The 60948-nt window shown below is 39.9% G+C and overlaps 1 protein-coding gene across 5 annotated transcripts; it reads right to left on the bottom strand.

Annotated features, from left to right (window-relative positions):
* Window positions 1-3374: 3374 nt before the first annotated feature.
* CBFB (core-binding factor subunit beta) lies at window positions 3375-45368 on the bottom strand. Of its 5 annotated transcripts, none has more exons than XM_031051905.2 (6): window positions 45210-45368; window positions 44896-44982; window positions 40293-40409; window positions 22236-22352; window positions 17096-17222; window positions 3375-5659 (listed from the first exon to the last, which is right to left on the bottom strand). In XM_031051905.2, the coding sequence occupies exons 1-6, from the start codon at window positions 45285-45287 to the stop codon at window positions 5637-5639; spliced, it is 549 nt and encodes a 182-aa protein (XP_030907765.1). In that variant the 5' UTR covers window positions 45288-45368; the 3' UTR covers window positions 3375-5636. The 5 variants fall into 5 exon arrangements, with proteins under 5 accessions (XP_030907765.1, XP_005152308.1, XP_030907766.1 ...); XM_005152251.3 differs by having other exon boundaries at window positions 17127-17222; XM_031051906.2 differs by having other exon boundaries at window positions 17096-17219.
* Between the last annotated feature and the right edge of the window lie 15580 nt (window positions 45369-60948).

Here is a 60948-nt window from a genome sequence, read left to right as displayed (position 1 = left end):
AAATATCCCCTGAAGTCCATGGGCCTGAACAAAGCCACTAATTGGCACCCACAACTGCTGCACTAGGTACAAGCCCTCAGTACTGTACATCCCCTCTTCCTTTTGCTCTAGCAAAGACCCACAACCATTTTGGCCAGCCTACAGTGAGAGCAAATGCAACAGTGTCTGCTAGACTTGAAGGAAATGGTTGGTGTCGGGAATGCCTGCCCTTGCAGGTTCCCCCTTCCCTCTTCCATCTGATGTGCTCAGGTACATGCTCACTTCCTGAAGGCAAACCCCAACCACCTTTGCATGGCTTCTTCTATGAACTGCTTACTTCTCCCTGTGCAGACCTCAGCTCTTCACACTCCAGCTATCCCCAGGGAACACAGCCTGAAGAGCCATGATCTGCATCCCAGCTGTAAAGGGCTGAAGTCCTGAAACACTCCAGAAATATCCCAGCAGAAACACCATCACCCCAAACTTGTACTTCACTAACAATGTAGTCATGTAAGTTTTCAAAGCCAAGTACATCCAATAGCTAAAGTGTTTTAGTCCTCTTACACAGTTCATTTTCCTACTTTGATGGACTTTTGCATGGTATGAATAGGAAAAGCTGAAAGAGTTGGGGATGCAAGTGGGCAGGGCTTGGAGGGACAGCTTCTTGAGTAAACCAGCGGAGAACGGCTGGAGGACACAGGAGCTCTCAGGTACAAACTTTTCTCCAGCTCTGTAAGTTTTCCCTATTTTCAGGCTAACCCTTCCCCTTCATCTGCTATGGGATTGCAAAGGGTGAAAGGTGATAAAGCCACCAGTTCCTGCAAAAACAGAATTTTAGTGTGATGGAAAGTGGAGCACTTGGAAAACACGTCCCCCAGGACACCAAGTTACTCATCAGAAGAGCTCTGGGGAGCAACAGAGACTTCACGGAAGCTTCACCAGCTGTGATAAACTGTGGGCCAGGCTGAGTAAGAAGCATCCAGCTGAGCAAGAAACATTTCCTCTTCCCACTTCATCCTTCTACATGTAGCTCATCCTTCCACAGGCACTCACTGCAGGGTGACAGCACCAGCCGAGGCAGTACCTGGCTCTTCTGTGTTACTTTACCCCTTTCCTCATTCCTGCGCTTTAAGAATTGAGACCCAGGCAATTCTGGCAACTCGCTTATCTCAACCTGTAATTGAGAAAGCTATTTAATAAAGTTACTCAACCCGCAAGCAGCTCCGAGCTGTGTGGCAGGAGCTGTGTGGCAGCTCCGAGCTGGTGAATATGCATGTCCTGGGATTTCCATGTCACAACAGTGTGAGGACAGGTTGTCAGGCAAATGAGTTATGAGAAATGTGGCCTATGCAAATGGTGGCTCTGCTCTGACTCTGCACTGCAGTTCCCATCCTTGAAGCCGTTTTTGTCATTCGTATTTGCATGGGAAATGTAGCAATAGATTTACGTAACCATAGAAATGGGTTCTGTTCCTACACACAGAATGGTATAGGAACACCATTCAGCCAAATACAACTGTAGTAGAGCAGAGTCCTCTGGCAGGCAAAAAAATACGAAGTCCTGCCAAGACCCTGTCAGGCCACATAATCCTCTAGTTCTCCAAACCCTCAAATCCTTCATTTAACCCCCCAGCCCTTACCTGAACAAGACTCGTTATTAGACAACCCATCTCAGATCTGCAGGAACAGAAAAGCTGCTGTTTTCACCCCCAGTTTTGTTTCTCTGGTGGCCTGTTTTCAAAACGGGGCCAGGAGACTGGGGTGGGGAAGGGCAGCTCAGAGCTGCTGTGTCCTTCAAGAGGGAGGAGGAAACCTGTGGGTTCAGGATTGGAAGCTTTCATAAAACAGACTGAAGAGTTAATACTATGGATTGTCTCAGGTTAGAAAGAGGCTGTGTCATTCAAGAGGTGAAAAGCACAAAAACCAGACGTGACCATCTCACCTGCTCCAGCTGGGCTCCAAGTCACTGACATCCTTCCTCCATTCCAGTAAGCTCCAGCAGTGATCTTCCACTCCCAAACTGAAAGCAGCCATCCCAAAATTATGCTAATTGAGGGAAAGGATTGTAAGCCCAGGGAAGCTGCAGCTGCTCCGTCCCCAGCAGTGTTCAAGGCCAGGTTAAATGGGGCTTCAAGCAACATGGTCTAGTGGAAGGTGTCCCTGCCTGTGGCAGAGGTTGGAACTGGATGAGCTTTGGGGTCCTTCCAACCCAAACCAGTCTTGGATTCTATGACTAATGTTTTAAAAATCCTCTTCTGCTGCAGGTGCCTCATGCAGGAGGCTTCTCAGATCCCCTCTGCTATTCATGCACCCAAGAGGCTACCTCTGGGAAAAAGTGCCTCTGTCCTTCAGACACCTCCCCTCAAAAAAAAGGCTTTATAAACAAGGTACCCATCCACTTGTGATGCACCTTGGGCAGCCAAGTGAATCATCATCCCTTGAGCTTGTGGAACAGTTATCCAACAGCTTTACTAACTGCTCCTTACAGATGCTTTCAAAATCAGCTGCTCTCATGGCACAGCCTACCGTACCTAACATCACTACCTGCTATCAGGAACATGTAATCATAGTAACGCAGTTCATCATTTATGTCTGTTTTAAGAGCTACCTCCATTCCAAACTGCAGTTTCTTCAGAAAAGCCACATATCTCGGTCAATGCCTGTTTCATAAGGCACTCTCCAACCTGTTTAGTCAGATTCTAAAGCATGAACGGTTACACTGTCCTTTTGTATGCGAACACCCAGTGGCAGACCCCAGCTATTCACAAAGCAATCCTCTACGTGATTTCAGAACATAACCATCCCTGAGGGTCAATATTATATACTTAAAAGTTATACCACCTGAAATTTTAGCAGCTTCACAGAAAGTTTCCAGGTGTAGCATGTACCATTCATATTTTATCCACAAGACTTCATCACATTGCCCCATTTCCTGAATTTCAGTGTGCAAATTACCTCGTTTCCCTCCTCATCCAAAGCACACAATTAGCATGGTTTAATGGCTGCTGTAAAAACATGGTCAGAAACAACTCTTCTAGAAGTGTGCACAACTTGCAATCCAGTGAGACAAATTTTCTTAGGGCTACTTGGAAAACATATCTCCTTCAGTAAGCACTGTATCACTTATATGAACCACAAGAGTTTTAGGGCAGAAAAACATGCATTTTCCCCAACATATGCCCTTATATTAAAGACTTTGCAAACCATGAACACCCTCTGGACAGTCCCTGAAAAAGGGAGGTCCTTGCTTCAATTCCACGACCGCTGGATGTCACTATTGCTTTACCCATTGTCACCAAGGCAGGCCTGCTCAGGCAGTAGGTTGGAAAATCACCCCATGAACACCTAACATATGGGAATGAACTGCCAAGATGTCAGAAATAAATTTACACTGACTTGTTTTCACTACACAGAGGTTTATTATGAAAGTTAAACATACAACACAAAAAGTGGCAAAAGCAAGCCTGTACCTTAAGGCAACTCTTACAGGAGATGAATTCAAGAAAGATGATGCAACTTCAGTTTAAATAGAAATCATGAAAAGTATCAAATTGCATCAATAACTTAAAATGCACTTTAAAAAGTCTGCACTAAGCAGCAGAGGGTAAGGGCTTGTAATCTTAATGCCAGCATTAAGATATCGAAAGCAGCAGAATGCTAAATGATAGGGAAAGTTCAGTATTTACACAAAGCAAGGTTAATATCTGATAGCATAATTTCCTGTGTACTCATGGTGTAAAACCACTGTCTGAAACGGTAGGAAAACCTTTTAAAATACATCTTCAGACTATTCCATCAAAAAATACACAAATGGCAGAGGAGCTCCAAGGCTAGGGATGCGTGTGTGGGCATGAGGGTGTCCCTTAAATAACTCACTGCAGAAATGCTTTAGAAAAATCCTTTCTTCAGGGGAAGAAGAGCAACAAGAATACGTGGCCACAGAGTGAAAAAGGTTTTTTTCAGGTGAATCACATTAAAATTGAAGTATCAAAATATTCTTATTTGATGACACTCTCACAGTTTACAGTTACTCACATTCTGATGTGAATGTTAAATATTCATATTATTAACATACAGTCTCCTTCACATTGACATCTGCTTACATTTCTGCAAGACCTCTTTTGCATCGTTTTGCCATTCGTGAGGAACGTAATTATCTTCATCATAGAATCTTAAAGTTTTAAAAGATTTAACTGTTCTAACCATACGGAGTTTCTACCTCCAAAATAATTGTTAGGATACTGAAGTCAGATCACCTATTAAAAAAAAAAAAAAGATTGCAGTGACATTTTAATTCATCAGGCTGTACAGGAAGCACCACACTTTAACAAATCCAAATTACATCATCACATTTCTGATTGATTTTCTTCAAATATTGGATGCAATGAAAAATTTGAAACAAGTCCATTCAGCATCACCCCAAATAAAACATGGTAATTCACACAGATTAATTAATCCCAAATCTTACCCTGTTAGAAAATGCAATATATACTGTGATGTAGTCTTAATGTACATAAGATTAAGAGAAGTGTCCTATGCATTGTATGAGATTCTCTGCACACAACCTTATCTTTTCACCATTCAGCGCAACTTTACAAAAAGCCTAAGATACAAAATACACTCAAAGCAACTATCTTAAACATGATTTAATACATATCACCTTTTGTCCCCAGTTGAATGTGCTGTTGAATCTGATTGTAGAGTTGCAGTATCCCTTTGAAGAACTAGTTAAAAAAATCCCTGAATAAAACAGAAGCCAGCCTGCGACTTCCTATGAGTTTCAGTAAAGTACTATATACAGGGGTAAAATAACCACCCAAACTCACTTGGTATCACAATAAAATCTGAGACAGATACTGGGGCAGAATTAATTATCAATGCATGAAAATTACATTTTAAGATTTTATCCTTTAAAAAGTGGAACAAATGAATTGTTAGCAGTTAAAAGCATACTGCAACTGTAGCATTTACAAACCCACAAAGTTTGAGAAAGGATTCCAACAGCTCTGATTCACTGGGTTTAGCTTGGAAATAATGCAAAATAATGTCAGCAGTTTTAAGAAGGTCTTGCAAATTTAGAAAAAGGAAAAGTGAAAGGAAGATAAGAATGCGTATCTAACATAAAGCAGGAGCACAGTAAAGACAATCAAAATTCCAAAAGCTCATATTAAAAAAAATAAGCTTGGAATGCATTGACTTCCAGCCATTTAAAAAAAAATCCAATCAAAAAACAAAACCAAAACAGAAAGAAGTTTTAAATCTGTAATATCTTGACCTATTTTTAAGCAACACATTTTATTACAGTTGAAAAAAATGGTTTTATAGCTGCGTAAGTTTCCATTTCACTAAAATAGTGCCAACGAAAATAAGTTTGCATAGAAAAAAACCCAAACTTTCAAACTGCCACTGGCTACATGCTTAAAATGGGAAATGCAGGTATTGTAACATAAACATAGTGCAAACCATGGCAGTTCGTGGTGATTCTGCCTGCCGCAGGTCAGGAAACAGACCATAGTATACCCAGTTATCACAGTCTCTGGTCTTTTATTAAATCCTTTGCCAAGTAGAAGCAATGCATGTGTGCAGACCCATGGTACACCTGCTGCTGTTGATTAACGTAGTTTGAGATCATCGCCACTTCCTAGATTAGATCCAGGACTAGGGTCTTGTTGTCTTCTTGCCTGAATTAATAAAGACATATTTAGCATCACAAAAAAAAAAAAGGAAAAATATTTAGAAGTTATCAGTTAATTTTTTCAGCATATTAACATGGCTAAGTCCATAAACAATTCTAAGGCACAAACTTTACATTTCTAGCAGTAACCACTGCATCAATTTCTAACATCACAATCACTCTTCCCCCGAACGCCAACAGGCCCCCAGAACCAACAGCAATCTTACAGAAGGGCTGTGGACCCAGTAGTGGGGTACCCTCCTCCCTCTGGAGGCACACAGAGCTCTGGCCTGGGAGCAGGAAAGGCTGGTGATCTGGGAAGTGAGTGTGCACACACATGTGCACACTCAGACTGCCTCAGAGGCTCTCCTGCAGCCAGGCTGAAACACTTCTCAGCACTGCTTCAACCATCAGCAAGAGACTTCCAAAATAGTTAGGCAACAATTTTGTCACTCTTCCTTCAAAATTGATTTCTTTCCTGTGAAATTCCCTTTTTTAACCTTTTCTGTAAATGTTTTCAGGATCAAGATTTTGGGGGAGAAAGGCTACGATGCAAGATGGCAGAGCATGTTACATCACTGCCAAATAGATCTCTCCTTAGTATTTTTATGTGAGAAACATTTACTTCAGCTTTGTCTGGAATAAACATGATATATAAATACATATGACATGATATACATAACACACTGGCATGATTTAAACTGTAGACTGACACACATTTTAACACCTGGGATTTAACCACTGCATACTTGTTTCCTTTGGTGCACCTGTGAAGTTAGCAACAATACAAAACTGAGACACTCAAGTACTTAATACAACCCTGTGTTAAAAAAAAAAAAGTTCTCCTTTAAATAAATTATTCTGTTAAACAGTTGGAGTCAATGGCATTTTAAAGAGGAAGTTAAGGATGGTAAGTTGTAACAGTATCAGTCACCACAAAAGACATCACTATCTCTCTGCCTACAGGCTGCTTTCAAGTAGCATACACAAATGCTGCAGGTAAATACTTTAAAATTCAAGTACATCAGTCTTTTAAAGCAATACTTCAACTCTGGGAATGTCTAATATATGCTAGCTGTTTTTTAAGACACTTCAGTGCAAAAACTTTATTTATCTTGTACAAAATTAATAGCTGGCACCTTGGCCCACCCCAAATGGTACTAGGGCCACCTCCCTTAGCTGGTGGGAGGCTTCACAACACAAGCATTATTCCATGTAGCTTCAATAGTCTCACCAGCTGCTGTAAGTTGCCACATTCGAGGCTTAAAAAAAAAAAAATTAAAAAAGCTCCTTTGAAAAACTTCTCCTATTTTGTTGAAAGAGAAAGGAACAGACTTAACCCTCCGGCACTTACAGCCAACGCCATCTTCCCCACTTTAGACTTCTCTCTGTTCACCTCTTCCTCCCTTACCTACTGTTCTTTGCCTGACTCATTTTACATTACTAGTACAATTGGTTAGCTTAACCCAAACAGAACTGTTTCTTTCTTCTCCCTTTTAAATACAGATTTAAAGTTACATTTTCCTTTCATGTGCAATGATCTCATTCTGAGGTACAAAGTTCATTCAATACATCCCACTAGTAATCAGCCTGTTCCCAGAGAATACAATTCCCTCTTGCCCATTCTTTAGTAGTTGTATTGCCATGCCTTTTTTGGAAGCACCCTCACTATTTTAAGTATCACAATTGCTACCTATTACATTTACGTATCCAGTATTGATGTTAGTTACATTTTAGGTATTTAGGGGTGAGATAATCTCACTCTGAACAGAGGCCATACTGGTCATACTCCAACTAAAGGAAACAATCTGATTTTCCTACATGCAGAAGAACTCTGAACAAGCCAACTTACACCACTGCTGGTGCACAAACCCACAGATTTCTCAGTAATCTTTCTGAAGAATCACATTAAACAGCTCTAATCACATGCAGTGCTGAAGATTTTAAGTGCTTAAGGGCATATTCCTTTCAGCCTCTGAAGCTGCTTTTACAAACTGCCCTCTTTGAAGAGATGCAGAATATTGGGAGAGGAACATTTAACTGAGTTTCACATTATTTCCAAAAGCCAGATCATTCAATTTGGACAGTCAAGATCACTGTGGAAAAGTCAACATGGGAAAGCTCACATTTTTTTTTTCTTCAACAGAAAACGGTGCTATGCAGACTTTTCTTAACACAAAATGGTTGTTCAATGAGTCTACACAGATACTGCCACACTAATTTAAGATTAATGAAAGCATAACAGTTCCATTTTGCATACTTTTACTGAACAGACTGTAACAAGATTTCTTCTGGTTTTAACTGCTGCCTCCTCCTGAAAGGTAACAAGGCAGGCACTATCTTTAAAAACTACAAAAAATATTACTTATACCAATCTAATTATCAATTTTATACTCTAGTTTTTTTTACACTTAGCTAGAAAAATACCAGTGAGTCAGCTGCTGCTATACTACTGCTCTAAAAGCAAGAGAGCTTCTTCTTCAGAAAACAAATCATATGCACAGCAACTTTATCGTCAAATTTCTATGAAGACTCTGAGGTACGGGCATATGGTTGCATTTATGCTTTGCCTAAAGAGGCCTTTTCTTTCAAAACATATGAAAGAATTCACATGATTCATGACCTCATTGCTACTTGCAGAGTTTGCAGAAGCCACTACTAAACAACTACCAGATTTACCCTTTCAAGTGATCTGCAAAAGGCATGACAAATTACCCTCAAACGTACCAAAAACAGTCATTACAATCTCTTACACTAGTACATGTGGATAAAGGTGTAATTTTGCATTTCAGTAAGTGGGAATTTACACAAGCAACTGCAACTTATTGAAATGACAGCTCTGTCTCAGACACCCTACTTTACTTGTGCTATATAACTATACAAGAAAATGCACATGTGAAACATGCTTATTCTACCAGCCACCATCCAGCCAAGGCATATGGGCATAATATGGAACAACTACAACTGTGCTTTTCATGCATTAAAAAGTAAAAGCATCATATATATCTACATATATATATATGTATATACAATAAGACCACTCATGAAACTGGAGAAATGACCTTGTATTCTACTGCTTGTAGAAGCAAGCATGTTTTAGACCGTCAGGCATGGGGTGGTATTTTTGTCTGATGATATGGACAAAATACAACTTCCATAAGATATGCAAGATGATCCTTAATACTCACTTGCAGGAGTGTGACTACCAGTATGGTAGAATGTGATAGCTCTCCTCAGTCTATTATAGGAAGCTAAAAGTTCACTTTTATGGATGTAAAATCTCAATTTCCACAATTTTCTCCATTTGGAGCCCCATACTCATAGCACAGGTAGTGAATCCTCTGAACTGCAGTATTTGCTGTGATTTTTTAAGTACTGCATACCTTGTGAAGCCATGCAGAAGGATGAGAACTACTCTGAGTGAATAATGAGCTCAGCTTGTCCAAGATTAAGGAGACTTGCTTCAATTAAGAAAGATGCATCTATCTTTGCCATTGGGAAATGGAATCCTGTGCCATGAGTCATGCATAATGAATCATGAAAAAACAGTAGTTATTCATCTTATCTCAGTATATTTCATTTTTCAAATGCTGATTTTCAATTTAAAGGAGCACTACCTCAAACATTGTTCATCTGTTATTTAGCTGAAGATTAACAACGTAAATTTTAAGTAGTACACAGATTCCACCAAGGCTGTGATTTTCCTAAAAATAAATGTATCTTAACAAACACTTCCTTCCAAATATCCTGAAGTTGAATAGTTAAATGTGATGGACACACAGGGAGTTTCAATACCCCCAGATACTTCACACGCCATTTAAAACCTCTGATGTTTGAAACAGTGTGATGACCAACAGAAAGAACTGCAGGAATGCATCTGGCAAAAAGACCATTTCAAAGCCTCCTCATGCTATTCTAGATTTATTCATCCTGAACTCATAATGCTGATGCTGTAAGAATAATAACATACTAACTGAAAAAAGTTACTAACAAAACCATTTTGCCTTGAGAGTACAACACAAGAAGCTGCAATGCTTTTACTCCTTTGCTCTCTTCAACCCTGTTATCTCTGAGCTTTTCCGAAGCTTAAATATAGCCTAACTGGTATGAGCTATAAGTCCTACCAAGAGAGTGATATAGGAATACTTACATTAATTTTCTTCTTAATAAATTAGATAGCTTGAAATCATCATGTCATTAACTTAGGATTGTGACTTTTCTGGACCACATTGGAGCATTTACATCTGTTACTGGGGCACATAGGAAAAAACTAACCTAAGGAAAATAGTGGTTAAGGAGGGTGGCACCCAAGCAGTTCCTCCAGCCAAGACAGTCGGACACTACCATCCTCTGGTCACTCAATCCTCATCCATGCTGCAGTTGATTGTGCATTTGACAGTGCTAATAAAACTCCTTAAGCTGGCTTTGAGAAAGCATCTGTAATTACCCCCTTTCAGTGCACACTCAAGAGGCCTTTGACACACCCAAGGAAACCAACTCCTTTTACCACCGGCTCATCAGGAAGGTAACACAGTTCCACCATGTGGTTTGCATGATAGCTCTGAGAAAGCAGAACTGGGAAAGTTGGAGGTAAATTCAGTAAGGATGGATAGGGCTGTCATGAAGATGGCCCTTCCTCTTGATGAATAACTTTAATACCAGCAGGCAAAATTGGGACCTTTGAATACTAGGCAGTGAAATCACAAGTACAACAATATGCACTGCATATGTAACTTGGGACACTGGTAAATGGGGAAGGAGGAGGGAGGTAATTTGAAGAAGGGCTGTCACAAGGAGTAGCCAAAACAAAGTCTCTCCACACACAACTCCACTGCAATTCTTTAATTGCATTCTGGCAACTCCATACTGCTGAAATGGACAGAGCAGATGCTTTATGTGCCTTGGCATCTGTCATCTATAATTTACTAAATAAGTGAAAAATCAGGGTATGTTATGAAAAACTAAACAGTGAACATTTGGATTCTCTTAGAAGGACTGTCAACCTCCTGAAAAGGATTTAAATAAAATACCAAAACAAATCACAAACCTGAGAACTCACTGCAGATACTTTTCAAAAAGCATACTACTGCAGGAAAAAAAAAAAAACAAAAAATCAAACCCAACAAAAAAACCCAACCCTCAGCCAAAAAAACCCAACCTGAAACACAGAGATCACCACTTAGAAATTGCTAGTTCCAATCAAGCACACCTCCATGTGAGCCCTTACTGCAGAAGACCCACATCAAGAAAAGAAACAAACTGAAAGTTCTTCTCTGAGCTGCTGTTTAGTAAGAACCTCTGCTGCAGAGGTTAAAATGCTACCCATATGTCTACTTCCGTCACCTTTACTCAATAGAAGAGGCAGAGAAACAGCCTTCTCAGATTAAAGTCAGCAAAACCAGGCCACTACTACACAGCAAGAATGAGAGCTTACGCATAACAGAACTTCTCTGGTCACAATCAGAGCCTGATGAAGTACCCTGTGTGCTTTCAGGTCTCTGTGGGGCTTGAATAGAGACTCTCCCTCTAAGTCTTTAGCTACAGCATCAAAGGGACCTACCTCATCATCACTACAGACTGTACCTACAACATGCTGGCACTCAGCAGGGGATATGATTTTTACCACATTCCCAGCAGGTGTAGCTATCAGTGTAAGACTGTGGCCCAGACCCAGTCTCTGGAGTTTGTCTGCTGGCCATAACAGACATTTTGCAGTCAACTCTCCTTTTCACTTGAACCTTGAAAGAAGTCGTCTTCATCTTAATTATGATGTCAAGCACCACTTAATGGAAAGCAGTCTCGAATTTGGTGAGAGATCTGGATGTTAGACTAAAGGACTTGTAGAACAATTAATGTTATAAAGTTTATGCTGAAAGTCAAAATAAACAATTTTCTTGACAAAGGCCATAGATAAAAATCATTTAGCACCTACTTCCATCAAGATTTCCTTTCAAGCCTCCAACAGTCTACTTCCTAGAAACAGAGTACTCCTCACTAAACACACACATCAATCGTGTTATATGCTGAGTCTGCTCTCCCACCACCAGCTGCAGAGTTACAGATGACAAGACCAGGCCAAGGAGCATAATTTTCTTACCAGCCCTGATGCACTCTCTTGCCTGAAAACGGCTGCATCTCTGTTTAAAAGCTATTATGAAATACAGATTCTGGTACCACCACATTGGTAACTGGAAAAACAGGAAGCAAAGAAAGGAAGCAGCATAGCAAATGTATAGCTCAAGAGCTTCACTAAAGACTGAAATTTTTACTTTTGTATGAAAACTTATTTTCCAAGGGAAAAAAAAGTTAAATTCTCCCTTTTAGAAAGTATTGTTTGAAAGCTCGCATAAAGGTTATAAATTTATAATTAATATTGATTGTCTCCAGACAGTATTCATCTGTTGCTCAGCCCTTTTCTAACCTTCATTGACTGCAAGAAGATGCTTATATTACAGTATTGCCTGATTTGCAAGATTGATCTCCTCTGTACTACCCTCACCATTGATTCTGTACAGCACAAATTGTTTTTGTGAGATATGCATTCCATAGCACTTCTACATAAGTACCAGTTATTGAAAAGTTCTTGTAAAGTAAAGAAACAATCTAGTCTTAACCTTACTGGCCTACTTGTACTGCACTCACATTGTAGAGCCTTTTGAGGCAATGCATCACACACACATTAATCTGTTTTCTAAAAATTGTGTTGTATTCATCCTGAATATAAACATGTCACATTATATATATATGTATATATATATATATACACATATACTCATAATACAAACACTTATACATACACAATCATGCATCAAGTCTGCACTATTCACCACATAAGAAGAATTAACATTTGGGGTTTCTTTCCATCCAAAAAGCTGTATTACAGGTTATACTATTTTCATATTGTCAGTTTTGAGAGTATGTATTTTAAGTGTGAACATAAAATATATAATTCTACTCATTAAAAGCCCTAAAAATCAGAGAGTTTGATAAGGATGGGAGAAAGAAGGGAAAAAACACAACAAAACAAAAACAAAAAACCCAATGTTATCACAATACTGTATTTTCTTCTGAAGCCAGTTCTATTTGACAAAAATTAGAGCATTTATATATATACACTAGTCGTTTCATCCTAAATTCCACACCCCCCCTTCTTTTTTTAATAAAAGAGAAGATAACTTCACTGTCTAGAACCTTGGAAGAATAGGAAAGTTAGTTCTACTACTTTTCTTTCTTCTTCTTCTCCAGCACAATGAAGGATTTTAAATGAGAATTTCATGCAGTACTGTTAAATGGCTCTGCTTAGCCATTAACATAATTTATATTTAGCATAAGCCCACAGTCAGACAAATTGCTAGATTAGACTGTTTCAGGGAAGAGCAAGCCACTCTGCCTCTTTACTCATGGTGTTGCTAAAATAAAGTGCACGGCAGTAGCATGGGAAATGAACACAACACAGAAAAATTATTTTAAAAGATGCTGGTTGAACAGAATTACATTGTAAAACTGAGACAAGATCCAACCCTCCTCCAAAAATGGAGCAATCTGAAGAACATCCCTGGCTAAGCTCAAGAGTAGCAGAGTAAGACAAACTGTGCACTCGAACAGATCACTTAAAAACTGAAGTTACAGTTTGCCTATACAAAACAAACTTTTAGGAAGACAACTATCTGCACACAGCAACATACGAATTGGCCTCTTCTCTTTACCTACACCCTTGAAATCCACCGCTTTGTACCTGCTGCTCCAGTGAAGAGCTGCAGGAGGCACCTGCTTGATGCTTTTCCTGACTGAACACATGCTGTTACTTTCAATGTATTCTAATTTCATCAACTTGGAGCTGTTTTAATTCTCTCATTCTGGACAGTGTAATGCACACTACTATGGTCAGAACACCAAACAAAAAGCAGAAGTTTGTGCTGGAAGATTCAGGTACATCTAGACAGCAACCTCACTGATTTCTGTAGAACGCTTTTCATCCTGACACTCAACTGTGGTTATTCATATTGAAAACACAGCATAACAACTAGACTATCCTGTTGCATTTCAGTTGATAAAGAAGTAATGAAAATTAAGCATCTGCCTTGCTGCTATTCCTTTAGCTTTCTCAATTTCTTCTGTTAGTCTGGCAAAGGCAAATGTACAAGTACTTCAAATTCATATACCTGTTCAGTGGCATCAGTTCCAGAACACATCCCTAAAGAAATAGCCTTGGACCAAGTTCCCTATTGTAAAGCACTTGCTCATGGAAAAAGAATTTTCCCTTAGTGGTATGAAGCCACTAAATACTGCAATTTGGCCAAGTTGGTCTGTGTTCCTGAACTGACAAGACTTCACGCAATCATTTATTTTTACCGTAGACTTTAACTGGGGATAAAGTCTTCCCTCATGTGTATCATTAAACATTTACTGTGTCAGCATTCCAACGTTTTTGTGGAAGTTAAAGCCATAGGAATTCATTATTAATTTTGAATGCATTAATTAAAAACACTCACTGACTTCAAAAGCATCTTTGAAACAAAAGAATCCTGAACAGAGAGGCAGTATCTGCAGTTTCTGATGTGACCAAGCTATGCAAGTTGGTAAGAAAAACCCCAAAGCATCTTGTATTGCAAACTGAAATACTGAAAATACAATAGAACACTGTTCATCACAAAGGCACTTAAATCTCAATGAAAATTCCCAAATCCAGTCATACCTATTTACATTACCATGCTGTAACTACACAGAAATCTGATCAAGTTCTGGAAATTCAAGCACAAACTATCAACCACTACTGATTCTGCCCTCAGATGCAAAGAAAATGTTCATTAAAATAAAAGATCTGTTGTTCTAATGAACTCATCAACGGAAGTGACATTATGTGATGAAAGGAAGGCAAACAAACCTGATGGCACTCAAGAGGGTTTTCTTGATGGTGTCTTTTTCGGTTGGGTTTCTTTTTTTAGCATACTTAAAAATTGAAATTAGTAGAGCGATTAGTCCTAAGCTGTTACTGCACTTGCTATTCCTCCCACCTTTTAAGTATCACCATTCTAATATCCAATGCCACATACAAACCATTTGTATCGTTTCCAACAGCTTTCACTGATGACTCCTAGGTAAGGATATACCACTTTGTTTTAGAAGCCTACAAAGAGACTTAAGACTAGGGAATGTTATTTATACAGCCTCTTTTCTGTGTAAGAAAAGAACTGAATCTGATCATTTTCATATGCTGCCAGGCTTTGGGTGGATAAATGTTTCCAAACAGCTGGCGCCTCTGTTTTGAGTAGGAGTGGGTGGAATATTGCAGGATTCCCCTTCCCTCCCCCACTGAAGCAGAATCTGGTCTCTATTAAAGGCATTTTAGCCATAATTCTGTTGTCTAGAATATCCTGATTTTATACAGTGTTGAAATTTCTACAATAATCATTAACATTGATGAGATCCTGTCCAGGGCTGGCAATTCTGAATTTTACTGCCCATGTTTAGCAGGAAAGAAAAATCTTCAGTTTTAGGAATGATGAAAGTTGTATAGCTATCATATTGAAGAGATTATACTGAGGGCATCTTCCTCTGTGTGTAGTGTAACATGCATAAAAATTTACTCAGCACACTCAGAAGCTACTTTTTCTAGCCATAAAACCTTCAGTACAACCAAAGGCACTATTTCACTACTGAAATTAGACAAACAGTACACCATACAGTTTGGACTAATGTTTTTATAGCTGTCAGCAACACAATTGTCAATAGGGTACATGCTGACCAAGCATGTAGGCATTGGAAAGTTTTGTACAGGCCACAAATACAACATAGGAATACACGTTTCTACGTTACTTTCGATTGAGAATCCTGTATGATGAGCATGAGCACCTTATGTAAGTGCTTACTGATTAAAGTTCATTTGATTCTCCCCAACACTGCATTAGAATACAACTGAAGTGAAAGTCAGGGAAACAATGGTTTGGAAACCTGATTCCTCCTTAGGAATGCATTGTAAGTCTATCCCAGCTCTCTCCCCTGCCCTACCCCAAAGATCACTATTTTTATTCAGTCTTAAGATTCAGAGTGCAAAATCTCATCTGTAAACATTCCAAACATGTGGCCAAACATACAAATGAAAAACTGAAATGTAAAAAAAAAAAAACAACAGAACTACAAGTAATTGAGACAAACAATCTCTTGGTTATAAATATTAAACATGTACAGTAAAATATAAAGTATGCATAAAAATGTATTACAGTTATTAAAAATCTGTATTCTACATCACAAATTTGAAGCACCTTTTGACAATATTTTTCATTCTCCTTAAACATATTTCAAGTGAGTGATTTTTGCCTTTACTTCCTTTCTGTAGGTGATCTAAACCAGTGCTTTAGAGCTGGCACAATAACTATTGCTGCAGCAAGGCCTCCAAGGCAAGGATTTTACCTTAACTACACAGCTGATACCTGAGCTAGCTACATCAGTGTTTGCAAGGAGAGGCACACCAGCCATTCCTTCAAAGTGAGAAGTATTGCTCTTTGCATCTGCTTCTTCTCCTCTCATTCTCATGCCAATGTTTTCCAATTGCACTTTAAAGGGAAAAAAGCCTGTCTAATAATCTCAATTATTCATAAGGATGCCAGAAAAGTAGCCTAGTAGTAACAACAGAATTTTCTGAAAACCTAAGAAGCAGCATATTGATCACATTTGATTATAATAAAGTCAGGCTGTACTGATGAAGCAGGAAATAAAAACCACAAAGTTAGTAAAGGTAAGAAATTTAAAGTGCTTCTTTTTTATCCCTACAGCCTGTCTCAACTTGCAAACTCTCCTTACGCATTACCCATCCTCTTACACCTCCTGCCTTTCTGACATGTCAGAGCAGCTGGTTTCCATTCTCTTTCCTGGCTCCTCTTTGCCTGATCCCACTAATACCTGCTCTCATCAAGAGAGAAAAAGATTCAAGACCATGGGGCCCTAGAGAAGCCAAGAACAGGATAAGGGGAACTACACAGGTGAAACAGAGGAGTAAGACTCCCTGCCAGTAAGAAAAATGTGAGAGGTAAATAAAACCAGGCTGTAAAGAAAGCAGACTGTGGCATCTGTCATTACCCTGGTAATGTTTTCCACAGCACAGGGTAGTGAGCTACAAAATTACGTGCCCACAGCTCCCAAAGCCCTTCCTGTGTCTGTAAGAACTGCATGGTGGAAAAGATCCCTCCTCTGCTATTAAATCAGTTGAGAGAGATATAACAGCTCTGTGACCAAATGAACTGAAATGTACCCTTGAAGCTTAAGTACCCACAGAGATTATCTACAGAAAGAATAAAGGACAAAAATCAGAGAATTCTTATCAAAACTTGAAATTCATGTTATGAGTTAAAAACAATGTATTTTGCAATTTTTAAATGACAGCAAACACACAAACAGTACAGACAAACAAATGAAAACAAATCTGAAGGTTTTGGAAAGTACTAACCAGTTACTGACAGCAGCTGTGAAACCCTCACCTCCATTTCCTCACGATGAGACCTGTCTCTATCCTCAAATTCACGAGTTCTCCGCCGAGCTTCTTCAAAGGCTTGCTGTGCCAATGCATCCTCCTGCTACCAAACCAGACAACAGAGTGACACAAGGGGCTATCCTCGTTTCTACCAGATCACATTTCTTTTGAATTTTATGAAACACTTAACAGCAATTACAAGAATGTCCTACAGAATCTGCTAGGATACAGACAAGTTCCAGCAAACGCCAATGTAGGTTAATGAAATAATACTCACCTTCCTCACTGCAGTAGAGATCCAAAGCTGCAACACAGCTACTACTAAAACACATTTTCAAAGGAGACCTGCTGTTCCAAAATATTTTAAAATGCTGTTTTCTTTTAGAGCTAGAAATTCTCAAAAGTTACGTGAAAGACACAATGCATTTTATTCTTATGAAAGTCATTCTGAAGGCAGTATTCACAGGTATGTCTAAGACAGTTCACCAGTATTATTATATAAATAATGTTTATTATCTTTCATTTAAATGATGAACTTAATTATCTTTCATTTAAATTACGAAACCCAAAAAAACCCTCAATTTTACCAAAAGCTGCTGAAGGTGCATCAGTAGAAACATTTGTGATCTTTACGTAAAATTTAAATTGTTTAAACTTAGATGCATAAGAAAATGCAAAGTGGAAGTTATTACTGTACTAATTTGTGCACATTCCCATTCAATACAGAAGAAACCTGTAGGTTTGACAGCCCTGTTTTATTCCAACAACGGCTTTTGAACAGGAATGCATTTATAGTAAAAAAAAAATTTAAAATAAAGCGTTATCAATATGTAACCCATTGTTAATTGGGTTACAAAAAAATTCTCTTAAAGAGACTATTTATAGCCCAAATTTTGATCAGAATTAAAATAGATGGCTTTGTTCCCCAACAGAATTTTCAAGTGCTCAGAATGGAGGAGACATGTCTAAAGAGCTTCCACAAAACAGTAAAGGATAAACTGTATTGGCTTTCCCTCCTCCGAACTCCTCAGCTATACGTACTACTAACACTGTTTATGATTCCCAGATACATGCAAATGTTTTTTTTCAAATTAATAGTTTTATTTTAAAGAAGTAAAATCCTAACCTTGACTGTTAGAGGACACAAGCATGTTAAGAGCCCAACTAGGGATTAAGTGCATACATTTTTTAATTTAAGATAAAGCATCCCTAGTCTGAGAGAACGTTAAATTGCCTTTTTTGCCGCTGGCACAACGGTGCACCCTGAAGCTACTTTGTGAAATGATGTGAATGAGTGCCCCCCGTGGCCTAACACACTTAAATACAAACATCTGCCAATCAACAACTCTGCACAGACAGCTCCCCAGAAAGTTACATCAAAAGGCAATGTTTAAAGCTGCCAATAAGATGACATTTTAACACTACCTACTATTTTTAAGAGTAGAATTTGGCCCTTACAGTTTAATGTTTGCACATGCATAGAAACCACAGTCAGACAGTGGAAAGTAAGTTTGTTCTTAATAATGCAGCAGGACAGAAGTAAGATACATATGCTTGTCTCCTAGTTGACTACAGAAAATATACCTTATTTCTTATTTACGAATATTACATGTTTAACACCCTATTTCTTTTGACCCTGTTTATAAACATAAAGTGTATTTTTTTTAATACAAGTTTTTTGCATTTTACCACCTTAAAGTGGTAATAAAATAAAAGACTAACATAGCCTCAGCCAGAATACTGCACAAGAATGGTCATAACCAAAAGAAATTAAATTAGAAATTCATAAGGAAAAATATCAGTATGTTGACATCTAGAACAAACACATGTTGACAGCTGAAACACTGGTTTACTAATGTCTGAGAAAAGGGGAGAGGGGAAGCATCAGAACTTAGTTTTTTAAGAATAAAAAAAAAATCTGCTCTACCTCTGGTGATAACAGAAACCAACAAACACCTCAGGATCTTGTACAACAACAATTTAACAAATTTTTTTCAAATGTCACTCATATCTAGTAATTATAGCATAGTGAATTCAGCTGTATGAGACCAAATAATTTATCCACCTTCATTTTAATCAGTGAAAATGCTTCTGGTATGAATTTATTCAGAAAAGAAGCAGCAAAACATGAGCTATATTCAACATGAGAACAGAACAGAATAAACCCCCCAATGCAGACAAACAAAAAACAAGAGAAGCTTAAACCCTCCTCCTCCACTCATACACATTACTCCTGCAGCAGCCTGGTAAGAAAACACTGTGAAAACAACCATCACTTTTAACTAGGCATAGCAAGAATGCTCTATTACAGAAGAGATACAAAAGTGCTGAAGACAGAAACAGCCTTTTGATGACCCCCAAGACAAATATCAAATCCAGAGAAACTTCAGCCCCAAACAGGGAAAGATACTCAAGCACATATGCAGAGGTTTTTGTGTGTTAGCCCACTGAAGTCTTAACAAGCTGCTGAATCTGGGCCTCTCATAACAAAAAGACAGCTTAGTAGTCAGACACGAACAGGCTGTGAATGAAACGGAAAGAACACTAGCTTAAAAGTTAAATTTTAAATACTTCACTGTCATGCATGTCTTTTCTCTTTCTGAAACATTTTTGACCTGAAGGGTAGCATAATTTCCAAAGTGTAGCAGCAAAAAAAAATTTATTCATTCACAGTATTAGTAAGTAGTAAAAGATACAAACATGCAGGTTTTTTTTTATTTCCATTTAAGAAAGTTTTTTATATTAATATTAAATATTAGTATTTAAATATTTAATAAATATTTAAGAATTCTTTTATTTAAGAGTTTCTATTTGCATAAGAGAAAGCCCTCTAGAAAACAGGAGTACAGGGTGCATATGGGTGTGTGCCTGAATGCCAACAGGACCTCTTGTTACAAAAGACAAGTGGGTACCCACAAGCACTATGCTGGACAGTATGAGGCACTTTAACCCCTTCTGACAGTGTTATTTCGGTATCAAAGTCAGCAGTTAGGTCAACTGTCACTGGCAATATTAAAAGTTATAAAAAAAGGAAGCAAAATGACAGATACAGGAAAAAGGAAACTGAAGAATGCAGAAGATTGCCCAAACGTTTACAATATTGACAAATACAAGGGTGCATTTACTTTTGTGTCTCTAGTGCCTTATGACACTGGGAATTTTTAGGTACTACTACTGCAGCAAATAAAACAACCAGTGACCTCTCTGCAATCACTGAGAAGCACAGACTGAAGACAAATTATAACTGCAACTGAGGGAAGGCATATCTCTGTAGAACCACACCATGTAATACCTCCAGCTCAGCACCCTGTACCCAAAACTCAAGCAAGCCCTGACACGTGAAAGCATGCAAACACCCCCCCTCCCCTCCCCCCAAAAAAAGAAAAAACAAAAAAAAACCCAAACCACCTTAAACACAACAAAACAAAAAGGCTAAATAACATGCTCAGTGCACAAACACTCTCTTGAAGGCAACAGAAAGGAATTCTCAAGTGTAGTTAAAAAAGCATATACAGGAACTAAAATAAACCAAGAGCATGCAAAGACATTTATCAGGAAATTAAAAAAAGAAATTGAACCCACAAGTCACCTGACTACCCTTTCTGGAAGGGTTCCCACTTTTTTCAGGAACTATCCAATTCTGGAGAAGAATGTCACTATCTGCTTCTGAGAGAACATCCAAATCAGTCTCATCTCAGTCCAAAAGTTATGTGATTTAAATGTTAAGTATCAAACTTCATAGCTAGAGCTCAAGAACCTCGGCATTTATTCTGTACAGCCCTCAGGGGTCTACGTCTGACCTCACTGTGGAAGCTGTTATAGTCTAAAGGTCTTTTAATCAACAGCTTCTACAGCAGTTAACTCTCCAAGGAATACACTGGAACTTAGCTAGATCAAAATGCCAGCACCCAGCTTTGGAAGAAGTTAATGCTACAGCAAATAGCAGCATTCCAGTAAAAGCTTGGTTCTGTGGCTTTTCCCATGGATTAACAAAAGGAGGCACTGAATATTCTCAAAATAGCATAGCATACCCTCTCTTTCAAGGCATCTTGAAGAAAGCTTGAGGGGCTGTGACTATTTCACAGACACTCTTTGGACACAAAGTATTTCTACTTAACCCAGAACACAGTCACAATGACATGATCTCATTAATGTGCAAGTTGGCTTCTTCAGTTAGGGAGAGGCAGGGCACCCCAAAACTTGCAGCTATTCATACCTCCATGTAAAAAAAATACAAAAAAAACCCCCTTGTACACAGACTCACTTTGGACTTTTTCTTCATATAGTTCTAACATTTCTAAATTATCAAACTACAGAAATGAACTGCTGAGTTCATCACAAAATAAGAGATTAAAATCATTACTACACCCAATTTACTATCCACTGTGTGGAAGCCCTCACAAACCTGGTATAGATGGTTTTAGTATCAGTTTGGTAACTTTGCTACAAAACTACATCTCAAAAGCAAGGATGCATCTCAAGTCTGACAAAATTAAGGAACACTACAGCTGAGTAAGTGAACCTTATATATGTGATATGTACTTAAAGTTATTTCCTCTGTGTTTACTTTGCTCTTGTGCATGTCAACAAATTCAGTCACTAGACAAATCACTTTGGTGGTAGGAAGCAAGCAGACAGGAAGCAGGTTCTCAAAAACTGCCATACCTTAACAGAGCAGAGACAATCACTATTAAAGAGATGATAAAATACTACTCATCCTCCCCCATATGTAATAAAACAAAAAGATACTTCAAAACCCCAAACACCCTAAAATAAATTGCTAAAACAGACCAGCCAGTTGAATCATTACTTATTACAGACATAGCTTTTCAAGTACTTCACGATGTACTACTCTAGCATAGGAACAGTGCTAAATCACCCACAAAGCTGTAAACTACGGATGACTCCTGCCCCTAATATTTTGATCTGATTTAAAACACTAGTTTAACTACAACCACTTATTTCTGAGCTTCTGTACTGTGAGTTTTCTTTGGAATTAGTACTCTAAAGTGCAGGCAGGAAACAAGCACATTAGAACATGTGATCACTACCTGTGTGTTTCCTTCCAGAACAGAAGAATGTCTAAGGCACAGTAGTTATGGGCAGACTTTCTTACCTGTGCTCTCTCTTCATCAAATTCCAGGCAGCCCATACCATCCAGTCTCTGAAGATCTATCCAGCCTTTCCAGATTACACAAACACCATTAAGAATCATAGGTGCCTTCAAGTACACCTGAAATAAAAGCAAAACAGATGCTATAAATTTAAAAGCATTTGCACACATGCCTGCACAGTGACAATACTGATGCAGGAAGCTTCTATACATATTCTCACAAGAACTTCCAAACCAGTTGGTAACATGAGACTCCACTTAACAGTTTCTCCTGCCTCCTTTCCAAGAGCTCATTTTAATCAAGTGAGTGCTGTAACTTTTGCCTACTGTACTGGATGGAATAAATTTAAAATGTGTTCTCATTTTAAACTGGCGTGCACCAGGATTTGGTTAGAATTATGTTACTGCTTTCAGTTAAAGTAACTGTTTTGCTTGTCAGCTTAGCTCCATGTCACAAAGAAAGTGGCATGCTGCCAGTCAGGGAGGATTCTTTACAGCACATTTAAATGGTTAAAGCAACACATGCTTTCCTATTCCCAAGCAACACTGGACTTTATCCCAGTACATGAGCTCTTTCAACAAAGAACAAGCACCAGTTTGAGTCCTCTTCAAATTTACTAACTGGTCGGAGTTTTGTAAAACACACTATACATACACACACCATGCTAAAATTAGGCTTCCTGTGTCTACCCTAGCATTTTTGAAAGGCTTTTCAAGAGAAGTACCACCACATGATCAAACCCCATCTGCAGCATCAATGTGCACAGTGCCTTCAGCTGCAACAAGGAATAATGCAAGAGCTTAAGGCCCTACATCTTAGATAATGGCAGATGATACAGTGATTTAAAGCAGAAGTATTTCCCCTTCCAAAGACCAGAGATTAATCTCCACACAGGAAATTTAAAAAGAAGCAAATACAACAGTAAATGAGTTTGACTCCTTATATTTAATGACATCAGTCTTAAAAAAAAAAAAAAAGTCCACCACAGCAAAATTCCCTAAACTGTAAAGAAAAAAAAATCAACCCTCAGGAGTCATTTCAGTCTACTTTGCAAGTCAAAACCCCTCACGACACAGAAGTCTGTCTATGCTGAATTGACAGAGAGGCAAATGATGCACGCAGGCCTGCACCCTCTTCACATTTATAAACTGCCTAAGCATTCAAAACCCTATTGAGGTTTTTTAGTCTTGAAAAGTAACCCAGCTAGGTAGGGGAATTTTCATACAGCACTTCCTGTAACAGTTCTAAACTCATCCCCTGGCAAATCCTCAAAGTATAATTGATGTTTAGCACTATGGTGCATTTCAAAGCACCCCGACTGTGCCAACTTGCTCCCTTCCATGCTCATCAGCTAAGGTCACTCAAGCAGAAAAAGCAAAGTCTTAGAGCCACGGGAGGTACAGAAGGAACATAAGCCTTCCTAACACTAAGGCTGTCCTGGTAAACAGAAGTACTGAACGACATGAAAGGCAACCCGTAAGTGGAAGAAAGGGAACAACTAACAAAAAAAACAACTGACAAACATGTTATTTGCCAAAGAAAATACACATTTAATCTCCAAGCTTGATTTTTACAACTTATCACACTTCAGTATGAAGTGATGTACTCTAGAGGTTTTAATCAGTAAAAACATGCAGTAGCTTAATGATCAAATAATAAGATTAAGCAAAGCATATCTTCTGCCTATCAGCTCTCCTACTGCAGGGTCTCCACTGAGAAGCACAGAGCTGTTTTCTGTCCTTTATTCACAGACTTAGCTATGCAAGTCATCACACCCATGTCTTCCGTGATGACAGCACAGTATGCAGAGTGCAGATCAACCAGCCAAGAGCCTGTGCAAGCAGAGGTGTTAGAACCAACATGAGTAAGACATGGACTACCAGAAAACCACCTCCCACAGCCCTCATTTCAAGATTAATCATTTTAAACATAAAAAATACAACATTACTCCCTTTCAGCACCATCTTCACTCATTCATCTCACAAGAAATAAACGAAGTATGCACAGTCAATTTAATAGATGCATTGAAGCAGTTTGGAAGAGGCTGTTAGAATTATTAAGTCATTCTCTTCTAAGAAGAATGCAGAATAATTCTAAAGAAAAGAGCAGCATCACTCAACTCTAGGTCTGAAAAAGCAAAACAACCTGTATTGTAATGCTAGTTATTTTTTGAGGAAGCAAAAAAGCATTTTTCTGATCTTTCTTTTAGGGTTTACCTTTCATCTGTCCTCTCCTACCCTTCTGGCCCACAATAAAAGCCTGGGACATCAAATGTTCACACAGGACTTCCTGTAGATGACAAAATGCAACTGTTCCAAGTTATCCACAAGCAGAGTAATTTTTGCTTGTTTCCTCCACGACGAATACTATGCTAACACTAACTGCTTTGTTTCAGTGGCTGTTCAGTTACCTTTATCACTGCCACTACTAGTGCATTGTATGCAAACTTTGCACGTCAGTGCAACAGCACGTAGCTTCGATGGAGCTATTGAGGGCTCAGTACTCCCAGTCCAATGCCTTAAGCATCACCCACAAGCCTGAGCAACAATCAAAATTCTGTGAAAGTCTTCAAAAGTCAAGGGGGGAAAAGGGAAACAAGTTGACAGAGGTGATGTGATTACTGATGCCTACTATGTCCCAAGCATGCTGACCAACAGCTGAGCTGCTGACAGAGCAGCTGGGGAACGTCTGGCATTCAGCCTGACCTTTACAGATAAAGTACTCTGCCCTTGCTCCTGAATCAGAGCCCTGGAAAGCCTCACACCATGTGGCAGGTCTTCAAAACTCAGGTAATACATATTTCATCTCTGAAGGCTGAACTCATTAGCATGATACTTGAGTTTTGAAAAATACTGTATCATCATCCAAATTTAGTATAATTCACATTTAAACCAGACATGCATACGTAGGAACTTTTCTCTCATTAAAACACATAATAAAGCACACCGGTGCATTTTCCTTGATTTTAGAGAAAGAAATTGAGACTCCTTTTCTCCAGTCTCCTCTTTCTGGAGAATGGAAACCACCTAAGGCTGTTGCCAAAACAGTTTAACCACAAATTGCCTTCTTTTCAGATAAAAGCCTTGCTAGTTCCCTTTCAATTTCCGAACTTAACAGAATTATTAATAAATTACTGTTCTTGTCTAGGAGCTCATGATCTGTTATGTCACCTCAAAATCCAACAGTTATCTTCTAAAAACTTGCCTAAGTTGCCTTAAGACAGTCACAGTAAAAAAACAAAGGAAAAAGGCACATTATTTCTACAACAACCACACGTTAGTATTAATGAGCTATACAGTTTGATTAGAAGTAGATAAAGGATGCCTTCGTTAAAATAACCCTTTTAAGGTTTTGTTGCTAACCTGTATTTAACTGTATTTATATAATTTTATAAATCTTACCCACACCTCTGGGTGCTTTTCGTAATATCCAGAAGTCAGTCTTGGAAAACTTCAACCCTTAAGTGAAAAGCACTAGAGAGCAGCAGGAAGGAGGAAGTGTTGGAAGTGAGGCAATTACCAATTTCATATTCAGTGAATTAATTTAATGCTACAGAAAGAAACATCATTATAGGAGCATACATAAGGAAAATGTATTTTGTACAGCTTTCTGTCAGAGTACAGTCCATCCTATAAACCAAACCAGGTACAGCTTTACTGACAGTGATAGCAGACAGCTGTGTAACTAAGTTAAGAAATACTTTACTGTTAGGGTGATGAGGCACTGGAATGGGTTGCCCAGGGAGGTTGTGAATGCTCCATCCCTGGCGGTGTTCAAGACCAGGTTGGATGAAGCCTTGGGCGATATGATTTAGTGTGAGGTGTCCCTGCCCATGGCAGAGGGGTTGGAACTAGATGATCTTGAGGTCCTTTCCAACCCTAACTATTCTGTGATTCTATGATTGTTATACAGAGTAAGTTCTCCTTAATTTTGCACCTTCATTCTCCACACACTCACATAGCCAAAAGCTAATTAGTTTGGCAGATTTTGAGACATAGGTAAAATGTCACATATTGATATGTGCAATTTTCACTAGCTTATACCAGCTGAGTTTTTGTTCGGGTGGCTGCTTTACAGAAGTTTCATTTCACTTCAAACTGCATCTTCTATTTCAAACTCCCATTACAAATCAAAGTAGCATTAGATTTTTTTTAAAATGAGAAAAGTATACATGTTACTTCACTGGGATAGGCTTTTAGTGTTATAATAAGTTTTCTGCTTGCTGACTAAACAACAGTAAACACTCTTATCTCCTGGCAGATTATCTGGACGGAGGAGGAACAGAACCATCAACATGAGAAGGTGCTGCATGAATATGCTAGGGTCTAATATGCTATGTTGAGCTGTGCTCATGCTTTCTCTGCCTGCCAGCTGGCATGGTCTCAAAGACACTCCTTCAATATCTAGTGTCTCACCTTGGTTTTTATACTCTTTCAACTAGTCTGCTATTTCTTTTCATCTGCATTTAAATCAGCAACTCACCTGCAACTCCAACTACCTGGGAGTTAGCTTTGCTGTTAAAAATAGGCAGGGACATGGCTCCTGTAACATCTGTTCATATTTTAAAAACCAAGCTTGATTTGAATACAGAAGCAGACAACAATTCCCCATTATTAAAAAAAAAAAAAACCCAAAAACCAAACCAAACCTGCTCTACTTGAGCACAAGATGCAAAACCTCAGTTTCATATCCTATTTTAGTCCTCTAGTAAATCCTTATCTCACAACACCAGGGTATTTAACTGATATGCTATAGATACACTATCTGTATGCTCCATCCACACATCCTGCAGTAACAGAAAATGTTCCTTCTCCCTAAAGCAACCAAGCCATTTCCTCCCTCAGAGATTGCACGCAGTCCTCACCACCCACTGACTAATGAATCAGCATGCTCCTAACAGCCACTGCCACAGATGAGACCAGCTTCACTCCCCAGGAAACACCAGTCCCCAGTGAAGAGGCAGTGCAGTCCCCTCCCTCCTGTTTTCATTTTCCCAGCACACAGGAGCAAAACGCATTCTTTCAGAGGAGGCTCAGCTCTGACTCAGCCTGCCTCACCACACACACATCTGCCCATTCACAACTGCTCACACAAGCTGCCTCTCCCTTGCTTGAGCCAAGTACACACATCCCAGTTTTGATCCCACCTTCCCTTGAATCACAGCCCACTTTTAAATAGCTCAACAGCAGCCTCCCCAGTGACTTCATAGATAAAACACCCCTAAGAAAGGAACAGCTGTAGACATTTACTTCAAGAAACAAAGATGTTAAATTGGTCAAGGCTAACCTCATCATTTCAGCTTCTCTTGGCATGGTCTGTATCCACTGCCAAATAAAAGGAGACTACCCAATTCAAAATACCCAGAGAAGAAACTATAAATTCATCCTTCTCATTTAATAAAAATTTTAAAGGAGTATATGTACATTTTCGTAAACAAAATGTAGTGATCTTTCCATACAGATTTGGCATGACTTCTGAGATGCAAAGCTAAGTCAGTCCCCCCCACTCCCCAAACACCAAAACTCACTTTCATATCATATTCAGAGAAGGGTGACTAGCCTGGGTTTCAGACAGGGGCCAGAACAGAGAGGCAGCAACCTACTAAAACAAAACAAAAAAACTCCACAACCCCCCCCTCCACCTCCCAAGCCCCAAAAAGCTTTTCTAAAACTTTGCAACAGAACTTAATGCACTAAAATCCTCAATTATTTGGAGAACAAAATACAATAATACCTTCCTATTGTAATGACTAAAGCTATAGCCAAAACTGACAACTCCACACCAGACTTCAAATATTCATCACACATATCTGAAAAGAAACTAACAAAAAACAACCAAGTAATGAACTGAGTTTACTACATTTATCAGGCTTTGTAAGTTCAATTCTGAAACAAAACTTTATTAATATATTTTTAACTGGGAACAGAACAGTAAACAGAAACAGTTGCAGAGAATCCCATTTAGAAAGTCACTATGAGTGAAACAGACCTTTTAGTGTTTTTAATCTTAGAACAATATACACATCACTGCAAATCATAACAGCCCAAAACTCCAACAGATTTAGATCAAGCCTTCTGTTTCATGCCTCAAAGCATACTACTGTTCTCCCCTGAAATGCAGAATGTTTTGTAAGTTAATGAAAACTGTATCACAGCCTCCACTATGTGAAAATGAGGTTTCATTAAAATTTGAACTTTATACTACGTTGTAAAAACACAAAGAAGTAACACTTCCTGACCAAGAGTCTTTCCTGAACAGCTGTACTTGCCTGACCCAGCTGTGGCTTTCAAGATGAGTAAGTTTCCCAAGGGTGGCACCTATGTCACAAGCATATCATATTACTCACTAATGACAGGCCTTTGCTGGTTGTATGTGGCACTGCCAGGATGGTGCTGGACACCAGGCTGGACACAGCAGACCCTATAGAACCCACTGCTCCTCTGCTTTTGACCTGGTCCCTCCCTGGAAGCTCCTCCTTCCTTTCTGTCATCGCACAGACTTTGCACTTGGAACTTTAGACTGCATAATTTGGAGAGGCTGGTAACATCAGGAATGACACAGCTCGCTATAGTGCAAATATTTTTTGGAAAAAGCCCTTCTGAATTTGTCAGTGTTCTTCTTTCCTCTGTGCTACTTACACATGCCATAACACAAAAAAAACCCCCAAAAAAACCAGCCAGAAACAGACCAAAAAACAACTACCCAGGCATTAGTTTTCACAGAACACAAGAATTTCTGCAAAGAAAGTTTAAAGGTCAAAATTAAATAGAGTTACTCTATTTCATCAGCTATGACAAAGGTCAACTCAAGCAAGCCCCAAAATATTCACAAAACAGCATTGTTTGCTAAGAGTCTTGATCCAAACTATTACACTTAGAGAAAAAAGAAGTTCCAGATACAGTCTTTCATACCACAATGTTTTCAGGTTAGAAAAAGCAGTAGAAATACAAATTCACTGACTCCAAGGAAAAAAAGTATCCTGAAGAATTTGCTCGAATACAGAAAAAAAACCAACCCTGGATTGCTAACAGCATGTACCAGAATCTTAATAGCAACAAGTAAAGACAGCTGAGCACAGGACTAAAATTTAACTATTATTTGCAGGGATTTGCTGTATATAAGCAGTTAAAATTATTAAAAATTTTAAACCCTTGTATTTTTCCTCCCTTTATTATTCTTCTGCTACTTTTGCTGCTAGTCTATAAATAAAGCTGCACATATAATTTAATTTCTCAGAAAGATCTTTGATTTATTGGGACCCTTATAAAAATACTGTACCTGCCAGGCTCAGGAGTCAGAGAAAAACAATTTGCCCTTTTTTTTTTTTTTAATCTATGTTTAAACTCTTGGAGGCACTTCCTCCCCCCTTATGGAAACCTATCAAACATACCTAGATATAGGTGGTAATGTCAAAGGTGATTCAAGATACAGCTTGAAATACTAGCTTAAGGCATTCTACACCAAAGAAAAAAAAATCTCAAACAACTTCTGTAGTAAGTTCTATTCAAGAACACCAACATCATAAAAAAAATCTGTTTTAGCTCTAATTACAGCAGAAGGTGGTTTGATAACAAGTGATAGCATTCCCTTTGTGTATTCCCAGATGAAAGAATGTCCTCCAATTCACAACTAGAAAACCATCTCAGGAAATACTTGCTAAAATTTTCAACTTACAGCAAAACCTGATGGTCTGGTAGTACAGACTGTGGCTTATTTTTACATATGCTTATACAAGTAACTTGTTTTTACTACAAGTATCACTGAAGTTTTAGAAAATGCTACTTAAAATTCAAATGCAATAGATCCATTTTCACAATTCTAAGTAATAAAAACATCCCTGTATGGACTCACATGAAAAATACCTTTGTAAGTAGTACCAGAGCTGTGACAACCTTCCCCCGTCCCCCCCACAAACGTGCATTCTGTAGTACCGAAATACTACAGTGACAGTTGGTTTCTAAAACATCAAACAAAGAACAGCATAAGAATCTTCTTTCTTTAGTGAAGAGAGAATTTAAAAGTCACTTTGAGAAAACTTGATATTCTTATGGTTTTCTGGTGGTTGGTTGGTAGGCTTTTCTTGTGTAGTTAGCTCAACTACGTAATCATGACTCCTTTTCACAAGCAGATTTACGTTTAATTAAATTATGCAGGTTAGTATTTCACTTAACTAAAAAACAAGTCTATAACCAAGAACAGACACAAAGCATTAAGGATGTCAGAGTAAACGCAATTCAAATCTGTGAAGACTACAGCATTTTATTCCTGGGTTAAGATCACTGGTTGGTACTTATGCTTAGAAGCTAGCAAAGAAAAATTCTAAAATGTTACTGTCCAGGCATTTTATACATAATTTAATAACACGTAAGCCCACAGTTCATAGCTCCAAAATATTGGAATTGCAATTGCAGAAAATATTCAGTACACTTGATCAAAACCACAAAAATAATCCCAATACAAAGCAAAAAGTGGCTTCTTGTTATCGCAGTATTACTACAAAAGGTAGTTGTCTCCCAACAGGAAACGTGTCTCAGGCTGTAACTCACTCCATTTGCCTTCAAAAAACACAAAACCAACTATGCAGCTGTAACTGAGAAACAACAAAAATGCAATAAGCACAATATAAGGATAATCTGAAAGGCAAAAATGCACTGGGGTTTTCCCCTATGAAGCTTTACAGGGTCTTTTATCAGTACATCTTTACCACTAAATTCTGCATAAGAGGAAATGGCTGGATTTTAAATTTACTCTCCTGAAATGGCACACATCAAAAAAGACCCAATTTTTCTTTCAACATTTAAAAAGAGCAATGTTTTTGCAGCTAAACATTGCCAGGAGACTTCTGCTGGTTTCCTGTTGGAAGTAAACATGCATGTAACCAACAAATACTTATACTCACCAAACCAGCTAACAGGGACAACACGCTCAGATTTCTGCCACCATTGACAAAGTACATTTTTCAGATGTAAATTTCAAAATTGGCTGGGAAATTAGGTCTTTTCGAGCTTTCAGGAAATAGCACAGCAAAAAGGAGTTGTAACTACAAACTCCAACAGACTGTTAGAAAGAGAAGTTTATCTGAAACTTATCATTTACACACCATGATACCTGTGTGCAAATAAAAGATTAAACTTGAAAATTTGAGAGGCACAATGCAAATATATTAAACCAGAAAATACCATATTTTGACAACATGGCTAAGCAACTCAAAATCCATCCAGGAACCGAGCAGAGCAGAAAGGCAAGAAAAGTTGCCTCTTCTGTCCCTGGGTTTTCATTAGGTTCTTGAGCACCGTGATAGCCTCACTCTTTCCTCTTATGCAGGATTCAGGTCTAGAAAACTGGCATGAACATTTATGTAACAAGCAGTGCCACATCAAGTCTTTAAATAATGCAATTTAGTAATTATTTTGTCTTTTGTGTACCATAAAAGCTACAAAGCTTTCACCACCCAGTAGAACTTCACAATGTCTGTCACAATTATTCTGTAGAAAACTACCAGCTTCTGCACAGACGCATCATTAGCAATGGCTGGGAATTTCCTTTATCAGAGCAATTAGCACTTTCAGATATATGTTTAATACCAATTTCTCTGAACAACAAAATCCTGACAAAAAAAAAAACCAACCCCAAAACAACAAAACACCACAACACAAAAATCAACAGTCAGAAAGACACTGAATAATATAAATACAGCTTTGGTTAGCCAAAATACAACAAGAATTCTCCAAGCACAAGACCAGAAAAGGACAGAACCAACACTGTATGATCTGAAGGAGAGGTGAACAATTTAAATCCTTATGTACTATCTATTTTTACTCCCGGTAAACCAGCTACTGATTTTCTTCCTAGTTTAAAAAATGTATAGCTGACACAAGATACACTTCCTAAGAAGTCTGGTTCTCAAGTTCTACATACCAGAACAGAGCCTGAGGGGAAAAAAACAACCAAACAAAAAAACCCCCACAAAAAAACCCAAACCAACCAAACAAAAAACCAACCAACTTCAAACTGTGTCTTTGAATGCTTTGTCCAGGAAGTACCATCCTGTATGTTTCATGTCTGTTGTGAGACCTGCTGAAGTGATAAGAAACATCAGATTTCTGGTCTTCTGTAACTAAAATCCTGATGGTTTCTGCATTGAAAACCCACCAGGTTAGCAGGTTGTGCAAGCACACTGCACGGTACTGTACTCTGATTCCCCTGGTTGGCATATGGACAAGAGATTATTGCCCACTGCCCTCTACCCAAGTGAAAATGCTTGCCATCAATATATTAAAAAATAAAACCAATGTAAAAAAACAGAAGCATGCAAGTTTAACAGAAATTCCCAGATGCTTTTTAGTAGCATGAAAAAAAATTACGTACTATAGTTGTTTGTCTAGATGCCTTCCTGGCTTAGTTTTCCTATTCTTAAGCATTGTACTAGTTTCCCAAAAAGAGAAGAAGGTGCAATATTGCCTCTACTGAAAAATACAAGCTTCCCCTCCTCCCTTTTTTTTTTCCAATAATACACTCGTCAAAAAGAAGCTAAAAATTCTTGTCAACTCCAACCTGCTCTGTGGGGCAATGCTGGCAACTCCTCAACTTCTGCCAAGAGGCAATTCATCAGGATGTAAAAGCCCCCATCAAATTTCAGAGCTGCTTTCTTCCCTACATTTCTGATCTGCTGAAGTATATGACAACATTTGCACTCAGTCACTGTATTTCAGTTGAAAATTACATGTTTAATGACCTTTACTGTAAAAATTATGCCAGATTTAAGAACTTTTGTCACCTTCCATTGGTATTTATGCTGAGATGAACAGATGAAACAAGCTGCATACCCAGAAGTCCCACAGCATAGAGCTCCTGCCTGCAGGTCTCCAAGCAAGGTATCTTACACAGGGAAAGAAGGCAGAAGTTCTGCATAGGCTCCTCAAGCAGTTACAATGTGGATCTCATATTCCAGTCTAGACATTACTGTAACAGAAATTATATAGGCTTTCTGCTTCGATAAAACATCTGCAGCATCAGCTACCCCCCAAAATCATCTTCCTAGAATAGCAGTCTTGCGAAAGAGTTTTTTTGGCATATTACTGTCACAGTACGTATTTCACCAGGCCAACTTGTTAAACATCAAATTATGCAAGCCAATTAGCTCATTTTGCTACTTGTGCTTTGGACAATATAATAAAGCTTGAAGAAGCATTTCATTAACTTTCCAAAAAATGACAGTTTCGTGTAACAAATGTTTCGGCATCTTATTGATTTTTTTTTTTTAATATGAAACATTTGAGTGATTTTCATGAAGAAACAGACACCCTCAACAGTGATGCTCTTACTTTCCTCATTCATTTATAAGAAGAGCAGAGAAGCATAATGTTAACAACTTTGCTTAATAAGTGAAGACCGGTAAGCAAACAAGAGGATTCAACAATCCAAATGTCTGGATAACTTCCAGTATCTATGCTGCAGAGATGTCAAGTACTGCTTTCATCCACACAGCACTGTCCTTATATAAAGCTGGCTCCCAAATGCAGTATTTAGCTCACTAACTCTGGCTTTGTTCCTCTTCTCGGAAACTTCAGGATGACCATTCTATGATCCTTTGATGATATGAGCAAGTTTAATGCCTCATCTACAGAACTCCAATGAATGCATTTAAAAAAGCTCAATGTAACATGCGAAGTATGACTGAATAACTGCTCTACAACATGTAATAAAAGTTAATCAAAATCAGGTTTACCAATGGCAGACCATAAGTACTTCAGAAAGGGCTGATAGGTAGGCATTACAAACAGCACATCTGTGCTATATACGTATTGTTCACACTCAGCTTCAAAATGACATCATCGTGGCACACACTGTAATGCATGAACAAGGCTGCATGCAGTAACAAAAGTACCTGGAGAATGGGAGGAGTGAGAGTATTACAGGGAAAAGGCTGTGGATATTTGTCATATGAGAGATGCTTGGTGTGACTCACACTCTGGTGACAGAAGGCAACCTGTGATAAATCACTCTTCAGCAACGACTGTTCCAATCTCAGACGGTGGCTGCTTGCCAGCAGAGGACAACATGTACCTAATAACCTACAACCTCTGAAGGTTCCTCTTCCCAAAATCCAAGTTCCCAGCTCTTAATAGTATCTAAGCTGGATGCATCTCCCAGTTTTGAGAGAAAGTAAGAAAAGACACACTTATGACTAGCCTGCTTCAAATAGAGTTTCAATTAAATAGCTCTACTCTGTGCAACAGGAGGTCATAACGAGTAACACCTTGAAGCATCTAGGCAAAACAAGAAAGTTTCACTCTCCTCTGAAACAAGAACATAAAGTAATGAAGTATCTGGAAAACAAGAAAAAAAGAAACAAGAAACAGAGCAGATTCTACTAAATAAAATGACTGTTAAGCACACAGTAATAAAACAAAGAACTACAAGCAGTTCCAGAAAAGTAGTATTTTACAGAAACCATACAGATGATCCCGGAAGAAAACTGACTGAGGGGACCACCAAAGAAAGTGGATTCTCCTCTTTAACCAGGTCTTTCCAGGACTCCCACCACACCACTCCAAGAAAAAAAATTAAGCTGTTCAGCCAGTCTGGGTACAAACGGAATACAAGGCCAAACCCATTCATCTGCTACCCGAATAACTGCACACCAACTTTCTTACTTAAACCTTACAGAAAAAGCCTGAGAAAGACAAAATGGAATGACAGGGATGTGGCAACACCACTTAATGTGACTCAAGCAGGCAAAGTCACCTCGAAGGCCAGAGCACAAAGTTCAGCATTTGGTGTGCCTTCACTGACCACCAGCTGCTCTTGACAGAAGAATCTCTCTTGACAGAAGAATCTCTCCCAGCTACCACAATGATTCGGGGTTGTGCAGTCATCAGGCAGACCCGAATAGGAGGATACTCCACATTCCCAAAGCAAGATGAAACTAAATCACTAGGACTTCTGTATCATTCTGCTAGCACGAAGGGAGAGAACAGCAGGTGAACATGATAAAATTCTGATATCAAAATATCATTACCCAGACCCACCAGTGCATTAAGAGACTAACTAAAAAAATCAGTGGAGGACTGCGCAGAGCCATGCAATAAACCTCAACTCAACTTCAAATCTGGAAGAGAAACTGGTTATGAGCAGGACATCTTCCACAAAACAAAATGTCCTTATCAGATGCCTTTCCATGTCCATCTTAAAAGACAATCCACACACATTACTAGGACACCCCTTGAAGGTTGACATTTGCTAGCTTTTCAACTAAATTACATCCATATGCCTCCACCACCTACAAACAACTCCATGAATTTCTGTTAGGTAATGCTCAACTCTGAGTTATAGCACTGTTTCCCGAAGTGCTTTAAAGAGAGACTTTCATAATAATTTGAAGGAGCATTAAATACTACAGACAAATAAAATGATGAAGTCTTGATTAACTGTTAAGACCACATGAATCTCATGGCAAAGATCATTTGCCCTATGTTGTGGCACCCCACAGAATGATCTTTAATTAATATTATGGCTCTAGCATGCTTTTTTGCCTTTTCTCCTAAATCCCTAACACCACGGATCTGGAAAAAAAATTAAATTCAAATCCTTTATGTCCAGAGATACAACAGACTGCAGGGAACACATACAAATAACTGATAACTCTAAGAACATTTTAAATTGTGACAGTGCAAAAACCCCAAATACAGGTAGACTGAAATTATAGAAGGATAATATAGAAAAATTCTACCAAGGAATCTGGCTCTTTAGCATTACAGTGAGGGTAAAATGGGTGCTGAAGTTGTAAATCTGCTTCCCAGACACCCATATCCGATTTTTAAAAGTAAGCATACCTAAGGCAATAAGAAAGCTTCTACTCCAACTTCATTCAAGTGACAGTGCTTCATGTAACACTGATGGGGATCAAAGAAAGTAAAGAAAATAAAACTTCTGATTCAATACAGATTAGCACTAATACTCAGGTGTTTCTCATAAATTAAACCTCATTTTCCAATAAAATTCCACTGCATACATGTTTGACTGGAAACTGTATTTGCTCAGACAATGGAGCAGCCAACCCAATAATCTATGAAAATTTACTGATAAGGTCAGGAAAAAAAAAAGTTGATTTGGGGACAAGCCATATCTATCAAATCTCTAGGGAGAAAAGAGGACACAAGTGGAAAATTGGTGCTGTTGGCTGCCATTTATATACAGTTTTTATTTAAATACCATTCAAGCACCTTTCTTTATCATTACATTTCTGTAACTGCTGTAACATCTGCAGCACAGAGATTTCTCAGTTTTTTAGACTCATTCAAGCACCTAACACTAAACTACAGCAAAATATAATTTCCTAGTTACAATAAAAAGCTGAACAAGTAGAAACTCAGCTTCTTCAGGAAGAAAGCTGAAGTCTGGAAATCTTTATTATGGCTAGAATATTTCTAATGAGTAGAAATCCTAGCTACATCACACATGTGGCATACCAGGCACCCCGAATCAATTTCAATCGTGTCTGATGTACTTTCCTCCAGAGTTGTGGCATTTGCAGCAGATTATACTGAAACAAGCCTGCGTTGAAGAGCCTGGTTTATGAGCAGCTGCACTGAACAGCAGACAGGAAGCTAAGCTGCATTAGAAGTGAGATGGAGAACATTTATTATAAATGGGAGGGGAAGTAAAACAACTTCACACACTTCATCAGCCTAACGACTGATATTTAAACAATAAAAAGAATATCTGAGAAAGGAATACCTCTCTTTCGGGTAAGAAAGATGAGGGCTGCAAAGATCTCAACAAATGAAAACTGGGACATGTTATCCTACTGCAAGAAGTACACAAAATGAACCATGCAAAGAAAGTTGATCAGGCAGTTGTCAACAAAACAAGGGGACTTCCAATAAACCTAATTTTGAGAAGCGCTGAAGGCCACACACACAGTTCAGCCTGAAATTCATATGGTACCAGCATAAAGCTCAAGTAAAAAGTCAAGAACTTCATTAAGCACAATAAAAACCAGTCTAAGTTATTAACAATATCAGAGAACCAAGGTGAAAATAAAGCTCTCCATTTCATTCCAGGGTTCAATTATGGGATATTTCAGGCAATACATCAGACTATTACACTGTCTGCCTTTTAATTTCTTAAGGTTACCTATTCATTTAATTTTAAACAAATAGACCACCAAAAAAACACTAACAAAAAAACAAGAAAACCCAACCAGCAACCAACTGAACAAACAATCAGAAAAAAGCTTAAAAACACCACAAACTGGATATTAGAAGGATCAGGAAGCTTTGGTATGGTTTGGATATCCAGACAAAGGACATACACTGAATTTGATGCACCCTCCACACACCCACAATCACAACAAAATATAACATTCTATCATTTTTACATATATAGAGACCTGGTTTTAGTTTAACTTTTGCTATGACATAAAAATTGCTCAAAGACAATTAAACTTACTACAGGTCAAAGACAGCAAAGAATGTTAAAACTGTCCCCACAAAAAAAAAAAAAAAAAAAAAGTTAAGCTTGATTTTAAAGTGAGTTGAAACATTCTCTTGAATTAATAAATACAAGGTATCCACTACAGGCCTACCCACCCACTGTGAACATCAAATACATCAAATTAAAAGGCAAATTAAGCATATGAAAACCCCCTCAGTTAAGAAATATCAGAATGAGAAACCTCAAGCTTGCAAAGCAGTATTCACAAAATCCTGACTTTCACATGGATTCACAAGGGTGTGTCTCTTCCCACAATTCAATCACTTTGAGAAGCAGTTCTAACAGATGCCACATTGGTGGCTTTGTCAATTTTTGTACAAAACTGTTTGGGCACAATAGTGACATACTTCAACTCTAAATAAACTATTGTGAGCCATCATTTGCTCAGCCAAACACTGAATCAGAATTCCAGAATAAAAATATTCTAGGGTTGTGAATTTTATCTACATTCCAGATCTCGGACTAATGCTTAAAATAATAATTGACAGCTCCCCCTATGGATTTTTTTTTAATTCATATAATTAAAACATGCCTTGCTGGCTTAAATGCAGTGATGAACAAACACACATTATGTGCTGCCTCACGAATCAAAGCCAATAAAACAATGTTGCACAGAGCTACAAAAATCACACTGTGTTAAGAGACGGCTGGAACCTGTGAAAGAAATTCTTAATAAAGCCAAACACAAAAAATCCACAGAACACAAAATCTGAATACAATTAATATGAAACAACTGTTTCTGTTGATAACATAAGAAACACTCTCTCATCCTGCTTACTCCTCTTCCGAAACTCTTGGAGTAGCTTACTCCCAGACAAGTTTAATTCTGTGCAGAGAAGCCTGCATTCATATGTGATTGATACTAGTAAAGTTTAATTACAATGGTGAATTTGTGTTTTGTTCATTCTGGTGCGTAACACTGCTCCCATTTATTAGTTTGTCCACCTTGAGTCTCATTCCGATAAATACTTCTAAACATTTTAGTGAAGCACTCTAGAATTTACTGTAAACACACATAAAACACGGAGTGGCATTCATTGGTGAGGCTTGTGTTCTATTTTAATACACAACATATCTACCATGCTCTTACATGATGGAGGAAACACAAGAAAATGGATGAAGTAGATTCAGTACTTTAAGAATTCATTCAGAGAAAACAAAGTTTTAAAAAAAATCATAGGAGTAAATAAAATTAGTTCTGAACTGGCAAGGAGAGAGCCTTCAGTCTTCTTACACATTACAAGAAAAATTCCTCATTCAATTGTGAGCCAGAATCAATATTTTTCAGTTAGAGCCACATTCAATTCAGTTTCCACAGCAAAGCAGTCAGCATCCAGCATAGCCAACTTCACTCCTCCTCCCCCAGTTTGTCAAACTTCTGCAAGCTTCACAGGACTAAATGGAAAAAAATTTTTTTTTTTCAAAAAAGCTCATTAACTTTAATTCCAAATGCCATAACTGCCCTCAGGATTTTTTTTCCTTCCAATCAACTTTTCCCACTATAGGAAATATTTATCTTCCACCTAGAAGCATTTAAAAGACTCAATATGCCATTAAACCTGAATACGCTTCAAATACTTCCTCCAGCCCAGTAGGTTTGGTAGCATTAGCTGTTACTTGTTACAAGAGGGGGTAAAAAATTCTTTGTAAAAGCAAGAACTCTGTGGTCTATTAAAAATCTTGAAATAAAAAATTATACAGAAATTAGCCTGAAACAGAAAGGCTATGGGGCCTTAACTGCTGGTCCAAACCTACTGGGGTCTGCAGAAAGTCTCCTACTGAATTCAGCAATCTTTGGATCAGTCCCAAAGCATCTACAGCAGCACAGATAAAAGACAGCATCTGCTTTTTAAAGATGTTTTTCCTGTACAACAAAAGCAGCTGCAAGTGATTTCAGTAACTTTATTCTGATGAGGCTAAGCAAGCTTTCTGGCTTTAAATCTAATACAGCTTCACAGTAACCATCACTGTCATCAGGGAATTCTAGCTTTCGATACTAATCTATGGGACAATCACCTTAGGAAAAAGAATAGTAATCCAGAAATCAATTCTGAAAGCAATGCTGCTTCTATGTTATAGCTCACAGTGAAACTGAGAAAGAAAACGCTTCATTACATTAAGCAACATGGTGAATGCTTGCTGTAGCTACTGGCAACTTAAGAGCCGAGGAAGTAACCTATTCAAAGTGCAAATTTTTATGAGTCTACCTCAATTCATTGTCAAAAGTCTAATTCCTGGACTGTTTCTGAAGCACATACTCAACACCAAATTTAAGTGGTTCCCCAAAACTTTGTTGCAGCATGACCACAGAAATAACGTTCTATTCTTCAAAATAATCAAAAGCCACCAGGACTCTCCATGTGTTTCCCTCCAGAAACATTAACATGCTCTAAAACAAAGCAATACCAGATTTTATCCAGCTTTCGTCTGTACTCATGAGACTACCTTCATGCACTGAGGTGTGAAACATCAGTAATTTTGGATGATACATGTGGTCCATACTAATAAGATCATGAGTACAACACAGACATTTCTTTCAGTCATGACAATTTCCTCCTTACCTTGCCTCCTTCTCTTTCAAAGTCGACATATTCCCGGGTTGGTGTCTGTCGCTGCTCCCCCTGCCAGCTGGCCGGAAAAAACTGGAGAGACAGATTGGTTCCTGTGGCCACAAAAGCCTTTTAGAAAAATCAATACAAACAGGATCAGGGAGCAAGACATTACATAAATTATGCAGGCAGTCATTTATTTTTACATCAGTTTGTGTCTTAAGCCAGGCAGCACAGAGAATACTTAGAGTCAAAAACATGCACTCATCATTTTTCTTAAATATTAAGTTACAAACATCTGATTCCATTTTGACAACATTTGCCATTGGCTGCTTTCAATATAAAATGCAACACAGAATCAATACTTCTTTCAAATCAGTTTTGCTGACATAAGAATCTGTCCTTTCAGTTCTGTCTGGATACCCTGCCCCAACTTAGTCCCTGCAATACTAAAAATTGCCCATGCTTTTCAAAGAGCCTGCATATCTCTAAAAGAAGTACTGCTGGAAGAAAATTAATTCCTGAGACTTGTTACATAGGACAACTCTTTTTGAAAAGAAAGGACTGTTTCCCTTCATAATCTACCTGTACCTATGCAAGCACTTAACTGAAATGTAAATATTCCTATTTTGTCATCTACAGGCAAGCAGCATCAATATACAGCTCAATTAAACTTCACAGGATGAAGCCCTCTTGCCACATTAGGACACCAGTGATATCCAAATCAGCAGATGCTGCATCAGTGAAAAAAGGCAACCAAAGGAATTCTCAGCTGCAGCCCTTTGTAAAATCATTAAAGGGACTGATTTAATATTAGAAGCATAAGCTGCTTTCAAGTAAGTAATTTTCTATGGTATCAAATCAAAATAAGATTCAGTTTTATTTTATTTGTAATCCTAATTCCAAGCCATGAAGAGTATGTGTTTCTAGACATAATTAAAAAAAAATATTTCTGCAAGTAGATGTCAGGTTCACAGTATTTATACCCTTCTCTGCCACACACAGTTATGTCCTCTAAGCACGTGAATATTCAAGCATGCTCCCAGAATATAACTCTGTTCAAAATACCAGGGTTAAATGTAATTTCTCCCAACCAAATAACTGCACTGATTACCATGATTGCTTTGATTTAAATGGTCATTAATCCAGAATAGTTTTTCTTAAAGGCTGTACAAATCCTGCGCTAATAGTTGGAATCGCCTGACAAGCACATTCTCTTCAAGCAACCCTGAATCAGTAACTTTCTGGTGTAACTATACTGCTACCTAGGACACAATAGCTCTACGTTACTTAAGACAGTTCCAGTCACATACTGCAACGCTGTCTCTCATAGGATTAATACCTCCCATTTTGAAAATAGAAGAGTTTTATCTTGACTTTTTGACCTCCACCTAGGGAGACTAATGCTCTGCAATCAGGGTCCCTTCCAGATGATTCTTAAAAGCAGATTTTTATTTCTTTATTTTTCCATTCTCCTATTAAGCATGTTCTCACTGTCATTAAAGTTGTCTAATTAGTCTTAGTAATACTGGGGGGAGGGGGGAATATTGTATTGGTACATTAGCATTTGTTTGCCCTACACAATACAAAACCAAGCATTTCAATCAGCGTAACAGAAGCTTCATCGAGGACGATAAGCTTGCACAAATAGGAAGCATCAGAACTGCGAGACCACAGACGGTCAGTATCAGGCTGACTAGCTTGGATTATCCCTTTGCTTTTCTAAGTGATACTATTTACATATCAACAAATAAGTTACATCTATACCTACCTCCAAATGTTTTTGACTCTTATGTCGTCACCACTTAGTCTGTTCAAGAATTACCTTCCCACCTTCAAGCATCTTCAGCAAATACACATTTATACTCCTGAATTCATAAGCTTTAAAATGCTCAGCAGTGAGATCTTGGAGTGCAAAGCAGCTAACCACTGCAGCCCTCTGAACCACTCCGGTTTCTTTAGGCCCCAAGGGTACTATATTTGCTTTCTGGGAAACCAAGCAAGACTGTGAAGTGCCCATGCCTCCCTGCTTCCACCCTCCAACTTGTGCTAGAGGGCTAAGAAAAACATGGGAAAAATATCAGAGGACAGAAGTATACAAATTCCCACATCCCCATGGCGTCACGCAGGCAACATTTAAGCCACAGACTATCTAAAAAGCTATGTAGATACTTATTCTCTGCATTTCTGAAGCCTGTTCCCTGCCTTTGAACAGATAAAACCTATTAAAATGCCCAAGTTCTTCCCAAATCAAAACCCTGGATCAATACCAAAAAACTTGAGAACAGTCTTGCTAGTAACCATACAGGACTACCCCAAACCCAACAATTTTATTCTCATACCAACCAAATTTTTTAAAAAATAGACAAATAATTTTAAAAAAAGATCAGACCACAAGTTTGGGCTTAAGGCTGAAAGTAAGAAAAAATATTATTTTCTATACTGAACCTTTTAAAGCTCAGTTTGAAATGCTATCATACACGTATGCCTCACATTTTGCAAAATCCTTATCCGTAACCTACATACGGGCAACACAGATACTAGTACCTTCCACACAAGAAGCTAGTTAGGAAGTCTCCCAAAACAAACTGGCCATGTAAGTTATTTTTAGGTTATCAAAGCAATACCAGTAAGCCTGAAATCTTACTTAAAATTTCTCAGTAATACTGCTAATTATTTTCTTTATTCAATCATTTTTTGACAGAACTAGCCAACAACCTACTGGTGGTTATATATTAAATCCCTAAGCTGTTCTCTGCATTTTTTTTTTTGCTGCTTGAAAATATGTTAAGGTCATCTGCAAAGGCTCCCCTTCCTTGATGTCTGGAAAAAACATTCAAGACTGAAAAAAGTAAAATAGCTAGCTCTTTTTTAACATTAGTCATTACACACACTACATTTCTTAATAAACCTGACTACTTGTGCCCTGTTCACAAACCAAAACCAGATGTTTCAGATCAAGAAATTGAGATGCTGTTTTATAATTAAGTAGAAGTAAAAATACACAGCATAGGTATTGCTTCCAAGGGATGAAGTTCTGGCTAAGAAAGACGGCAAGTACAGAGGTGAAGCTACAGTGATTTCCCATTTATATAAAGTAACTATGTATGCCTGCATTAGAAACCTCGATTATAACCTACATGTCCATTTATTTATTTTTTAGGGAAGGATTTAGGTATAGTATACCACACAATTTCACCTCCTCATGAACTTTAAATGCTAGCAAATTATGTTTTCCTTATCTACCCATTGTTTCCCTGGTGACTTTTCAAAGGAAGCAAACATGCATAATGCAAAATCAATGTAAAAAAAAAAAAAGTAGTAAAATTAAGAGACAGATTACAGGGGCCTCCTCACAAAATAGCATCACAGGTTCTAAAACCACTGTCTAAGATTCAGCTAAAAATAAATTTACCCAGTAAAGGGTAAGCATGTACTTGAGTGTATATCCTTTTATTTAAATGCAATGAACAAGATTAGTCACAGTAACTGGTATTCAACTGTATTTGCTGGGCTGTACTATGAATAATTTCGTTGTGCATACGAGTAATTCCATCGTGCACTGGCTACCAATATCTATACCACATGAAATAAAAGAGTCATCATAAACCCAACTTGGTGAAGGCAGAAGTTATTTTCTATGCAAAGGGAATTTTTACCTTGTCTTTGATTATATACTGTAAATAAGAAGCTACTTCTTCATTTTATTAACACCAAAGAGCTCAGAACTTAACAACAATCCTGTAAGATAGTGATTCTACAGAAGTAATGCCTATCAGAAATCAAACCAGGAAATAACTAGTCAGTTCTTGACTACTCCGGCCCATACTTCATCTCACTTCTTAATTGGGAAGAAGGGAGCAGTCTGTAACTAACCTCAGTGAATGAGAGAAATGGGACTAAGCTTGCAAGTTTGAAAGCCTAACTTAAAGCTTTTGACTTTTTTAAGGTCCCTTCCAACCCAAACTATTCTATGATTCCATGATTTAGTTTATAAACACACCACACAGCCCAGTCGAGACTTTTAACTACCGTCTCCTGAACAATTTTATGCATTTCTGAAAGCTAGTTTCTGCGGAAATAAAAGGAAAAAAAAAAAGGGGGGGGGAAGGGGGTAGAGGACTACCGGGGTACCTCAGTATTGAAATAAGCAGGTTATGACTGTAACACGTGCAGCCAGCACCGCCAGCTCGCACTGGCGGGTGGCTCCGAGATGTTCCTCACCTGCCCATCACCTCCCTTCAGCCCAACCACATTTTCACTGCTAGGGATACGTTCCAGCGAAAAATGTGCTATTCTAAATGGGCAATAAATGCTGCTTTTTAACGAAAACCTCCCTTCCCTTGCCTTCTGATAGGCGGCAAATGTGAATTTTTCTTTTCCTCAAGGAAAACTTTTAAGCGCGCGCACCGACCACCGTCGACTCCCGCCGCTCCCTGCACTTCAGCTCGCGCTCTGAGAAGCGTTCCCCCCCTCCAAGGCTCCCTGTAACTCCTCATTTAGAATTCCCCCCGAGGGGGGAAGCGGACCGGAGCAGCTGCAGGGCCCCGGGACGGCCGCTTCCCGCCCGCGGCTGCCCGGCGCCGGGCCCCGAGGGGAGCTCGGCGCCACTTACGATCTCGGAGCGGCCGTCGCGGCAGGCGTTCTGGAAACGGGCCTGCCTCTCCTCGTGCGGCCGGTCCCTGAAGCCGGTGTATTTAATCTGCGGAGGACAGGGCGCGCAATCAGGAGGGGCCAATCGCGGCGATAAGGGCGCAGCGGAGTGCACAGACTGCGGCTCGCCGGGCCCGTCTCCCCGCTGAGGCACGGCAACGGGAGGGGAGGCGCGGCGCGGAGCGGAGCTCCCCCGGCCCCTCCGCGGAAACTTTCGCGGAGGGCAAGGAGGGAAGGGATGGGGGGGCTGTGTATGTGCGCTCGTCGCCGCCTCACCTCACACTCTCGGCTCAGCTTCCTGAAGAACTCCTCATTCTCGAACTTGCTCCGCTGATCGGGGACAACCCGCGGCATCGTGGTGGGGCCGCCAGCTGCCCGCCCCGCGCTATCCCAGCCCCAGCGCTCACCTCACCCTTTGTTAGCCCCCCCCTCAGCCTCCTCCTCCTCCTTCTCTTCCCTCCTCCCGCCGCCGAAGCTCGCGCTGCCACCGCCCCCCGACTTCCTCCCCCACTCGTAAACTCCGTCCCAACAGCCGCACCATTCACAACTCCAGCGCCGGCGCCGCGCATGCGCCGCCGCGCACCGCCCTCCGAGGCGGGAAGCGGGGAGAGGGGTGAGTCAATGCCCCCCCCCTCGCCCTGAGGCGGGCGGTGATTCACCCCGCGGGGCTGAGGGGAGCTGGGGGGGGGGGGGTGTTGCTCTTCTTCGTCCTCTCCTCCTTGTTGACTGCGCTTGTCTCGATGGTTTCCGGCTTCCTGCTCCGGGGGGAGCTGCATCAGAAGCATGGAATCGGTTGGGTTGGAAATGACTCTTTAGATTCTCAAGTCCAGCCTTTGCCCCAGCACTGCAAGGCCACCAGTAAACCTTGTCACTAAGGGCCTCGTCTGTACGGGGTTTGAACACTTCAGGGATGGTGATTTCACCACTGCGCTGGGCAGCGTCTTCCAATGCCTGACTGCCCTTTCACAGATTGTTTCTCATCTCCAGTCTAAACCTTCCTGGCACAGCTTGAGGCCATTTCCACTTGTCCTATCAGTAGTTACATGGGAGAAGAGACTAACTCCCACCTCAGCCAGGCCCTAGTTGTGAGGGGGCAGTGTCCCCTCACAGCATGGTCTTGGCTGCCCCCACTTTTGGTGCCATGACCCCCTCAGTCTCTGGTGATGGTGACGGGGGACCGTGCTGGTGTCACACTGGCCTCTCAGGCTTCCTTCAAGGGTAGCATAGGCTGAGCCCAGCCCTGGAGTCAGCACATGAAGGGCATCAAAGGTGTTGAAAGGCCTGGAGCACAAGAGTGGTGAGGAGCTAGGCTGCAAGAACTGTGGGGTTTAGTCTGGAGAAGGCTCAGGGGGAACCTTATCACTCTCTACAGCTACCTGAAAGAATATGGAGCTGGGAGGGGGCTGGTCTCTTCTGCAAGTAATTAGTGGTAGGACAAGAGGAAATGGCCTCAAGCTGCACCAGGGGAGGTTTCTTTAGACTTGAGATCAGGAATAATTTCTTCATCAAAAGCGTGCTCAGGCATTGGAACAGGCTGCAGAGGGCAGTGGTGAAATCGCATTCCTGGAAGTGTTCAAAAGCCATGTAGGTGAGCCCCCTTAGGGACAGGGTTTACTGGTGACCTTGGCAGTGCTGGGGTGACTGTTGGATTCAGTCTTAACTTTTCCAAGATGGGTGGGTCTATGATTCCATGATTGCCTGGCTCAGCTCAAAGGACAATCGCAGCATCCACCACTGCTGGAGTTGCCCTGTCTGACTGCTGTCCCCAGCCCATCCATCCTGGGGGGTGCATCAGTCCCTTTGGCAGGACAGTGCAGAAGCAGCAGGGACCCAGAGCCCAGGCCTGTTCCTTCCCTAGGAGAGCAGGAGCACCATGCATCCAGGGGCACAGCAAGGCTGGCCTGGAAACTTGGTGTCAGCCCAGAGCAAAACACCTAGCACTTTGCTTCACCAGTGCTTGTGAAGTTCACTGATCTGCATGCTAAGAACACAGCACCAAGACAGCAGACTCAACTCTTGATTCTTCATCTTCACAAATAGGCATTTTACAGCTGACTCAGCCAAAGAACACAGCAAGACATACATACCTTAGTTACTTTCTTCCTACAATCACTCCTCCAGGTTTCTCACAGCTCAGGACCATCGTAAGGATAGATTCACATGCCAAAAACCATCTGGGTATTATGATACCTATTGCTAACGTAAAAAAAAATACTAGAGCATATTAGATCTTTTGATACAGAAATTAGGCTTTCTGATCTCTCAGTATTACAATCTTAACTTTGAACATACTCATGTAAATTAGAAGAGGGCAATGCTAAGGTTAGCCAGAAGGCATGACTTGAATCCAGTAGGAGCAAATTAATAATAAAAATAATAATAAGGGTATTGTCTGATCCCTTAACTGATTGCATACATACTTCTTTAAAAATAGATTTTTTTTTCCCCTAAATGTACAGAATATGCTCTGAGAAGCTGAGCACATTTCTGATCAATAGAAGCTGGCAGATTTAGGTGATAACGCTGTATGTGTTTAAGCTGTATCATGATTTTTGATAACGTTACTAATGCAGATCCATGAGTAAATTCAGAAGTTAAAAGCACTGAAAGAAGTGCTTTAAAAGCTTCAGTAATAACCAAATTTGAAAAGAAAATCCACTGATATTGAAAACAAAAAATGTTGTATATTGCCTTGATTAGTTTAGATAAATACCAACCCTTAAGCAAAATTTTCCTGAATGTCAGGCACATTTAAAAGGTGCAAAAATAAGATATTTAAAAAAAAAATAAAATCCATATCACTATCCATCTTACAGCAAGATCAATACCCAGATCATAGACCTGCAGGAGAACTGCCAAGTTCATAAGGTAGAAATCTGCTCTCTTAACCTCTGATAATCTTTCACTTCTTGCTAGTACATCGCACGGTTCCCACCTCCTCATCCCCCCAGATTCACTGGGCCTTCTTTCAAACAAGAATTTATAAAAAAAAAAATTAAAAATAATAATAATTTACCAAGGTGAAAAGCAAGATGAGTGGTTGTAAAGCCCTAAACTAAGACAAGAGACAATCACCTAGAAAGTCTGGATTTTCGACCATGATCTTTATTTTTCATGATCTTTGGAAACAATATCAAATGTGGCTGCTTTCCTCCAGGCAGCATTTCGTTTAATGTTTGGCATGCTTTTCATCTCTCCTCAAAACTTTTTGTTTTAAATAAAATTGAGTCAATATTATGGGAAAGTCTGTAACAGATATGACACTGCCTCTTTTTGTGGCGTTAGTTGGTCTGATGTAGAAACAGGATAGCTGGAAGGGGCGAGACGGAAAGCAGTGGCATGGTTTTGGATTATTCTTCTGAATCTCTCAAATTTCTCTACACTTAGCGAACAGACACACGCAAAAAAAGTTCCTGCTCTGAAGACCACCCTTGTGAACTGATTCCTTTATATTGTAACAGATACAACTGGGAGAAAAATATTTTAGGCCTGTTTTGTCATCAGGGAAAGCTTGTGAAATTGAAGCAGCTCTTCCTCTCTCCACCCCATTCAGCTCCCAACATTTAACAAGGTCTTAAAGAGAGAAGTTCCTGCTTTTTTGTTTGTTCTTAGCTGTGAGGCACACAAATTAACACTGCTGCTGCAAGAAAGGCGAGAGCATGATTTCCACAGTTATTTACCCTGTTTGGCCAGAGTCACTGACCACCAGCCAGCCAGTCAACAGAGATCAGAAGCAGCTTCACAGGTGGTAGCTGGGGTACATGAGAGGAAAAGCCAAGGTTATCATGTTGGAGGTGGGGTACAAACTCATTGGACTTCTGCAACTCAAAATGATGGGTTTTTTTGCTTTTTGGCACTGTATCATCACTACACCAAAACAAGCTAGAAACCTTTTTTTCCTGTGCATAACCAAATGCAACTGCTTCCAAAAGATGTCTCAGAGCAATCTCTGCAAAGCCTTTTGGGGTGGTTCAGGCTGCTCACACATTAGTAGACTTATCCTAGTCTTCAGGTCCTTGTTCTCTTGATTCATAAGGACATAAGCTGTTCATCAGGCCACTGAGTGAGTCACCTCCAGACAACAGAAATTCTCAAGCTTGTAGGCATGCTACTTTAAAAGTGATTTCTCAGAACAGACTCTTTTCCAAAAAAAGATTTAACGTGTTTACAGTGCATGGGCAATTGAGGCAGAACACCATTTAAAGATTTACAGATGGGATGTTTTTGAGAAAGGGAGCTTTCTTCAAGTGCCAAGTCCTGTATATACTGCTCTTTCTACAACCATTCTCTACCATGCCTTTAAAACCTCTGTTTTCCCCTAGGTAGCAGTGTTTGATGAACAACTGCATGGCACTGATACTATATTGTTCTCTAGACTTCACACATGTGAGACACTAATAAGCAAGACTCCTGTGTATCCATTGATCTATGGCAGCTGCAACATAATCAAACACCAGTGTTATGTGTATACAAGCTACACTGTGATTATAGATCCATTAATAAACTGGTTGCAAGGTATAATTATGCACATTAGGTGTGACATGCAATCCACTTATGCAAGGTCTATACTTACAGGTTCTACAAAATTCAGGGAGAGGGGGAGAAACTAAGCAGGTGAATTGGCTTCTTTCCCCCAGACTAATTTTCATTTCCCTACTACCACAGCTAATGCTCCCGGCCAGAATATCCTTACTGAAATCACCCCACCAGTGATTACTGATCAGTTTGTGGACGCACAGTCACATGCAGATGCCACCCTGAAATGCTCCAACTCACCTCCAGAGCAGCCTTTTGTGTCTAGCCTGCATACATCAGCATAAGGATCCGTGTTATCTCAGGACTCCAAAACAGCCCTATTAAGGATATGGGCAATGCAGAGAGCCATGAGCTATCAGTCTGTGGAATCACATTAAGCAGAGATGGATGTAGGGACTCCAGATGTGACAATGCACAGCTTTTAGAACTTGGCTAAGTCTAAAGTTGATACCTAAACACCTCAGAGAGATAAGAGTCAAACTACAATGTTAAACAAAATGATCTAGTTTTGTATTCCGAGTGGGAAACTGCCTACCAGTTAAAAAATGCTAAGCATGGCAGGTATGAGGGAGTAAGCAGCACCTGATGTCTCTCTTCTCTAAACCAGGCTACAAGACATGTATCTGTTCACTCCAGATGCCAAAGCTGGAACTTTTTTCATAACAGATGCCTGCAGCTGCTAATTGAAATAACCAAATGGGACTCTCCATACCAGAACAGGACTCCTGCCTGCCTTTGTTGTTCCCAAGCATTTGGAGGACTCAACCAAGATGCTGGAGACCCTTCCCACACTGAAGCTGTCAAACCTCAAATGCCCAGCCTCAACATTCACACCTCTGCTTTAACCTGGGTTACTATCATAGTGTAACGAAAGACCTAGGTCTTCATAGGCAGGCCTAAATGAAAAGCCAGGAAAAAAACCCCATCCTTTCCCAGTCAGGCAATTTACACACCCTGGGCTATCTCTGGTTTTGAGCCCTGACAGTTTAACATTGTGCTTTACACAGAAATAGCCTTTGCTTCAATAACATTGCATATGGCATTTCCCACAAAAGCATGGCCTGTACAACCTAAGACATACACCTGAAAACACTGTGACACTTGCATGTCAGCAACTCACCATAAAAAGCTCAGGGATGTGCAACTATGGCAGTACAGTGTGATACCAGGTACAGGAGTCAGATGTAGTGAAGGCAGGCTCTGATTGAGACTGGCACTGTCTTGGGAGAATACAACATCATAACAAATTGAAATTCTGTTTAAATTCTTTCAGTTAACCAGGGAAATTAACAGTCTTTCTGGAAACCAACATGAAATTAAACTCAGTCTCAGAACCATTACTCCTTCAATGATGCAACAGAGTCTGAACTACACAGAGAACTAAAACAGATAATCACAGAAGGCTTTTTGACTTTCACACTCATTAGTTGGAACAGTGATGATGAGCAAAGTAGGTGTTTGTGCTTTTACACATATTTTTGCAATGGAACTCTGCAGCTTTTATATTTAAACCTTGGGGGGTGGGGGTGGTGTTTGTTTGTTTGTTTTACCAGTCACAGCACAAATTGTGAAAAGAAATATTACCTGAACTCAGAGTCTCCATTGTCTAGCAAGCAGAGGGTAGGACTAGCTGCCTCTTCCAGCCTTCCTTGTGGCCTGCTAAGTGACTTTGGGCATATCACTTCACCTCTCATGCCTCAATTCCCCCACCTACTGAATGACTCAAAATCTCAGGATGAAGATCTCAAGATCTCCATGTAAAGAGCCAGGCACTGTCATTATCCCTGATGTTAAGCAATGCGGAGAAAGTTTAACTGAGAACAAGGCATGACTCACTCAAGCCTACATACATAAAAGGAAGCGCTTAAAAACTGCTTTTGTGAAATGAGTTCTGAAGATGCTGTTACTGGCATACAGACAATGCTGATGGCACTCAGCTCTATCCTGTTCAGGCACAGGTTTTGATGTGTCCTATCTACTGTGCTGTCGTATGCCACACTATCTGATGACATTGCTTTTCTTAATCCAGTAAAAACTTCTTCAAAAGTACATGCGTAGGTTTTGGGGTGGCATGCTATGGTAAAGAGCCTTTTACACCTTCTAGAAACATGAAGCACAACAAGACATAAAAGTGCCAGACAAGATATGTAACCTTGCAGCTGTTCTAGAAGTCCCTGCAGATTTTCAGATCTCAAGAGCTTCCAGGAAGCAACATGACAATGTATGATGCAGCCAGTTTCAGTTCCTCAGGCCCAATACAAGCTGCTGTAGTACTCTGGCAGCTCAGGAGCTGCCCACCCAGGATATCTAAGTTATTTTTCCATGTGAAGAAACCAGGGTAACACTAGGTGGTCACAAGAAGAGAGCCTGTCTGAGGAACAATCAAACATGCTCTAGTAGCCTCCACCAGCTAAATCTCTTAATAACTAAATGCAACATCATCTCTTTGGATTAATTCTATTTGCTTCTCTTCTGTTTTCAGTCTTCAGGTCCTTTTAGTGTTCTATGGCATCCCTCCTTGTTAGCATACACAGCACTAAGGAATTGTTTGACACAAATCAAGTTGGTAGCTGATGTGAGAGAAGAGCTCACGTGCAGGACAGCACAAGTATCTGGTCCTACAGCCATTCTTTCTTGTTCCTGCATGAGCAGCACAGCATACATTCAAAGCATGGAAACCAAGCACTTGTACGGATAGCTGTTCATGGGTTGATTTTGAGATTATGGGGGAGAAAGCTAAACAGAGACTCAAAGCCCCATTCCTGTTGCACATGCAAATTTTTATCACTGAGTAAGCTGTGTTATAGTCTGAGACACTTTTGATTATATTCAGTACAACTATTAGAGGTGATTCAATGCAGGTAATGTCCAAATGACTCTTCAGATTCAAAAGAGATTATTCTTCTAAGCTTTGAGCTATAATTATTTTCTCTTATAGAGCCAGTGGTGGAAAGCAGTTGCATTTACAAAGCTTTTTTACCTTCTCTTTGGACAAAGCAGAAATGAACTCCCAGCTGTAATCCAGGATTTTAAGACTTTGGCCAACTGAAATAAAAATATCAGTAAATTTCACAGGAGGGGACGTTTGCCACAAGTAGATCTTAGCTGAAAATGATTTTGCTGGTGAGAAACAAAAAAATGTATGCACAAAAAGATCTCTTCTTCCAAAATTCCTTATTAGTTAGGAAGACTTAGACAGCTCCAGGGGATTTATCAGCACAACTCACATTAATCTTTATAAGAATGTTGTTAAAATGCCCTGTTCTCTTTCCAGGAAGTTTTCCTGAAGATACTACAAGTTAAAAAGTTTTCTACTGCCATTTGATCCCCTTGATCACACACACTTTATCCACCTGTACAATACACACCCAACTTTATTTTTTCAAATTTAAATTTCCCCTCATAAAAGGCAGGGAAAATGTTGTCTTTCAAACTATCGGATTATTTAAAAAAATAATAATTTTGTTCTTAAAGAATTAATTTAATTTTCATGGCAAAAGTTGCATTTCAGAACCAAGCAGAGTTCTGCCATCTAGGTACACACTAATCATGTTTATTTCCCATCCCCGGCAGTGTTCAAGGCCAGGCTGGACAGGGCTTGGAGCAACCTGGTCTGATGGAAGGTGTCCCTGCCAGTGTCAGGGGGGTGGAACTGCATGAGCTGTAAGGTCCCTTCCAACAGAAACCATTCTATGATCAAAACTTGTTTCCTTACACCTAACAAATCAAACTGCCTCATTGTATCATAATGAGTGGATTGTTGGCTGCTTTAATGTGCTTTCAGAGGATTCACTGAAGTGAAAGCAGAGACTGAGAGATGAAGTCATGAAGCCTGTTGCCTAATTAGACATTCAAAGGTAGGAATATCTGCCACCATTTGCTGATGAAAGACTGAGAGGTGAAGTCTCTTGCTGAGGGTGATACTGGAAGTTAGCAATATTTAAATTTTAAACCATGACAGTGTCTCAAACCAAGTCCGCAAGGAAATATTCCTTGTTATCAGCACATTCCATCACAGGCAGGTTAGAAGCACTCTGGCACAGGGGGTGCCAACTGATGCTTTCATTATGAAGCATGCAAAGGTACAAAAAAACCCCAAAACCAGCAAGCAAAAAGAAAACCAAACAAAAAAAAATCCTGGCTTCTGCTTTGGGGCACTACCAAACTTCACCAGCTTCATGTCAACTTCAAGAAAGCAAAGCAAAGCCAAGCCGAGCCCACTTCGTGGGTGTGTGCTGCTGAGGGAGCTGCCTTTTCACCTTCTTTTAATACAGTGCTGTTATTGTTTTTGTTCAATTGATCTTATCCTTTCAGAATTTGGACAGGATTTCAAAGAGGCAGGGTGTTGACAGTAGCTTTGTTTTCATGCTTCTCTTCTGTTGCTAGAGTTATTTGTTTGTACTGACTAGGAATTAGGATGGCCTCAGTCCTCCACCTTGATCCAAACAAGCACACCCTAGATCAGAATGAAGTCTCAGGCTTTCCATGACTTCCCTGATCTAGTTGAAGATGTCCCTGCTCATTGCAGGGGAGCTGGACTAGACCAGCTTTGAAGGTCCCTGTCCCAAACTGTTCTCTGATTGATTCATAGCTGCACAAGAATTTCCCCATGCAGACTTGATTGAATATTCCAAGTTGAAGGGTAGATTTCCAGCTGCCCCTTTGCCTTCTTTATGTGCCAAGGCAGATTTCTCAGCATGCTCTACCACAGGATTTTCCTATTAGATGTACATTTTCCTCCCTGTAGTCTTTAGGGTTGCAATTTGCTGCATTTTTGTGCTTTCCTCCCCCTGCCCATGTCTGTGCTTACTGACAGGAAGATCAGCAGGACATCTGTGAGCCAATGCTATAGCAGTAGCAAAAGAAGCAATGCAAGTTACTCTTCACCTCTCAGTCACCTCTGTGGTCTCCGTTAGCAGCTGCAGCCTTTGTAGATGTCCAGTTAAGTTTGAGACTGACCCACAAGAACAAGGAGAAACAAAGGTCACTTCCAGTTTCACCAGAAAGAAATTCCAGTGGCTACTCCAAACCCATAATCCAGCCATGATTAATGTGTATCAGAGGTAGATCTGGTTTCATCAGAGATTCTAGATTTTGAACAGTCATAGATGTCTGGAGGAAACAAAGCCACCCTTGCAAGCTGAAGGAGGAAAAAGGCAGCTGAAATACAAAGTTGGACCCTGTTGCAGTGGTGTTAACAAATGACAATATACTATGCAAACATACGCTGCTTTGGGGAGCATTGAATGAAGGTAGGCTGGTTTCCTCAGGATTTGCACCTCCATTTTCCCCTTTCACTGACACCACCTAATTTAAAAGCTTTTGAAGGAATTTCTGAAACCTGCTTTCCCTCCCATTCTCAAATTTGCTTGAACTCTTGAACATCTCACAAGAAACATCTCAGTATCAAGTGATATTCCCCAGCTGAAACCAGACCAACTGACCCATGTCCACCATGGAAAGGTGTCATTCTCAGGGGTAAACACCCAGCTGGCTGATCTTCAAGTCACAGCCCTGCTCCCAGATTTCAGATCAGAGCACTCAAGACTTCCAAAAATAGTCCCATCACCAAAGTTCTCCCATTCAGCCATAATGCAGCAGTATCCTTCGCTAAGCTCGTTCTCAGAAACAGCTGAGATTTTTGGCTGCATTTTAAAACAAAAAGGCAAAGAGGAATTAAAAAGCAGGAGGTGGAAAACAGCTTGAGGGAAATGCCTGGCATGGAAAAGCTCTAGCCTAAATCGTTGAGCTTTGCAAAGCTGCAAGTAGTCAGACTGCTTTTCACAATGAAAACCACCTGACACACTTGATCAGTGCATACCCACTCATAAAAACGTAGACACCTCTTGTATATACAAAAATCTGTGCTCCACAGCAGATAGGGTGAGCAGTAATGAATGGGTTCAGATGACAGCAACAAGATCAAGACTAGGTAGCAGGAGAACATTGAACTGTAAAGATAACTTGAGTCCTGGGATAGATTTCCCAAGAGAAAGTTTCCACCATGGGAGGTAGTCAGAAGCAGATGGAGTGCAACCATCCCTGCCTTAGCAAAGAACAGCTAAAAAGCGAACCAGGTGACACATCAAGGTTCCATATTTGCTCTATACACAATCATTTACACATGCTATGAGCTATAATGCTCTTTCCTTAATAAAAAGATCTCATAATTGAAGTGATCTATTTTTCACATCCATGTTTTAACAGAGACAATATCTCTACCCCGATCTGAGAGAAGTGATGAAGCAGAGGCACACAGATGTTTTGCCACTTGTCCGTGCCCATCAAAAGCTACTTTGGGTAGAACTAATGATACCAGTATTTAGAGTTATGCATCCAACACTTCTCAACCCAAATTGTTTGTCTCCCTGGGAATTCCAGAAAAGTGTACACACACGTTTTCATGGCCATAGGTTGATGGAATTCCTTTTCTGGGATGCTACTGCTTCTGCTTTAGGGTTTATTTGAGTCCACTGCTCTAGGATCTCTTTACAGCTACTTCATCCTCTCTTCTTCAGCCAGGGAATTTCCACTCTGTAGTCAGATCCAAGGTTGCATACATTCGTTTATCTAGCAGTTTGTCTGTGCTTCTTTCTGAAGAAAGATACCCGATGGGAGCTTTTCCTCCATGTCTTCATCACCTACTTTTCAACTTCTTGCTTTCACTTCCAACCCGGTAGATCTTGACTGTATGTCTAACTACTTAATAATATGGGGATTCCTGATTATCTACTGGTTTTGTTCCTCTTCTTTCAGGTCTTCATTTCAATTGTAGAAAGTCAAATAGGAAACCTGTGGAGATCAGAAGTCACTTGCAAGTATCATAAGATTCAACAGAGAATGACCTACTGCTGCCCAATGAAGGATGCCTGGTGGGCAGCTCATGACCCTGGGAACAGCTTGTTTCCTCACCACTTCTCTTTTGCTCTTAACAGCAGCCTCCTTGATGTAAGCAAATACCAACAAATTTATGACTATCAGGTTTGAGTTAAGCTATACAGATCTCTTGAGATCCAGAGGTTTTGGGTTTCTTTCACCCCATCATCTTTTAGACTTTATATTCACGTCCTTCCTATTTATGATCATTTTTGCAGTAGTACTAAATTGTTCACCTATTTTTCCTTTGGTTTGCCTCTAGATGGGAAACAACTACAATTAATTCAGGATCCATTCTTGTTTTGCACTCTGCACAGTGATTTCCCACACTGTTGGATCCCAGCCTCTACCACATCTGTTCTCACTCAGTCTGGCAATGCACTCATTTTACACCGTAGTATCTTAATGGCTTTTTTCTGCTCTCATAAGGCGTCTACTGCCATTTCAGAATTTTGCCCTTTAATGTCTTTATCTGGCAGGAACCTGAAGCAGCATTCATTTCCAAAGATAAGAAGCAGGTGCACTCTTCGTGCTACTGTCTTAGGGTCAGTTCAGGCTTCTGCCTCCAGTAAAAGCCAAATAGATTCAAGGCATTCACACCTTTAGCTTTACTAGTAACCAGTTTGGATGACAGTATGCTGAAGACAACCTGTAACGGTACTGAAGGATTGCCTTCCTGACAGGTCTGCCTGCAGGCAGCATAGTCCATCACCTCTGAGGTAAGGCTTGCGCATCATTATGAAGGAGCAAAGAAGCTTAACTAACCATTACTTTGCAGTTCCTTTCCCATTAGTAAGTTGACAGGGCAGACCTGTTTCTCTTTGCCAAAGGAGAGACATAAGCTAGGCACTGCTCAGCAGAGAGCAGGCAAGACAAAAACATGGGAGATTGTTCTCTGTAGAAGATATTAATTCAAGCCCTTTAATGTAAGAGCGGAGCTCTAAGGTCCAGCTCTCCCTGTTTCATGGTGCATCACCCTCCGCATGGTTACAAAAGGCTGAATTTCAAAACTGTACATGGCTCGAGTTTGATCTCCCATAGAAGAAGCTACAGATACCTGAAAGTGTGTCCAGGAAACAAATTCCCCCTGAGAACCACAAAGCTGGGAAAAGCCTCCACTTTCTGTCCACTAAAAAAATTCAGTTAGTTACAGTCCCTGAATTACTTTGTGTCACCCTGAAATTAAAGGCGGTTGAGGCAGTCTGGCCTTCAGGCAATGAGAGTTCAGTGTCCAAGCCACCCACCACTACTGTTCCACCAGGAACAGGAGAACACAAAGTCCTAGCAAGCACTCTTCTGTGGGTCCATTTCCCAGAATTTATCACTAACACTGCATTCAGAAATAAGGTGACTGTCTGCAAACATCTAACAAAAGCCCAGGAGCATCATGCAGCAATTGAACTCGCTGCCTGGGAGCTTCTTGCTCCCATGGCTGCAGCCTGCTCACCAGCTTTCACTCCACTTCATGTCAAGGGCATACAAAGTGCTTTGAAAGCCAGGTCTGCACATTTTTTTTCTCTGAAGCTGCCTGTAATCCATCTTTTTTTATGCTTACATAGACAAAACTGAGTACCTTGGGTAAGTAACTAGCTGCAGTCCCAAGCGCGGAGGCAGGCTGTTGAACAGGCTGCTGCCCTTGGTTTGAATGCACCACCCTCCTTCACTTTCTTTCTCAGACACTGGTATTTAATGACAAACAAGCTTTTCTCTAGGGAAAGTGACACTGCCGCAACACAGAAGTGAGAAAACAAGTTATAAAGTGCAAGAACCTACATTCAAAATACAGTCATAGCAGAGGTGTGCATGAATATGGACATGAAGATGTGTCTCTCCATCTCAATTCCTCTGCACCGCCTTTGAACTGAAGAGGAACTGCTTGTGGCAATGCAGGATGTAAAGCTGATTATGCTTTGCTCTGTAAGAAAACATATGTAGCCATGGAACACATGACTGCCAAAAGATTAAAAGGAGACTAAAATTCAGTGCTTTGACTTCTTAAGCATTTCCACAAAGTATTCACGTTTTTTTTGCATCTTGCTTTCTCTTCAGACTCAAGAAAACAAATTAGAGGCAGTTACAGGAATACACCAAATCCCAAGAGCAGAGGTAGGGAAACTGAGGTGTAGTTTATGTTCCTGCTCAGCTCCATAAAATGGGCTAGAGCAAAGCACCAGCTGCAATTCAAAGGCCTTGAGTCACAGCCTCTGTTTCTTGGAGCAGTTCTATTTCCACCAACTATTTGCTTAGAGGATTGTGAATGCTGCCCAGCATTGAATTCTCTTAGTGTGTCCCTGTACTATCATCTCCGTAATTCATCAGATGTTTCAGAAACCCTTGAGCCCTTGCAAAGGCCACATTCCCTCTCTTACTTTCCTGCATTTTCCATTAATCTACACAAGCTATTTAAATACCTTGTCTTTTTGATCTCCTAATTTGCATTTTAAGCATGCAAAGCCTTTGCCATGACAAGCATTCCCCTACAGTGCGCCTGTTTGCTGCTGATGAACCTCCAACTTAAATATAGTGCCAAGTACCTGCAAAAGATGGGGTTTCAAAAAGACAATTGCAGTTTCTTGGGGTTTTGAGCCAGCAGCAGCTATTAAAATAGTCATCTGGGGCAGAAGATGCTCCAGCTGCCTACGTCTTGGGAGGTGAAGGATGGGCCACTTTTCCATTTCTGGCAGTCCCAGTACAATACACACACACCTAGCACAGAGCTCAGAGGTGCTTCAACAGCAACACAACATAAACTTCTTCCAAAGTTTCATTACTCTTGTGGGATTTTCTTGCAAGATGCACTGTCTTAGCCCTGAGGGGTTGGCTTGTCAAGCACAGCTTTATCTTGAGTTGTAAAGGCAGAAATACTAGATGAAGAGCAGCTGCTTTCTTTACATTACCAATATGTTTCCAATGACTGCTGCTCACTGGTAAGGCCCCCCTTCAGGAAGACATTTATTCAGCACATGCCTAAAAGCCATTGACCTGAATGAAACTCACGTTTGTGTTTCATGTTTGCTCTGAATCAAGGCCTGAAAGACAGGATATTTTTTTTCTGCAAGTTTAAACACTGAAACCCAAGACTGTAACAGAGTATATTGAAATGTCCCTCTACCACTGTTCCATCAGCCCATGAATCTTGTGGAAAGGCCATCAATTACAGGTCGCTGCAACTGTGGTAAAAACTGAACCTTACATTTATCTTTCCGCAGCATACATTAATGACTAAGACGTACAATGTTTTCTTGCTATCAGATTTAGAAAAGTTTTGAAAGCTTGTGGCATATGATGGACTTTTTTAATGTTTTCCTTGGATTAAATATCAGGTTGCATTTTGATTAGTGGAAATATATATTGGGCAAAGGCAGGCAGTGATGAATTAACAATTTCCTATCGCTTTCTCAGGCTTGCTATTCATTTTAGGTGGAACAAATTTACGTCAATTGAATAATTCCATAGAGGCATTGATTTATTTGGAATTTAAAGGTACAGCAAAGAAAACATTTGAAGAGTCTGATTAACTCTAGGATTTTCTAGAAAAGGAACAATTATTTTCTAAGCTGTGGCAATTTCCAAAAAGCTCTCTATATCAACAGTTTATGCTGAGGCATGTTGTTTCTAACAACCAGAACAGCACTTTCTGGGTTTCTACCATGCAGCACTAACACCAGACTAGCCTCATCTGTCACATTCTGCTGCCCTTTGCCTCTGGGTATTTCTAATTAAAATAATCATAGAGGAGCCAACATTGCACCCCACCCATACTGAAAGTTGAGAAGCTCAAGACCAATACAGAGTTACCCAATGGGGCCGGTGCTTGCTTCCCTAATAGCTATTGTGCTCCAAAGAAAGTTTTGGGGGAATGCAGCTTACAATAAAATTCTCCATCACTATAAGGCAACCTGCTGTAGTGAAAGGTGTCCCTGCCCCTGGCAGGGGGGCTGGAACTGGATGAGCTTTAAGGTCCCTTCCAGCCCAAACCATTCTGTGATTCTATATTTAGGTAAAAAAATTAAACAATAGTAAACCCTCTGAATTATAAGTGAGTCTGACTGTTGTGTTTAGATCAACATAGCCAGTGGTGTCCACTGTCATGAAGCTGCCCCTGAGCAAGCTTACCCACAGCCAGAAAGGCCCTAGTAAAAGCCCTAGTGATGCTGACTGCACCTTGCCTATCAGAAGTACTGGTCCCGCTGAAGGCATGTGTTGTGTTCACGGAATGATTGACAATGGTGCTGTTTGAGGGGCTGAGACCATTCCTGCAGAGCAGGGGAGAGAGAGGGGACCTACGACCCTCCACTAAGAACCGCTGCTTCTGACAATGCTCCAGCCTGTTCCCAAGACCGTATGACGGGACACCTAACCACCATCCACCGCACCTGCACCATGGCATCCATAAGTGCCAGACCTCTGGGAGCTTGGAGCAGCATTCCCAAAGAGTGCCTCCCAGGCATCCTGAAGTAATTCAGTGTTCAGACTAATGTTATTTCACAGAGCAACCCATAAACTACCAGAAAACAGATATGCGAGAACACATAAATTTAAATGAGGAAAGGGGCTGTGGATCTTTTAGATTTAAGTGAAGAATTGGATCACGTGCAGTAAT

This window comes from Melopsittacus undulatus, chromosome Z (assembly GCF_012275295.1).
Source record: "Melopsittacus undulatus isolate bMelUnd1 chromosome Z, bMelUnd1.mat.Z, whole genome shotgun sequence".
Lineage (NCBI taxonomy): Eukaryota > Metazoa > Chordata > Aves > Psittaciformes > Psittaculidae > Melopsittacus > Melopsittacus undulatus.
This window is presented reverse-complemented; position numbering and strand designations above follow the sequence as displayed.

Bases quoted from the DNA above. Each gene is read 5' to 3' on its own strand.
- CBFB (XM_005152251.3), bottom strand. From the start codon at position 45,287: ATGCCGCGGGTTGTCCCCGATCAGCGGAGCAAGTTCGAGAATGAGGAG. The intron at 22,353-40,292 runs GTAAGGAGGAAA...CTTTTATTTCAG, and splicing joins TTGAAAGAGAAGGAGGCAAG to GTGTACTTGAAGGCACCTAT. The intron at 17,223-22,235 runs GTAAGAAAGTCT...CTGGTTTGGTAG, and splicing joins TTGATGAAGAGAGAGCACAG to CAGGAGGATGCATTGGCACA.